This window comes from Magnolia sinica, chromosome 1 (genome assembly GCF_029962835.1).
Source record: "Magnolia sinica isolate HGM2019 chromosome 1, MsV1, whole genome shotgun sequence".
NCBI classification, from domain to species: domain Eukaryota; kingdom Viridiplantae; phylum Streptophyta; class Magnoliopsida; order Magnoliales; family Magnoliaceae; genus Magnolia; species Magnolia sinica.
This window is the reverse complement of record NC_080573.1, coordinates 115,966,314-116,038,126: the sequence shown is the minus strand read 5'-3', so window position 1 is coordinate 116,038,126 and position 71,813 is coordinate 115,966,314. Positions and strand designations below refer to the sequence as shown.

Sequence of the window (71,813 nt, the reverse complement as noted above, 5' to 3'; positions counted from 1 at the left end):
TCAATCGAGGGCCATCCACCAACATGATCCACAAGTTGGACGGCCCAGATCCACATTACCTATCTAACATATTTCAGCAGAAGCGACATGGTGGACCCTTTTAGTTGGGAGGTGTACGAAAAGAGATGGAAAATTTGGAACTCTTGTTCGATCATAGACGTCTTTATGCCAGCCAACAAACCCAAGTTAGGGATCATGGAAAGACCGATTCATATGATCTACCTGGCCCGATTCTTACAAGTGGGGCCCATGGTACCGTAATTCACTCTTTTGGTTTGTCGAGTACCACAGTAGGTGGAGAATGCCCCATAAATCTCCTAGATTGATATGTCCAAGCGTACAATTATTAGGATTGTATTTTCAATGAATGTGGACCACTATTGTATTTCTTTTCTCAACTGCTTGTCTTTGGGCCGCAAATCAAAAGCCTAAGATTCAAGGAGTATTCCACCTATGGTCTTACATAACATTCCAATGGTCTGGATTAGTGAACAGTGGTTCTATTGTCCACATTGAAAACCTATGTATGCTATAGAAAGATGGGGCCATCTATCATATAATTCCGCTGGGAATGGATCTCTACTGGACAAAATCTCAATCAAAAGCTGCTAGTTTTTTCAATGTCTTATTATTATGAAAGAGAAAATACGAGCAATGGGCCATAAACATCACCACACGTCAAGAAAGTAAGACTAAGGACATGTTTGGTAGACACCTGAAAAGGAATTCATCTCATTTTAGTTATTCATGCATGATTACGTGCTAAAGATCACAATTGCTCATATATATAATTATAATTAACTAAAATGGAACGATGTATTAGAAATGCATCCATCTTTTTGGTAAATCTCCTGGCAGATGATTTTCCTAGTACTGTAAAGGAAACTTGTAATCATTACAATTTTATTACTGTCAAATCAAATATAAAAATGGCTAATCAAATATATTTAGAGAGAAGTAAAGAATATATAATTATTTTATATTTTTATATCATTATTGTGAAATTTTAAAATCCAAATAGTGACATCAACTTATTTTAGTGAAGATTTGATACTATACTAATAAAAAAAATATCATTATTGTGATTTTTGCATTGATAAATTGAACAAGAGAACCAACGGTCAAATACAAATATTGTCAAGAGATTAGTAGAGTAATTTGTAATCATTACACATTTTTTGTACATTACAATGGTAATTGGCTAAACAAACAAACCCAATGTAATCAAAGCTCTTAGTTTTTCGAGATTTTTATGCTTTGAAAATCATGAAGTTTAGTGTTAAGGATACATACATGAAGTTATGGTTATTGATATACCCATTAAAGCTTCAAGAGCTTGCTTCTTCTCTACCTTTTTTATTTATTTTATTATTATTATTACTTTTAACGTTAGCGCCTTTTTAGTTTTTTAATTACAACACTATAAACATGTAGGTAATGATTATTTATTCTTGTAATTTTATGTTAACATCACTATTTTATCATTTACATTTTACTGTAATGATGATTTTGCTACATTGATTTGTTTCACCCATAAATCACTATAAAAATAATAGTTGTACAATGTGAAAATATAATGATTATAATTTATTTTACCTACTTCCTTTGCAAGTGTATTTGATGAGTAATAATTCATGTTTAAACAAGCACCTAAAAATAATAATAATGACTCATATGCTTTGTATTTGATAGAAACTGAAAAAACAAACTCGCCAATACTCCTAAAAATGAAATAGATATGCAAAATATGAAAGGGGCTTCATTATTTTTTTTTAGCTTAGGTACTTCCAAAGATGAAAAATGTGTGCAAAATATGAAAGATGCTTCAAGACTAAGGGACCATTCGGCATTTCTACTAATAAGAGCTTATTTGCTTATTCTAAAAAAAAATATTAAGTTTTTATTTTTGAAATATACCATTTGGTAAAGCTCCTTGTTTTAGAAGCTAGTCAAAAAACTCTTAAAAAATAAGTGATGAGATTATCACTTTTTCTTTTGAGTTTATTTGACTTAAGTGAATATATATTTTTGTTAAGTTTTTGACAAGTTTATCCGCAAACTTTTTAGGTAATTTCTATCTTACCCTTCTATTTACAATCTTTCTAAGGTAGACCCACATAATGAGCCACCCATGCTAAAGGTGAGGCTCTACGTGATGAATGGTCAACATCAAGGTGGGCTCACATAATGCACAGTCGCATCAAAGGTGGGCCCCACATGATGGATGCCCCGCATCAAAGTGTGGCCCCAAATGATGGATGACCCACATCAAAGGTAGGACCCACATGATGGATGGTGGACATTAAAGGTGGAACCACCTAATAGAAGGTTGACATCAAAGTTGGGTCCACATGATGAACGACCCATATTGAAGGTTGAGCCCCACATGATGCATGGTCCATAACAAAGTTGGGACCCACATGATGGATGGTGAACATCAAAGGTGGGTCCCACATGATGGATGGTCCACATCAAAATGTGGCCCCACATGATAGATTATCTACATCAAGTGGGCCCTACATGATGGATGGTCCATAACAAAGGTAGGACCCACATGATGGATGGCGAACATCAAAGGTGGGTCCCACATGATGGATGACCCACATCAAAATGTGGCCCTGCATGATAGACTATCTACATCAAGTGGGCCCCACATGATGGACAGTCCATAGCAAAGGTGGGTCCCACGTGATTAAGTGGAGAGTGTGTCATATGTAAACTAATATTACATTATATGTAAGTCCTGGCTGCATCCAAAGTAATCAAGACCATTGATCTACAATGCCCCATTGTATGGAAAAAAAAAAATTCTTACAATAAGATGCATCATGCTTAGCTAACTCTCATCAATGAGGTTTATATAGCAAGAAGCTACATTTGTACCTATATACTGTAGTTCAAAAGAGTATCTAGCACACAACTAGCAGTGGATAAGAAAATCGTGCAATTAGTTGAGTGTGAGACCCACTGCCATGCGCGTGCGGCATCAAACCCATCCATCAGCGTCCCAAAATCAAAATGAACGTGATCCAACCACCACGTGGGCCCCATGTGATTTTTCAAGGCCCCTGGGTTAATATGCAACTTTTACATGAATAGACTGCTGATTTTTACACCTTAGGTTATTGGCTCATGAGGCTTGCTGGCTCCAGACGTCAGTGGGACATCTGATCCGTCTATCAGGTGGGACCATTGTGTAGATCATTTGACCGACAATTGAGGCTGTTCAACCATCAGATAGGCCACGTATGTAGGGAAAAAAAAAATGGAGGCCGTAAATTGATTTCTTTCTTCCATGTGTGGCCTACCAGAATGGCAGAATGATCTACATGCAGGGTTGGGGTGGACGCAGTAGCATGTATAGATGGATGCATGTAACGCATTTCATGTATTGATTTCCCAAGCAGCACGTTGGGGTTATAGGCTTGTACGAATGGGGCCCATACTTAGGTGATATTAAGCGTTGGTATGGTGGGCCTTTTATATAACAGCATCCAAAGTACATCTCCCATTTTGTATGTATATAACCAAAGTGCCTAATTTTTTGTGGTCCATCAAATAAAAGCATTATGGCCTTGACTACATTTTACATGTGAAATCTACCTAGTCCATAGGTTTTGCCTGCTCATGTGAGGACGTGATTCAGAAATAAGGCAAATGTAAAACTTGGGCGTACTACACAGCAGGAAACTGTCGGGATGTAAATGCCCATCATTAGAACCTTCTTGATTCTAACCACTATGTTCCTAAAATGTTCTTGCAAAAAGATGGATTGAGTGAATGTCGTTTACCTCATTTTCATGGGGTGACACAGTGGAAATCATTGGTGTGTTGATACTATTGGTTTGGTACTTATGGAAATCATCCTGCCCCCTGAAGACACTGTAGATGGATTTTTCTTTTGGCGATATGCATAGTGTTGTTAATGCGATGACACAGATCCTCATACATACTTTTTGGGGAGCAAACTATCATATATTACATGGTCATAATTAACGACCCAATTAATGAGGCAGTGTGGTTGTCACGTCTATAAAGACACACCAAGAGGGAACAAATCTTATCATGAATCCGATTATGATACATTCGGTAAAACCATCTCTCAAAGTCCTCCTAAAATGGTAGATTTTTCAAGAGATGTTAAGAGAGTTTGTGAATATCATAAATATTTCAAATATTTGAAGATCAAACTAATATCCAAGCAAATTCAGTTGTGATTCGGTCCCAAATCAAGAGGAAGCAAACATCAAGAAGACTAGGTCCCAATCCGTACTATAATTGGAATTAAGATAATGGGAAAGCTCAATGAAAAATTGGATCCAACAGGTTCAACAATCAGATGAGACACACTGAGAAGAATAATGGAGATAGCTCTAATAAAGTTATTTTTTTATGCAATTGAATTAAAAGAATGGGAAAGCTCGATGAAAAATTGGGTCCGACCAGTTCAACGATTGGATGAGAAACAGTGGGAAGAACAATGAAGATAGCTCTAATTGAGTTGTTTTTTATGCAACAATGTCCTGAACGATCCAACCCCTCCAGGACTATGATCAGAAGGGAGAAATAGTTCAAGGTCTTATAGGAGGTGGTTTGATTAGGCCATCCAGATAGGTGACCCGTGGTTGATTTCAAGTCCAGGATCAGTGTTAGAGATTTTCCTAATGGATCTGCATCATACGAGAGACCGTCTACATAAAGATCCATGAGCCAATAGTCCTAAATGCACATAGAAATGATCCCAAATGTAAATGCTTATGTTTTTGAGAGGACCATCTACGTAAAAGCAGAGACCTTATTCATAATACATGCCAAAACTGTGAAACATCTAGGATCAACAAAGAAACCCAATAAAGATTTAGCTAGCTCGACAACCTTAAATATATATATATATATATATATAATAAAGCACGCAAAAGAGAGCTCAAGGCCCACGCAAAACACAAATCTATTTTCTTTTATCATTTACCTTTACGCTTATCCTAACATAACATAGCATATCCTAGTCTTAGCATATGTTGTTATTGTCCAATGTCCACCACTGTAATACCGTAGAATTAAATTAAATGCTTACAACCATAAGTTGTTAGATCCTGATTAACAAAGTTCTTATTTAAGCGATCACACCTCTTTGGTCATATCCTGTTAGATCTTGATTATATGTTCTTACAAACGGATCAGGTATTTATCTCTTGTTTGTTAATTTCTCTAGATTATTTTAATCCTTTTTTGATTGTAATGAGTCATATTAGATTATTAATAAAAATTGGCATTGTTTAGCCATATTACATTATTGTCCTCCTTTGCTTTTTCTTTACTGTGAAGTGGAAACTCGAAAATTGTGGGTCCCATATAGAATGTGTCTCACATCCAACCCATCCAATAGATGCACACCAACACTATTATTAGATGAACGAAAAATGCGGTGGATTTAATCATAAGGTGGGCCAATTCAAAAAAAAAATGTACACCATTCAAAATAGCCAAATTTAAGTGTAGCCCATATAATGATTTGATTAACCCGATGTTTTGTTCATGTTATTGGCATCGTATGGTGCATGTGTTAGAGATTGGATGTTATAAACATAACACATTGGCCACACAAGTCTTGGGCTTCACTACTTTATAAATTTAAAAAAAAAAATTAAAAAATAAAAAAAAAAAAAAAAAAAAAAAAGAGTGCATTTTTATAATTTCATTCCTAAAAAGAACCTCCACGGAATTTACAACCGTGGAGGCATTTATTTGTAAAATAAAGATTCCTGAAGAATTTTCTGATAAAAATTCCTTTTTCTATTTTAGTCAAAGAAATTTCATAATTAACCAACAAACTTTCCATGATTACTCCAAGCATAATCAATGGCACTGATGATGCCATGATGTGTGTCCGCGTACACATCGAAGGCATTTTAAGTGTGATATGCATCGTTTCTGCATGCATAGGGAGCTGCGCCCATCCACACAAGCACATGTGCCAACACCTGTGTGAGATCTAAGCTTTCCATCCAAGTTGTACATTCTATGCCACGAGCAGTCCCTTTTTTTTATCTAGCAGTTCATTTACTTTGTATATTTTGGTGATGCATGAGAAAGTGGAACGGCTTGATTTTATCCCAGTCAATATAAATAGTGTAGCCCACCTGATGGAAAGCTTAGATCCACCGCACGATTTATATATTTAAGCATGTCACCTATCTCAAAGGCATAAAGATTATATTTAAGCATGTCACCTATCTCAGAGGCATAAAGATTATGTTCTTGAGGATCCTTAGTCAATAAAGGAATATGATCATTTTGTTATTCCCCACTTATTTTTCTGTGGCACGTGTGACTGCATGTAAACGTAAATTAGCAAATCTCTCTAGTAAGGATGCTCTAAATATATGAATACATGGGAGCAGATCCATCATACCAAACAGATGATTTGGAAGTTTTGAGTTGTCTGGGAACGTAGAAAGCTCCACTAAACAACCAAAAATTATGTTTTTGTGCAAATATGGGAGGTTTCCACCGTTTGGCTGCACCTATGGCTCAGATTTATCCAGTGGACAGGTATTTCCATGAAAATTGAATGGGAAATTTTCTAACCACCCTCATTCCTTTTAATTACCTTCTTGTGTTTTTTTTAAGGTGGGGATGCACTACAAATGTCTCTGGGATAAGTTAATGTACAAATCAACATGTAGGGCCTATTGTAATGTTTCAATATAGCATTCTATCCGTCCATCATGTGCCCCCACTTTGTGTGTCCCACCTGAGTTTATTCAAGACTCAGGCGGGATACACTATGTAAAACCGTAATTAAAACCTCTAAAATCACTTTTTGTGTCCTACCTGAGTCTTGGAATAAGAAGATTTTTTATTTTATTTTATTTTATTTATTTATCTATTATTTTTATTTTTATTGGGCTTTCATTATGGTCAGATGCATCTTTTGAATGGATTATATGACATATACAAAACACAGTGGACTCCACGTATAATTTAGAAGGTTTTAATTGGTGAGTATCCCATCTCATTTGTTCTTTATGATGTAGCTCATTTATGATATTTTGGATTGGCTTGTACTACACCCACACTTATGTTGAGCTTAAAATGGGGACACGTACCCATACCCTTTAAGGTGTTGGGGCAACTATTAGGTCATTGGGTACTTATTTATGATTTGATATTTTTTAAAATAATAATAATAAAGTACACATTATTAATTCAAAAGATTAAATTTTATAATAAAGTTTTAAAAATATATATTTTTATCTTCAAAAAAATATAAATATAAGATGATAACACTATATTTTATATTTCAAAATAAATAAATAAATAAAAATAAAAATAAAAATTCTTCATGTTGTTTTTAATCCACCCTGTTTTGTACCTTAAGTAGGCTGTGTGTCTGTATCAAAATAAATAGTTGGTAAGTTTGATCTAAAACGGTCCACCATTTTAAGTATATATTATTTATTTGTATATAGTTGAGTTTGGGTGGGGGTATGGGTTAGGTTATTTTCACATCCAGCCCATTTATTAATCGCACTCAGAAAATTCCCAACCCCACAACCACACCCATTTAACTGCACCCATACGCGACCGATGTCAGGTCGGGCTCGGGTGCTCATTAGGTGCACCCGACCCTCGGCACCCTAGTTTTTATACAAAAATGCATTTAATCTCTCTCTCTCTCTCTCTCTCTCTCTCTCACACATGTTTAGAAATCTTTACTTGATACTCTGGAATAGCATGATGGTTGATAAGCAGGAATTTTGAAATCTTTACTTGATACTCTGGAATAGCATGATGGTTGATAAGCAGGAACTCAAAAATTATATAACCAACCGTTACTAGGTCAATGGTCCAAAATTAGACTGGTTGAGCAAAATTACGGAATTCCACTTACATTGGTGGTAATGGGCCTGCCGTTTAGAGAATATGTCCCCTCACAATATATTATCCCAATGAATGCCAAACGGGCCCTTAAATGATGAAAATGAAATGAAACATAAGAGCATCGTTGTCACTGGGCTGGGCTGGCCCTCAGACTCTCAGGCCAAGCCCACTGCAAGCGGGAAGTGGGTTTAACATTTAGGACTGGGATAAAATCAGGACTGAGAATAAATGAGCCAGACCCATGTTTTAAAACCGGTTTTGGCTCATTGTATTGTTTTCCCTGTTATAGAGCCGTATTGGCCCATATTTTGCTATTTCGGGCGAACACAGGCCAATACAATTGTATCAGTCATGGATAATACCGGTACATATCAAGCAATATGATGCTTCAAACCTTAGATCTGAAAAAAAAAAAAAACCTTACTGATACTCACCATTGATTTTCACAGGTGCCACCTGAATTTAGAAAAAACCTGATTATGGGCCTGCTCCTTAATCTGAAAAGATGAAGACTCTGAATGGCCTGGATTTCATATTTACAATGCAGTGAGCCCTCTATCGAAATCAAGGATGGACGTTCCCTCCCAACTTGTTCCCTGTAATGTATGTAACCCATCTAATTAATGGATCAGGTTGATTTTATTGCCCTAGAGGTATAATATGATTAGACATCTGATGTGCCGGTTGGATTTTATCCGTACATCATGCGGGTCCCACATCTTCCGGGTACCACCGTAAACGGCAGCATGCATGGAACTGTTTTTACAATAAAGCTTATTATAAAACGTGTTGTCTGGGGCCCATCGTCCTGCAGGGCCCACATACAATCCATCCAAAATGTGCACCCCTTCAAAAAAAAAAAAAAAAACAAGTCATTGTGATCGAAAACACGGGTGGGTCACCCCCAGAGAAACTGTTGGGATTAGAACCTTCTAGATTGTGTGTGGCTCCTACCATGTTTTTTTTATATGCCATCCAATCCATTCATAATATGTGACCCACCATGATTAATATGCACTCCAAAAATCTGTGCATTTCAAAGCGAGTGGGCCACACCATGTGATCGTATAGGTTTTAGGTATGATTTTACATGGTTTGGCCTCTTTAAGTTTTGGATTTGTCTATACAATTCAATCAAACACGAGGCTGCACGAGCAAGCAGGGGCTAGTATTTAGATTTGATGCGCAGGCATGATAGAGTCATGTTTGATTGAACGCTAGTGCCCCCACACCTAAACGAATGTGTGGGATCAAATTCAGATATGCAATTATTGAATCGGTCACCAGTTGTGATTAGAGATGAGGCTATTTGTGAAATAGTAAGGGTTAGTCCTTCTTGATGAACTCTTTTTACCTTATGATTTAAGGACTTTTCTTTCACCGGTAATTATTTTTTAATACTTATCAAAGAAATGAAAATAAACAGATAAATAAAGATAAAGATAAATAATACTGATTTTATTAATATTTGAATATGTGGCTCATTACAATTGATGGAGTGTTAAAATAAACAATCTTGATAAATAAATAATGGATAAATATATGATGTACGTAAGAATATAGATGATCAATGCTTATGGTCAGCAGGATGTCACCAGAAAGATGATCGACTAAGTAAAAACTTAGTTGATTGGGAAGTACTTAGAGTTGTTGACATTTAATCTAAACTTACGGTATTGTAGCAGTAACGCTGAACAGTAGCAATATGTGCTAAGACAGTAGCTATGTTTTTCTTTCATCTAGGATTGTGTGACCTAATCAACAAGTTGGATGGAAAATAAACATCATGGTGAGCCCTGGGAAGTTTTTAATGGTGGGCATTCAGTCACCATTGTGTCTGATGGTGAGGTCCACCTAAGACTTTGATTTACCTCATTTTTGGGATCATGCCATAAAATGATCTCAATAAATGGATGGCCTTAGGACTTTTTTTCTTTTTTAAGATTTTTATAATTACATATCATCATCTCGCTATCTTTTTAACTTTCTTATGCAACCTCATTAATTGGTGAGCATTTCTCTCATTTTAGTACAAACTATAGAAAAAGTTAAGCTAACCAAAGGTATTTTAATGAAAATATAATAAAATCTAATTTTAAAAGGTACTAGAATGTAAATACCATACTAATAAGGTATTATTTTGAAAAAATCCCTTTATTTAAATTCTCTAGGTTTCCTGTGTAAGAGTTCTACAAGGGTTAGATATCGTGATAAGGCATAATACCAGTTGGTTAGTTGTGATCAAATTTAGATTCATCTAGTGGGTTAGTTGTGATCAAACTTAGATTCGTGTAAGGAGTGGTATGCTTGGATTGTTTATCTTGTCTGAATTTAGATAGTTCGTTGTGATCAAACTCAAATTCATGTAAGGGGTGGTGTGCGCTCAAATTCATGTTCAGATGGACCTAGAATCCTTGTTGAAGTGTGGAGAAAAAGGAGTTTCTATCAATTTTAAAATCCTTCATCCTGCCACTAAACTCCTCCATCCTGCTTCTCTAAGGGTGTGAGGTGCCAAAGATCCTATTACCTTCGACAATGGATTCCCAATCAAGTATGCAATTCCAATTTAATTAGTTGATCTTGGTACTCCATGCGCACCACGATCCTTTTCTATTCTGCAAATAAAGTTGGCATCCCATTCCTTGACTAAAAGCAAGGGCAATTTTTTTAGGAAAACCTAGGGAAATGAAATTCATGAAGGTTGTAAAAACCAATAAATAAATGAAAGCGTGAACCAAATATGTTTCTTGTAAAAACCAAGGAATTGCTAAGCTAAAAATAAAAAATAAAAAATAAAAACGAGCGTGTATTAAATTGTGGGGAAAAAAATGTAATAATTACCCAGCGATAGATTCGCATGGATTTAATTAGCACTGTTGAAACATAAATTTCCATGAATTTCAGTTTTTAAGGCCTTTGTTTGGATGACAAGTGAAAATTTCATGTTCCTCTTAACAAATCCATCTTATATATCATGCATGAGAATTTAGCCATGGGGAAAAGGCATTAGATTGTTATTTCTAATCTCACTGTTTCCCACACCCTGATCCATAGCTCAAGCGGTGGACCGAGGGAAGAAACCCACGTTTCAACACTGTCTTGGTATCAATTCCCTAGTGGGGGTGGCTAAAAGTGGAGTGTGTACTGACATTGGGGTGTGTACTAACAAGCTAACCCAAAAAAGAAATTAAAAAAATAAAAAATAAATAAAAAAAAATAAAAAAAATCTCACTGTTTCCTTTACCAAATGAACAACAACAAAAGCTTTAAAAATAATAATAATAATAAAGATTGACAGAAGGGCTAGAAAAGAAAATATGGGAGGGATGTCATTGTTGGGTAGATATGCACGCGTGCTTTGTTAACATACATGCATTTTCCATGGTTACTTGTCCTGCAGGAAAAAGAAAACCCTCGCCCTTCCATCTCTTCGACTATTCTTCTTTATTTTGTCTTACTATTCTAAAGACAGGAAGCAGCTGTTATCATGATCCCAAGACAGCTTTTATTATTGTTTTCTTTTATCAAAAGATAAAGACCTTATAATTATTGGTCCCACCTGGAGGAGAGGATAATCAGAAGAAGAACAGGTACCCGCCAGATCTAAACCCGGCCCATTGCCACCCTTGGGGCTGTTTGGATCTGCACATGGAATACACACCTTATTACCTACAAAAGGAGCACTAGGAGATGATAATGAGTACAACATCTTTAACAAATACCAACCTTATTCAAGGACAGACAGTCTGTCATTTGCTCAAACGGTTGGTAGACTACATGTGATAAAAGTCTTATATAATGCAACTTAAATATGCATTACACATGTCAAATGCTCTACATACGCAACCATCCATGTTTACGTATTCACATGTGCCACCATCGAAAGCACATGTATGTATCAATCATTGTGCACATGCACCATAATGTTAAGTGTATTACCATCTTAAACTCTTCACATGTTTCATTGCTAGGGCTGTCACCGATTATCTGACCTGCGGGTGCCCAAGGACTTTGACCAAGTTAAAGCAGGTCCGGGTTCCATTTTAAAAACTAGGTAGGGTTCAAGTCCAACACTTTATCCTCTTTTGAAAAGAAATACTAACACAGGCATACCTATTAAGAACACATACAGTTGATTATGCTGGGTATGGCATTAGGATTAATTTGAAGAATATATCATTTAATCCTTGCCATAAATAATGTAATATTAAAAGACAACTTGTGATTGATAAGCCAATAAACATATTCTTGCATGAGTAATTGTAATTGTACCAAGTAAAGACTACATGTAGATGAGATCCTCATTCCATCAGGTGAACCACCCATGTCCCATTGATCCCAAACTCAGGTTGGTGTCGTCATAGGAAACAGTATAATATCTGCCCAAAACCTCTAATTTCACGTGATTTTGGATCTAATTATCATAATTTTACAGTAATTACATCATTACAAAACATCAGATAAAATGCACCCAGTTCGTAGGTTGCAATTGTTCAAACATTCTGGATCTTTGAATTGCAACAATGAGTTCTCCAAATCAGTTGGTTTTGACTCGAATTAACATACAGAGGCACACTCATAATTTCCAAGTGCTTGCATATGAAGCATCATTGTCAACCAACCTAAAGTAATGCCTCCTCTAAAGTCGTGGCTACTTCTCCTATAGATGATAGATGAGGAAACTAATGATATTGAGAATCCTCACTACCGTTCAAGTGCCATGGTGATGACACAATCATCACCATCAAACTAATGGGTCCAATCACAGATGGCTTACACTGAGAAAATCTTGCGAGACATGGGTACCCAACAGGAGCCCAATTCTGATATACCCGGTCCCAACCAATGTGACTTGATGGAACCTGTGAACAACCCTACCCACCATTCCACATCCCTAAGTATTTCTGTACTTGTACTCCATACACAAATTCCCGTGAATCCAAGCATCCCCTCAGTTCTCATACCAATCCCTCCCCCATAAAAATAGAATAAATTAGTAATAAAATAGAATCCCAACCACCCATCAAGAAACAGGAGGCCAAAACACCAACGGAGATGACGAAAATACAGCATGCACTAATTACATGGGCTGGCAAGTGAAAAAGGAAAAAAGAAAAAGAAGAAAGAAAAAAAAGCAATAAAATGAAAACATAGAAAAGAGAACAAATAAAAAAATATCTGAAAGTACACGCAGGATTCTACACATGCAACGGAAAATATAGAGCACAAAGGACGGGCATGGTCATCGTGCTCCCACCTGTCATCATATAATGCGTTAGGCAGCTATGCATTCTCAGCCGGAATCTGACCCACGCTTCCAAAGTTGGTGCGCTTGGGCCTCCACTCTGTCCTTCCCCTCACAATCTCAGCCCCATCATCAAGCCGGAGCAAGTGGTTACACTCAACCCCGGCTACAGGCGAGCCGCCAGTACAGTCACCAGATACTGCAGTGAGGGACTGCAGCACACTGTCCCTCCCGCACTCCCTCCTATATTCGAGAGTCATGCCATAAAGCTCATGACTCTCCAGGATCGAGGATGGGGCACTCTGCAAAAACAAACACTAGTTATCAAAATGGCAAAACAGATCTATAAAATAAGAGAACCCCAAGAAATATATATTGAATATGACTATGAGGACCTTTCATGTATGATCTCACCTTCTGCCTTCTTCGAGTGAATTTTTCATTAAAAAATACATTTTTCCAAACAACAGATTTGGAAATGAAGAGGAAAAAAAAAATATTCTTGTTGAAAAGCAATCAAGGGAAATGACGTCTATTTCACACAGTTTTCTAGAAATAACATTTCCCAAAAAAACACTATTTTCCTCAAAAAATAAGAAAAAAAAAAATCTTTGCATCCAAACAGGCCCTAATAGGATTTGACAGATCTTGGTAATAACCTCAGAACTTAAAAGCATTTCAACTTCAGCCACCAGAGAGCTTTTACAATCCCTTTTTCACTATTTAAAAAAATAAAAAAAAAATTTAAAAAAAAATTCCTCCGATCATATTGTCAGGAGACAGGAGTGACTTTTGGGTTATGGCAACAGTCTCAATGAACTCTGTGGAATAGAAAAGAAATATAGGGGTCCGTCTGTATAGAAATGGAAACAGACCAACTTAAACCATACTCTATTAAAAAGAAGGATTAGAAAATCATTCTAGTTGAATTGCTTATTTGTGCTACAGAGAACACATAAAACTTGGTATGGCCGAGATTGCAAAGGCCTATAAAACTTGGGCCAAGGCACTACATACCTATCACCCGAATCACATATATTGGGTCCAGTCCTACATGGTTTGGCCATGTTTCATGTGAAACTTGAATTCCATCAAAAATAGAAACAGGTTTTTCTTTTTTCTTCCTTTTACAGTTTCAGGCACTTCAACTAGGGGACAGGGATCTTTTGGATCTTGAGCACTCAACCTGTGAGTATATGCACTAGAATATGTGATTAGTGACTCAGTTCAATTTCCAGCTATTTTCATCTTTTTTTCCTAATTTCTTCAATATTTTTATTTTTGTACCAAAAAAAAATTGCTGTCTCGCCTTGAGTTGAACCAGACTGGAGAAGATTCACTGTGCTGTACCCAGGGACAATTGGGGATCACCTAAAGAATAAATGAAACCTGTATTCTGGTGTTTGCAGCCATTAAGCAAGCAAGAAAAGGATTCCGTGTATGGTGCAAGGAGGTTAAGCAGCACACCCAAACTTTCAATATTCAATCTGTACATGAAGGGGGGAAATGCCTGACAAACTTGCCATCTCCAGAGAGAATTTCTAGGATCTTTTATCATTGTTTCAAAATTCGAAGCGATGCTTCATTGTGTGATATTTGGAAAATAATAGTTCCAGTTTTGCATGAAAACTAATGTGACAGAAAACCACGGAACGAACCAAGGGTTAAAACAAACATTGATTTATCATGGTTACTTAACGAGAAAATAATTACTGGTTTCAGATTCCAGTTACATATAGACTGATTCCAGTTACATATAGACACCGCAACTACAATTTTTCATGTGAATAACTACAGGGCCATGTTCATCACCATTTGTTACTTCTCCATTACACATGTTTCTGTACCATTCAAAAAAAGTAAATCATTCATCAGATTGGCCTCAAAAGTTGATGGGTGATGCCACTAAAATCTCCCAGATCTGTCGATCCTAATAGGTGTCCTTGTTTCTGTTGAATGAAAGCCCTAGCTGTATTTTCGTCTTAACCATCTATAAATAAACCACCATATCCAGGGTTGGGATCTGCCCATATGGATGATTTTTGGGGCATCCATCAGCCACATTGAGGCCCACAGGATTAGTTGTTAGGATCATTGGATCATTAGCCCCACTTGCACAAAATTCATGTGCATCAGAAAACTATACCTGTGCTGATGAGCAGGACAGAAAATTCAGGTTGTCATGTTGCTTCTGTCCACAGTTGGATAGTCTGCTACTTTGGTTAGTTAGGATAGGGCATCATAACTCCCCAAGGACACATTTTTTTTACCTAGTTTACTAACATCGTTACAAATTGAGGGGGGAAAAACAATAACCATAAATTAAGTATAAATAATGCCAGTTCAGACTTAAATGGAAACACGTGGCATCCCGAACATAAGCAAATATATAGTAGTGGAAAGAAATGGAAACCAATCTAATTGAAAATTCAGTCTGAGAACTACCTCGAGAATCCAGCCAATGTATTTGACATTGTTCACATGCTGATTGACATCCAAATCATTCCATCGAGGCTGTGGGTTTAAAAGAGTAATTACAGGTCATTGCTATAAACATAAACTAATGTGAATCGTAATGAATGCCAACTTTAACATGCCAACCACAGACTTACAGTTAAGCCTCTTCGGATATAATCTGCAGTGCTATCGTCGAGCTTTGGCAGTTTTCGGCTGTCCTCATCCAAGATAGCAGCATGCTCGATAAAATAAGGTTCTATTTCCCCTCTAACTTCTTCCGGCATTTTGGACAATCTTCTAGTCCGTTTATTCATCATCACCCAAACACTATTGTTACCATCAAAACCACAAAACACAACAAACTCCAATCAGCTACTGGCCATAAAACTGCAATTTGGATTTAAGCCAGAAAAGAAAAGAAAAAAAAAACAACAACAACAACTGCAAAAGTTAAAAGAATCATGGGAAGATCAAACAAATTATAAAAATCTAATAAGAAATTATTGTAGCATTGGAAATAGATCAATTGCTGAATACTAGTACTGTTCTAGTTTCTTGACATCAATTTCCAACCTGGTAGCACGTGTCAGAGTTTCGCCTGTCTGACTGTTGCGAACAAGCCAATCACGTCGCATCCCATTCTTTCCAGATGCCGAGACCCAAGTATCTACCTCAACAATATCACCCCTGAAAAGATGAAATAAAACAAGCTCCATCTATAAATCAAATAAAATAATTCCTAAACGTAAAATAGATGACTCAGAAACCAGCTCCCTATTTTTCTTTTTCTTTTTCTTTCGCACGTGAAATCTTGCGTCAGTGAATTTATGACATCACTGGCATGTCATAACCAGTATCAATGAGGCAAAATCAAGCATGACTCCTTGCCTCAACCACAGACCCCATTAACTGAAAAGGGTTGCATCATAAGCAAGATTATAAAGAACATTTCCAAGATGTGAATATCATGGAAATGGAACTTGATTGAAAGATAAACCAGTGGCAAAGTATTTTGATACCCATGTATATACTATACTATTTTAATCATATCACGCTCATGGAATAAAGTTCTCAATCAAACAACTATTAACAATGACAGTACTTAGTTTCATGAAGAAGATTTTTTGCATGATTATTATAGCACTTTAAAAGTCGATACCCATTTGTTCGGTGAAAATGCAATTATTTGGCATCAAACTGCTAAAACTTGGATTTATCATCTCCTTCCACATCTAAATCAAATCTAGTACATCCCATGTATTTCCATAACTTTATGCTTCAATAGCAACATTTAAGCTACAGCCCCAGGATGAGACCAACCCCATCAGGAAAAGGAAAAAGAAAAAGACAACAAGATAAGAAAAATTCTTTAAAATCTAAGGAACAGAAGTCAGTAATGAATTTCTAACCACAATTCAAAAACGAGAATAATATCATTTAGCACAGCCATTCTTAAAACGTTAGTGGCTAGATAGATGAAGCAACAAAAGCTGTGATGCAGCCATTTGGAGAAGAATCGTCACCTTAGAACAAGGATGAACACATATCCATTAAAGCTCTAATTTCTCTCCAAGATGCTACACATTGAATAAAACCCCTAGAAAATGGACAGTGGAAGTAATTTCCAGCAGTCTGCTAGTCTATTCAACTATAAATAGAAGACAGAAGCAACTAATGCATCAGAAATTAGAGCAACTAATTCTCAGATTAAAACACGCTTAAGGACACCTCACAATAAATTCATTCATTCATCACAGTCATGTCTCTAGCTCATATGCATGGCTATATACATAGATGTGTATGAATGTATATATACACAGATATACATACATACTTATCCCTTTACACAAATCTGTATTTAATACAATAAAGCCTAGAACAAAACCTTCTTGGTCCACACATAACTGGTACTCAACTTGCCAATGAAGAGTATTAACTAAGGAGACTAAAAACTGCAACTACAGGATTACGATTAGATTGGACTCCCTATATATCAATCGCATGAACCTTGTATGGGTTGTAGACAATATAAGATTGTGTATAGTGCCACAAGAAACATGTGGTTGGAGAATACAACCATTTAATGATATCTGATTGACATAAAAGGACATTAAATGCTATTTAAGTGTCCAATTCTACTAGATCTTTCTATATATCACTCATATGACACTTGTATACCAACCATATGTTTGTGGTTTTGCTGTACACTTCTATACGCATCTTAGGTAAAATAACCCATCAAAATATAGGAGTGAAATCTTCCACCAGATTTAACCTGGGGTGAAACTCAAGAGCTAAAACACATCAAAAGCATTAGAAAATAGTCCTTGTGGTTGCAAGTACTGTCAAAACCCACGAGCATTTTACCGGTACACAAGCTAAACAACTACCCATCATATTCATAAAAGGAAAATGATACGATGAACTCACATTCCTTTTTATAACAGCACTCAGTTTCTATTTTCTGCATATTTTTCAACTTCTATTACACATTTTTCTTGTATGAATGGAACCTTACATCTAAAAGCATGCATCTTAACTTTACGGTTTACAGTTCATTTTGTTGGGATGTGCCGTGCCAATGCATGTTCCTTACTTTTCACTTCAGTGTCTGTGGTATGGAATCCAAGCATCTCATGAAAGTTCCCAAAACTAATCACCCTGAAGTTGGAACTTGGAACAGATTATCCCAAGTCATAAATATATTTGGGGGCCTGTTCCTCCTCCTCACCAAATTAATTCCAATCTCTCAATTCAAAACTGACATCATTTACATTGGTTGCCCACTAACGTCTGCGGAAAAAAAAAATTATATATATCATAGATTTTATCTATCAATATGAAGAGCAAATAGAAGACCTCAAAGTTCTTTCCTTTCAGAAAAAATTGACATGCAACGTGTGAGGATTTTATTTTATAGGTGTTAATGAATGTGATTATGGGCATACAAAGGCAAACTTAGATGGGTTATTTTGGTCTAGGACATATAGGGGATTTTTTATTTTGTTATTAATTACATTTCTGTAATTATGAAACTTTCATAATATAAATGGAGAAGGGGGTGTGAACCTTACTTCAGCCCATTCTCTTCTCTCTACATTCTCCTCTCCTCTTTTCGTCTTCTCTATTCCATCTCTGTCCACTATTTTACATGGTATCAAAGCTACGTCATGCCTAATCCTTCTTCTTCTTCAAATCTTTTTATTTCTTTTCTTTTATCCCTTGGTGTCCCTTATCTTACTTGTGCTGAAAATTTCTTTAAAAACTTAGGGTTTCTTTTTTCTGTTTCTTTTGTGTGCCGGGCCTTTTGTAATAGTCCGTGTGTGCATTGACCGTTGAGTAATAAAGACATCAGCTTCTTGAATAATATCACCTCACGTGTGATCATTGCAAACGTTTGGACCATTTACTCGTGTTGGATGCCATGTTCATGAGTATATTTCTTCATGGCTGGTTGGAAGTAGTGGACGTGTGGACTAATTCTTCTGTCTGAGGTGATGTGTGTGTCGTATGAAGTGTTCAAGTGTGATGCTCATCAATTGTGCTAGGTCAGCCCGCGTTTGTGCTTGTGAGGTACTCTTCTCTTGTATTTGTTATGGAGAAGTGACCTAGAATCTGGATTTATAAACCCATCTGATTTTTTGGGGGTCCAAATAACCTCTATTAAGTTAATGGGACAAATTATTTACAGTTGTCTGAGTCAATCCAAGTTTTTCTCATGACCAAGGGAAATTTGAGATATCTAACTAAGAAACCTGATGAAAAAACTAGTACTTATGACCAATGGATCCAGAAAAATGCCCAAATTATGACCTGGTTATGAAATAGTTTGGAACCCACCGTGAGTGCAGATGTCATGTTTCTGAATACGGCTAAGTATGGGACGTACTACGAGAGATGTATTCATTTGATAAACACATCTCTTGTACTTATGAGTTATATGAAGAAATGTTCGAGCTTCAACAAGGAGATAAATCGTTGGGCGAATACTATTCCAAACTCAAAGGAATGTGCAAAGAGCTGAATGTGTACAGATTTGGAGAAACTACATTAACAACCTGATGAGTTCCGAATAGCCAAGTTCTTATATAAATTGGAACGTGAGTATGAACTGATTCATGCACAAATTTTAGATGGCAACGATGTGCCACCTTTAAACAAGGTGTATGCACGCCTCCAACATGTATTTTTGGACTATACAATTGGAGCTAGTGACAACCCAGCTCTAGTAGCATTCTCTAAAAGGAGGTGCAATGGTGGCCATGGTGGAACCGTGGAAGAGGTGGTCGTGGCGACATGGGAGGTAACCATAGCAGAGGCTGCGGAACTAGAAAGCACATGCATTATGGGCTTTCCAATCATTCTATTGAAAAATACTGGACCTCCATAGGAAGCCTGCATTGGCTAATCAAGTCTCCCACACTAAAAGGAAAGGCGAGCCTCTGGCTAATTCTACATTTGCTGCTCCACATACACATATGACCGATGAGATGACTTAAGAAGAGTATTCCAAGTTGCTTGAAAAAATTAAAGAATCAGTTTGTTCCTACTACTTCTACAACTACTTCCACCCCTATACATTCGTGACCTCAGGTATTGCTTGTTTAGGATCCAAGTTTCATACTCCATGAATGACTAACTCTGGAGTGTCCAACCATATGACAAGTCTAGTGTGTTTTCGTCTTTCAACGGCTCATTAACAAGCTCCTTTATCACTCTGGCACATGGTACCCAATTCAAAGTACATTGAATGGGTATCATTCATACAAGTCCTCTTTCATTAGCCTTTATTTTATTTATTCCAAAATTTCCTTTAAGCCTTGTGTCAATTAGTAAACTTAACAAATCCCTTAGTTGTTGTGCACTTTCTATCCTTCACATTGTATTTTCAGGACCTAAAGTCAAAGATGAAGATGAGTAGAGGACATGAACATGACGGGTTGTACTATCTTGATTGTGACATTATGGGCACAAAAAAAAAAAAAAAAAACCCATCTCAACTTATTAATGGCACAATCGCCTCGGGCATCCATCATTGAAAATACTTAAAGAGTGTAATTCTTTCCTTGTCTTCAATATCAAGTCTAGCGTGTGATGTATGTAAGCTGAGTGAGCATTATTATGTTACTTTTCCACCATATGTTGAACAACAACATTTAATTCATTTCTCTATAGTTCATTCAGATGTTCGAGGTCCAGTTTGAATATCTAGTAAGTCTGAATTTAAGTAATTTGTTACATTTGTTGATGATTGTTTGAAATTGACATGGCTTTATTTAATAAAAGATCAATCTAAATTATTTCCTATTTTTAAGGCCTTCCAAATGGAAGTGCAAAATCATTTTAATTTGAAAGTGTCTATGTTTCGGTTTGATAATGATGGGGGGGTACATGTCCCCAGCTTTTAGTCAACTTTTTTTTTTTTTTCCTGAAATAGGAATCCTACATCAGACATCATGCGCGCACACCCCATAACAAAACGGGATTGCATAATAGAAAAATCGCCACCTCCTTGAAATAACTCGTGCTTTATTAATTCACATGAATATTCCTAAGAGTTTTCTGATAAATCGGATGCCCTCATCTACTTTAAAGGGCCAACGCCTCATCAAGTTTTGTTCTTTGATACTCTGTTGTTCCCTCTACCTCCTAAAGTTTTTTTTTGCGTTTATTTTGTCCATCAAATGGAGTCTAGCCATGATAAATTTGATCCTCAAGCAGTTAAATGTATTTTTCGTGGATATTCTCGCAAATAGAAGGATTATCATTGTTATAGTCAATCCTTTGACGACAATATATATGTGCAGATGTTACCTTCTTAATCTACCCTATCTTTGTCAAAAGATAGCAAATATCTTAATATTGAACATGTTCCCATACCCTTACAACGAAGAATGACATCCAACCTCCATCATCTACTACCTCTTCCATCCCCTACGTGCCTCAGTTGAAGGTCTACTCATGATGAAAACGAACAGATGGTACAACCGATCATGACGTGCCATCCAAATTTCTTCAAAGACTTTATGGTCCAGTGAGTGCTAGTGTTAATGTGTGGTTAGTGGCTCTTCTAATGTAAGTGCATGTGCACGCTTTCCTCCTCCTGTAGTGTACTATATGCTCTATTTTAATAAAACATTGTAAAATAAAACATTGTGTTAGGGCATCTTGGCCAACACAACATTTCCCCCAAACTCTCGTCTTTCTTCTTCTTCTCTCTCTCTTCTCCTCTTTTCTCCACACTATAATCATCAAATCACCTTCTACTTGGTATCAGAGCATATATCAGGGCATTCCACATCCAACAAGTTGAGAGGCGACACGTCAGCAGTCGTACGGCTGACGTTAGCGTTGTACGAACGCATTGACCCTATTGGAGGTAAAAGTTTAGGAGTTTGATAGATCTTAATCTTAGAAGATTTGTCATGATTTTTTCAAAAAATTTTAGACCTCCTTTCATGGTGTTTTGGGCGAAATAGAGAAATTTGAAAATTAAGTCTCTCATCCGTTTTTATTCGATCTACCTCAAATCGGTAAGTTTTTCTTTGATTTTTTTGCTCATGATGGACCAAAATCTTCCTCCCAAGCTACTCATGGAGGATTTTTTAGCTAAGATTCATGTTTGAGTGGGTTTTAACCCCAAACGGACGTGCGTCTGGGCCGTTTTCACTCGGTCGCGTCAGATCTAATTGGATTTCTTGTTATTTTGGACAATTATTAATTGTTTGAGGTTTCCCTTGAAGGATTGAATGAGAAAAGAGTTGTTTGAATCAATCATTCTTACTTGGAGTCTCTTATGGACGACAAAGGGCCTTCATCTCTTGGCATGGGCTCTCTTGAATCCAACCCCTTGCAAATTACCTCCATTAAGTTGAATGGTGACAACTATCTTCAATGGGCGCAATCTGTAAAAGTGTTCTTAGGAGTCCATGAGAAGTTGTCGTATATTTTGAATGGACTCTCTTGAATCCAACCCCTTACAGATTACCTCCATTAAATTGAATGGTAACAACTAACTTCAATGGGCTCAATCTGTAAAAGTGTTCTTAGGAGTCGTGAGAAGTTGTCATATATTTTGGATAGGCTTTCTTGAATCCAACCCCTTACAGATTACCTCCATTAAGTTGAATGGTGACAACTATCTTCAATGGGTGCAATATGTAAAAGTGTTCTTAGGAGTTCGTGAGAAGTTGTCATATATTTTGGATAATCCTCCAAGCTCTACAGATGCTACTTACAAGTCTAGGACAAAGAAGAATTATCAAGTTATCGTATGGTTGTTGAATGGAATGGATTCTTTGATTAGCCACTCAATGATGTTTTTATCATTGGCTAAAGGCATTTGGGATACACTTCATGATATGTTCTCGAAGTCTCAAAATTTTTCACGGGTATTCCAACTTATTCAAGAAATTAGTCATTTCCAACAAAACTCAAGATCATTAAAAGATTACTATTCGACACTTCGAGGCATGTGGGATGAGTTGGACCTGTATCAGCCTCTTCCTTCCAAATATAAAGAGGATCATGAACATGCCCATAAGCAACGGGATGATACTCCTGTCATGCGGTTCCTAGCCGGATTGAACTCCGATTATCTTCATGTTCGAGATCAGGTTGTTATGCAGAATCCTCTTCCCCCATTGATGACAGTCTATGCCATGTGCCAGCACGTTACTATCTCTATTCTTCTTTCCCATTCATTTATGCCACTGGAGCATTTGGTACATCTTGCTGGCAATCGGTACTCTCTTGGCCTTCGAGCACCATCCTTGAGTTCAGGGTGCATTTTTTATTATGGTGGTCGTGGTAATGGCCACAAGGGAGATCGCAGTCGTGGCTGTCGTAATCTTCATATTCGTGGTGAACATAGACGAGGAGGTGATGATTCTCGCATTTATTCGCATTGCGGTGGAACCAATCACATTGTTGATTATTGCCGGCAGCTCCATGGTCATCATAGGTGTGTCACTGCTTCTGTTGCCTGCACAGTTGCTCTTTTTCAACCCGGCAGTTGAGTAGTCGTCTTCAGATGAGTCTCTCATCACTTCTCAAGCTGCATATGATGCCCTGATGCGGCTTCATGTTCGTGATATTCCTGAGCCTTCTCACGCAACTTCGGCCCAGCCAGGTACTACTCTTCTTGCGTCATCCTCTCCCACCTCATGGGTCATAGACTCTGGAGCTTCCTCCAATATGACTGATAAGTTACAACTCTTTTCCTCTTATTCTCCTTCTCCCCACACTCAGTATGTCACAGTCACAAATGGAACCTAAACTCTCATCTCTAGGATTGGTTCCATCTCTCTTTCTCCTTCCTTGCCTCTGTCCACAGTCTTGCATGTGCCTCGTTTTTCATTAAATTTATTGTTTGTTAGCTCTCTTACTAAATCATTAAATTGTTCAATTACATTCTTCCCTTCATATTGCTTGTTCCAGGACCTACAAACGAAGAGAGTAATTAGTGGGGAGCATGAGCGAGGAGGCATTTATCTTCTCGATGATACACTCATTGCTACTTCTAGTACCGTTTCTCTGGATCGAGTCCATGACACGATGGCACTGTCGTTTTGGCCACCCATCAATAGCTAGATTGAGAATTTTGTTTCCATCCCTATCTGTCACTAAACTGTTATGTTGTGATATTTGTGAATTGTCTAAACACCATCATGCTACATTTCCTCCTAGCTCTTCTAGGATGAAAACTCAACCTTTTGTTATGGTTCACTCGGATGTCTGGAGACCAGCTCCGATTACTCCCACTTTTGGATTTAGATATTGTGTGGCCTCTATTGATGATTATTCACACATGACTTGGGTTTGTCTTTTGAAATCTAAAAGTGAAGTGTTTGATACATTTAAAGTGTTTTATCATGAAGTGTGTACATACATATCCACTGCCTTTTTGTCCTTCTTGCAGGAGCATGGTATTTTGTTTCAGACGTCGTGTGCTCGCACACCTCAACAAAATGGTATCGCAGAACAAAAGAATCGACATCTTCTTGAAGTTGCTCGCACCCTTCTCCTTGGTATGCACCTACCTAAACATTTGTGGGGTGATGCTCTCCTAACTGCTACTTTTCTTATTAATTGTATACCCTCATGTAAAGTTTTTGGTTGCACATGCTTTGTTCAAATTTTGGTTGGAATTAATGATAGCCCCAGGGCAATTAAATGTCTTCTTAGGGTACAATCAGAGTTGGAAATGGTATAAATGTTATAACCCCTTGACTCATAAGAAATCTCTGCCGATATAACCTTCTTTGAAGATGTTCCTTTTTTTTTCAACTCCAAGTCAATCCCTCTGTGATCCTCTTGCAAGTCGAGGGGAGCATGACTCTTATCCTCTTCCTCTTTCCACTACTTATCACGGGAAAACTCTTTTCCTCTCCTTTCGACATCCTGTTGGTGATTTGGGTGACCCTAAGCCTCTGCAAGTGTATCATCGTCGAGATAAATCTTCACACGCTCAGCCATCCACCCTTCCGCTCACTTTGGATGTTGGCTCAGGTGACTCTCCTACCTTGAGTTTAGATCTCCCCATTGCCTTGCGCAAAGGCTCACAATCTTATACTCAACACCCCATTAGTAATTTTGTTTCATATGTGATCATTTTTCACCATCTTTTTAGTCATTTACAACTTTCCTTTCATCACAGACTATTCAACGGTCTCTCTCACATGCTCTTCAAAGTCCTGATTGGACGAAGGCGATAATAGAAGAAATGTCTGCCCTTGAGAAGAATCATACTTGGGAGCTTGTGCATCTTCCTTTAGGGCATAAACATGTTGATGTCGATGGGTTGACAAATCAAGTTCCTTCCAAACGGCTCCATTGATCGCTATAAAGCCCGTCTTGTTGCTAAGGGTTACACACAGACTTATAGTGCGGATTACTTCGAGACATTCTCTCCGGTGGCTAAGCTTAATTCGATTCATGTTGTGATCTCACTAGCCGTTAATTTATCATAGCCCTTGTTTCAACTTGATATTAAGAATGCATTTCTCCACGGGGACCTTACAGAGGAAGTGTACATACATCAACCTCCTGACTTTGTTGCTTCCCACAACCTTGCGCTTGTATGTCGGTTGAAAAAGGCTCTTTATGGATTCAAACAATCCCCGCGTGCACGGTTCGATAAATTTAGTCAGGCTCTCTTGGAGTTTAGCTTTGTTTGTAGTCATGTCGATCATTCCCTCTTTTATATGTCGTCAACCGACGGCCGAGAGGCATCATGGTTGTAATTGTGTATGTAGATGATATTGTTCTGTCCGGTAGTGATTCGGTTGGAATGTGGGAGGTCAAAGAACTTTTTATGACCAAGTTTGAGATCAAGGATCTTGGTCATCTTCACTACTTCCTAAGAATTGAAGTTGGTCATTCATCACCCGGGTTGGTCTTATCACAACGAAAACATGCGCTTCATCTTCTCATGGAGACCGGCATGTTAGGGTGAAAACCTACTACCACCCCCATGGATACTTCGCAGAAGCTTTGTCCAGATGATGGTGCTCTCATTTCTGATCTAGGAATGTATCAACGACTTGTAGACCAACTTATTTACCTAACTATTACTTTGCCCAGATATCCCTTTTGCGATGGGCGTTGTTAGCCAATTCATGCAAGCTCCTCGTGCTTCACATCTCACGGCTGTATACCGCATACTTCGGTATCTAAAATCAACCCCGGATCTTAGCCTCCACTTTCAATCGCATGATCATCTTCATCTTTTTGACTATTCTGATGTTGATTGTGCAGGTAGTACTTATGATCGCTGCTCTATATCCGGCTTCTGTACTTTCCTAGGTGGCAATCTTATTACATGAAAGAGCAAGTAGCAACCGGTTGTTGATAGGTCCTCGGCTAAAGCAGAATATCGTGCTATGACTCATGCGACATGTGAGCTCGTCTGGCTTCGCACCCTTCTTTAAAAACTTGGTTATCCTCCTTCGGCTCCTATTCCTCTTCATTGTGCCAACCAAACGGCCATCCATATTGCTCGTAACCCGGTTTTCCACGAGCAAACCGAGCATATTGAGGTCGATTGTCACTTTATTCGGGAGAAAGTTGCCTCTAAAGAAATCATCACCCCTTTTGTTCGATCTAGGGATTAGCTTGTTGATGTTCTTACAAAGTCCTTGAATCAAGATGCTCTTCATCGTGTTCGTGACAAGTTGGGCATGATCAACATCTATGCTCCAACTTGAGGGGGAGTCTAAAGAGTATTAGTGTATAGTGCGTGTGGTTAGTGGCTCTTTTAATGTAAGTGCATGTGCACGCTTTCCTCTTCTCCTGCAGTGTACTATATGCTCTATTCTAATAAAATATTATGTGTTAGGGCATCTTGGCCAGCACAAAATTTCCCCCAAACTCTCTTCTTTCTTCTTCTCTCTCACTCTTCTCCTCTTTTCTCCACACTATAATCATCAAATCACCTTCTCCTTTCTCCAGATACATCTGATATTCCTATTGCACTAAGAGAATGTGAGCATAAGTGTATCGATCATTTCATCTCTAAATATGTTTCTCCTTTCATTGCTTATCTCCAAATTTCTGCAACTCTGCCCTGTCCTTGTCTTCTTACTTTGTTCCCAAGTCATATGAAGAAGCTCTGTTACATAAAGGGTGGAAGCAAGCTATAAAGGACGAGATGGATGCGCTTCATCTAAATGACACTTGGAAACTTACCACTCTTCCAAGTGGTAAATGTACTATGGGTTGCAAATGGGTCTACACAACCAAGTTTCATCCTAATGATACAGTTGAACGGTTAAGGCTCGCCTAATCACTAGGGGATATACTCAAACACTTAATGTTGATTATAGTAAAACCTTCTCTCCTTTGGCCAAGCTGAATTTCATTCGAGTTATACTAACTGTAGCTATTAATCATGGCTAGCTCCTCTTCCAGCTTGACGTCAAAAATGCATTCCTTCATGATGATCTTATAAAAGTAGTTTATATTGAGCAACCTCCCGAATTTATTTTTTAGGGGAAATCTGACAACGTGTGTAAGCTACGAAAGGCCATTTATGGGTTAAAATAGTCTCCACGTGCATGGTTTGACGAGTTAAACAATGTCATATTAAACTATAGCTTTATTCAAAGTCATATTGATCATTCCATTTTTACACAATATCTTAGGTCTCATCATGCTTATAGTATATGTGGATGATATTGTTTTTTATTGAAAGTGACAACAAGTGGATTAAAGAACTAAAGAAGTATCTTCAACGGCATTTTCTCACAAAAGATTTGGATCATCTTCAATACTTGTGGTATATAAGTAGCTAGATCCAAAAGAGTTAATCTATCTCAACGGAAATATGTTCTCAATTTACTCATGGAGAGGAGCTTTCTTGGGACTAAACCAGTTGACACTCCAATGGATCATAATCACAAGCTTGTAAATGAATAAGGAGAGATGCAATCGAAGATCTAGGGAGCTACAGAAGAATGGTTGAAAAACTTATTTACTTAACTATTACTCGACCAGACATCCGATGTAGTGAGTTTGGTAAGACAATTCATGAGTTCTCCAAGAGTACCTCACGTGGAAGCAGTTATTCAAACTTTGTGTTGCCTCAAAAAACACCAAGTCAAGGAATTTTGTATAAACAAAATAGTCATCATCAGGTCATAGGATATTCAAATGCAGACTGGGCAAGTTCCTTAGTAGATAGACAATCCATTACTAGATATTGTACATTTGTGGGATGAAATCTAGTCATATGGAAGAGCAAGAAGCAGAGTGCGATGGCCCGATCGAGTGCCAAGCAAAGTACAGAGCAACAGCTTGTACCTCCTCTGAGTTTATGTGGATTAAGAAATTGTTGCAAGAAATGGGATTTACAGTGCGCCAACCTATACAGTTATTTTGTGACAATCAGGTTGCTTCACACATAGCAAGCAACCCGGTCTATCACAAAAGAACTAAACATGTCAAAGTCTACCGTCGCTTTATACGTGACAAAGTTTCCAATGGTGAAATATCCAACTCCATATGTTTTATCTGAGGACTAACTTACTGATGTGTTCACCAAGACTCTTCATTTCACTTAGGCTACACATATATTCCAAGCTTGGCATAGATAATATGAATGCTCCAGCTTGAGGGAGAGTGTAAATGATGTGATATGGGCCTACATAGATGGACTTAGATGGGTTATTATGCTCTAAGACAGAGGAGACATGCTTTTGTTATTAATCGCATTTCTATAATTATGAAATTTTCATGATATAAAAGAAGGAGAGGTGGGGTGTGAACCTAACTTTAACGCATTCTCTTCTCTCGACATTCTCTACTCTTCTCTCTTTCTTCTTCTATATTCCATCTTTGCACTATTTTACAATAGGTATAAAACTATAATTCCAATATATTAAAATCTTTGCTTAATCGTCTCACTTTCCACTAAATCCCAAGCCTCCATCAATGGATGACAACCACCAAATCCCCACCCTTAAAACTCCTTCGAAGAACCTATCGTAATTACCCCCCCCCCCCCCCCCCCCTCCAAAAAAAAAAAAAAAAATGGCTCCACAATTATTTTGGTACCATCAAAAAAGATTATGAATGTTTTGAAACGAGTTCAATTTGGTTCAAATACCTATCCCAGTGCTTTGAACATTGGCCATTTTGTTATAGGCGTCGTTTTTCAATCCATATAATGGATGGTTAACATCATCTAACAAGAATGCTTCATTAGAATGACAAGAGATACCATAATGGCCCATCAGAGACTTGTTTCAAGTTGATGATAGACCCATTTTATCTACTCGACCCTGACTGTTAATGTTTTATATTGTATTCGAACAGATGGTTAGGATCATCCAATGGGTGTGATTCATTCACAACCAATTGCCAAAAGCCAAAAAGAATGATTGGAGAATCCCGATTGATTATTGAACTGCCCCATATGTCTGAAGCGGCTAGTTGCATACAATTGTATTACATCCTTTCCCAATACTAGCAATAATAATTACAAATTTATAATAAACAAATTTATGCATATAAAAGTATCATGAACTACTCTTCAGGATTAAAAAAAAAAAAAAAAAAACTCCCAAATATGATATAGTGAGAATTAAACATGGAAAGTTAGTTTTTCACGTAAGCCAACTCTGGGAGTGCCATACACATCGATACATCTCAACAAGGCACAATTTCATGAAAAAAAAAAAAAGTGGCATGCCCTTTGTCAAGTGGAAAAAAGCAGCAAAAAATAAAACATGGAGGAAAATTTATGCAAAAACAAGTGGAAAGATCAATTCAAGCTGCACTTCATAGAAATTTGGCATCGGTGATTTTTTTAAGGACATTTTTCAACTAAAATGCGAATACCATCTTGCTAGTTGGCCATTAAATTAGCAAAACTAGCCAATTACAACCTAACAAAGCAATTTAAATGTACGAGAGGGTCACCAAGGCACCTCGGTAGTGCCTCAGGCCCAAGCCACAAAAGATCCATTTGCTGCACAAGCAAGCCTCACGATGGAATCAAAGAGCCTAGCTCTCCCTTTAGCCAACTGGGTGTTGATGTTAAATCAGTATGCCACATAGTAGTCTAAAGCCAACTGTATCAAGATCTGAAATCAATATGCCCATCTTTGCTTTAACCCAACTCGGTCTAGAGGTGAACCTCAAGGTGTTGGGTTAAGCCTTCAGCTAAGGCTGAAAACTTTTGACTACACCAGGAAAAAATGGACCTCATATCAAATTCAACAGAAGCATCATGATCATATCAAATCCTCAAAAAGGCCAATACAAATAAGCAAAACACAAAAAAGTTTTAATACAAGCACACTAGAGGCATATCATAGGTTTTGAGAGAAGAAGCTCACCAAGAAGGGTAGCGATCCACAAGAACCTGCATCCTAGTCACTACCCATATCAGATCTCTCCTACTCATCTCAGGCGTGGAACCAAAACCATCACCCAGGAGCCCGGCGCCCCTCACATGGTTGAGGGCTGTCTCCTGCAAATGCCTTAAGAGCGTGAGAAAACATCAACCGCACAAAATATGGTAAGTATCATATAATTCTCATACTGAAGATGCTCTTGCAGATGGGGAGCATTCAGCTCACTTTTTTAATTGAAAGATCATCAGCTCATCATACAGCCCGTATTATGAGGAACACATCAAACAGTTCCACTATCCTGGAATGCAGATGCATGGATGCACAAAGGCCACCGTACTTTTGAGTACATCCAACAACCCCAAAGACCAAACAATAGAATTGTGGGCAGAAACACAATTTGGGAGCATTCAGGCAGTGCAGCGAAAAAAAAAAATTAAAAATAATAATAATAATTAAAAAAAAAAAGGAATTTGGGAGCAGAAAAATGCAATCAAACACACTAACACTTCGCCTCGGAACTGAAATAGCATGCACTCTCATTTTGGGTGGAAAGCTAGCCATTCCCTGAGCACCCTAAACTCATCCGCTAAGAACGTAAACAGGCAAGATAAATATAAATGCATGCATACTCAGAAATATCATAATTACACAAATAGCATACATATAAATACCAAGAAATGATAAAAAGATTGTATCTTTTTTCTTGATTAGCGAACCCCCTTTAGTTGGTATGAGGTTTTGATGATGATGATTTCTTTTCTCGATTGGCATGTTAATGCGTATAAAAATTCTCTTTTTAATCATAAAGGCTACAAATTTATACCTGCAAATGATTCATTAACGTCTCTATGGACGCTGATCGATCAGCACCTATCTCATACGACCTGATTGCAAAATTCTGCTTGAAAATAAGCCCATCCTGGACAATCCTCCCCAGACCGAACGGGTCGAAGTCAACCAGCATGTCGGGCCGCCTTGGCTTCCAATCGAGATTTGTCCACTGCTTCTCAGCCGCCAAGAAGATGGTCGTGATGGCCGCAAGAAGCATGCTCCAATCTGGCAGCTGGTTAATGAAAGTCCTCTTGGAAGGCCCCGACGGGGTGGCCACGGCATCCTCGTCCCTAGCACTCTCCAGCGGCGTCGTCAGACCCACCTTGGTGCCGTTGATCTTGGGAGCAACTTGGGCATTGGCCTTGACCTGAAGGCCCCCAGACGAGGACCGGGGTTTGATCCCATGAGTATCAAGATTATCCAAACCTCCACCGCCAAGCACCATCGACGGCTTTGCTGAAGACGGAGAGACGAGGGGGAAGAAAGCAGAGGCAGCAGCAGTGGCAACCATGGCGAGGAAATAACAGTGGGGCCGGTTCGATCAGGCAACACGCATCACAGGTGGAATCTAGATGACACAGAAAGACCAGATTTCAGAGCTGGAAAATAGAAAATCCCACACCAAAATGCATTTTTTTTAAACAGACAAAAATCAAACTCAACCAAAATGCATCAAACTCCGAAAAAAAAAAATCAATCTTCAAACAATGTCAAACAAGATTTCTGAAATTCAACCCTAACCACGAAAAATAAACCTTCAAACCTAACATTTTCAAAAACTAACAAAAATGAAAAAACAAATCCATTTTTTGCAAAATGATTACAAAACCAGATCTAGATTTCCAAAAAAAAAAAAACATTCTTCAATTCCTGAAGTCTGAAAAACCCGAAACAGCCAGATCCGAATAGAAACCGTCCGAACCCGAACTTCTCTCTCATCGATCCAAACAAAAAATAAATAAAATGAAAATCCTACAAAACCTACAAATCCAAGAAGATATGCATCAGATCGGAGACCAAAAATACTCTAAAAAATCAGAATGCAGAATCTTCGTATTACCAAAGACAAAGCTCGGATTTTTCCTATCTTTCTCTCTCTCTTTTAATTATTTTTTTTTAGGGTTTTATTTTGAAAGGTGGAAAAAGAACCGAGGGGGCGGTTTGGGCCAATTGCTTTTTTGGGAGGGGTGGGCTGCGAAGCTGGCTTCTTCTGATCTTCGGTGCATCTTTCTCCTTTTCTGCCCTTTATATCCTCGCCACCTGGCCTCCCGCCTCTCGCGTTCAAGTTCCCATCCGTACAGCATCGACTTTCTCTATTCCCCGAAATACCCCTCCTCCTTCTGTGATATTGCGCAGCTGTTTTTTCTCTTGCCATTACTAATTCATTTAATTAGTAGCTACAGGAGCTTTGCTAATCCCACACGCGCGGTAAATCTCAGATACACACCAGATATATGCTACAACGCAGCAATCATTACGAGATGCAGCCCTTTCGCAGGATGTTAGGTGGGGCCCACCGTGATGTTGGTGAGAAAGCCCCTTCATCCGTACGTTTTTCGGTAGAACGTGATTCCTCTTCTTGCAGCACTGTTCATTAAATGCAGTGTGTGATGTTGTGCCCAATATCAGATGGCAACGAAAGCAATTTTCCTTCTTTTGGTAAGCAGGGGATATGATATCTCAAAATTGAGGCGGATCAAAAACACAAGTGGGATGGCGTGATTGGAAACAGTGAGAATTAACCATCCACCGTTAAACAATTGTAGGGCAAAAAGTTGGGGATCACACCTGTATATTTGTGTCTTCAGGTCATCCCACTGGGAATAACCTTATAACAGGTATGAATGTCATATAGACACAGGGTGGACCCAAGGAAGTTATAATGGTAGGCATTTCCCTACTTGCAATTTCGTGTTGAGTGGTCTGCTTGAGTTTTGGAAATACCTCAATTTTTATCTCATGTCATGAAATGAGCTGACAAAAGATAAACGGGGTGGATTTCTCACAAATATCGTGGGCTTTTTGTGGAAGGCTTTAGTTGGGAAATCAGGTTTGGCTGCCATAGCTTGATAATTCAAGTCTATTGATCAGTCATACACGTTTACACCCATTTTCGGTGCTCTAAGGTGGACCAACAGGGGACCACCATGTGTTGATATTAAGGGGTTGGAATAGATAGAAATCCAACTCACACATGTGAGTATCTTTGCTTGGTTTTCCTTCAACATTGTGCATTTTGTTATTAGTGTGGAGGCACAAACTTTTACTCATGCACTCATGCCTCTAGAGGAACAAATCAATGGGTGCCAAGTGGTCATGATTAAACATATCAATTAATGAAGCAAGATACCTAGCACTTACATAAAAATACCTGCTGAGAAAACAAATCTTATCCATGATATACACGGCAAGGCCGTCTTTTATTATCCTTCCATAATGAGATATCTTCCTAGATACATTCCAAGAGTTTGTGGTGTTCAAGAAGTTTTTGAATATTGGAAGAGTGAGCTGGCTTCCAAGTAAATTTGACTATAATTTGGACCCAAGTCAGGAGAAAATGGACAGCAGCTACATTAAGTCCTAAGTCATACAATGATCAGAATAAAAAGAACGAGGGAGTTTGAGAACATGATCTTATAGTTGTGGCTCAATTGGGATTAAGGGAATAGGAGAACTAGATGGAAGATATAGTTTAACACATTTTCGATAACAGATCATTATCACGATAATCTTGTCCATCTATCCTCTCCAGCACTCTAAACCATCATGGAGTTGATGGTAAAATGCAAAAGGTGCCTTGATCTGAACCGTCTAACAACTCAGTTGGAAGTGCATGAGGTGGGCCACAGGTGAGTAGCCATGATCGATTTGAGATCCAGATCAGCGATCTCCCGATCATCTTGAATCCAATTAATGAGCCACCAACATCTCTATAAAGGGATCAATTATGAGAAGAGAATCCTAGAAGCCAGCAATTTTGTATCCACTCAGTAGATTTTCTTATGTAAAAAGCACATCATAGAAACAAAAGATTCAGGATCAGTAAGAAACCCAGTGAGGGTTTTATCGCCTCAACAAGCTATAAAAGGAAAATATGATGAAGAGCTTGAAGACTTACATCAAACACGCCTATCTACTTTTCAATTTATCTTTCATTTATATATTTTAGCATGGCCTATTTTAGTTATAGCTTAAATTGCTACTACAGTACCATAGGATTACATTAAATATCCACAACCTTAAGTTGTTGGATCATGATCAACTAAGTTTTTATTTAGGTGATCATGTCAATCCGATATATCATGTTGATCACCTGCCTCAATTGTCTGTTCCGATAGATGAATTAGGTATTTATCTCTTGTTTATTTTATTTTATTTTATTTTTTATTTGATACTTTGTCGATTGTAATGGACGATACATTCAAATATTAATAACATCGACATTATTTAGCATTCTTTTTGCTTTATTCATTTATATATGTTTCCTTAATAAATATCAAGCTAAAATACTGGTGAAATAACAATTCCTTAAGCTTATTAACACAAGGAAAAAAGAATTCATTCAAAGGGGCTAACCCCGACCCTTTCACAAATCGTTAATCATAACCAGTGGTTAAGATGATAATTGGATCGTTGTGTCTAGTCTCTAATCAGTTTGACTCAATGCGAGAGACGCAAATGGTTCAATCAAACATTGAGTCTAGTAGACTCTGGCATGATCTTGCATCATATATATGTAGCCTCGTGTTTGATTGAATTGACACAACAATGTGGGTTACGGTTTTCAAAATGGACATGAATTGTATGTATATCTAAAATATGGGCGTGTAATATTGGAGTGTATCTTTTTTTTATTCAAATAAATTATATATATTTTCTCCATTATCATTTTTGTTTATTACTCATTGTTGTTTTATATATGTGTATGTGTGTGTGTGTGTGTGAAATGAATATGATTGAAACATATTTGTTTGGAGACTTTATCAATGTTTTCGTATCCTCCGAAAATGAAGACAAGTTTGATATGAAATACATTATAAGCTTTAACTTGTTTGGTTCTTCACAAAGTTATAATATCGACCAGCAAATAAGTTGGAGTAGCTTAACCCATAGGATAATATACATGGTGTAATTGTTGTGTGGATGATGAATTTTTGCCATGGAGCATTGTCCCCACACAAGTAAATGTGTACACGTGTATATATTGAGTGGATATACGAAGTTGATCTAGATTAGCTATTTGGCATTGGCTTTGCAGCTCTCATACTTGTCATGCTTATCATTGGACATAAGATGTCCTAAAGTCCTAGTAGGGATTTGATCGATTGTTTTAATTTTATTTAAGGCTCTTATGTAGATCATGGTGGATTTGGCGGTCGATCAAGTTCTTAAAAGGATAGGATTCTCAACAAAGGATCCATGGCTCTCATAGATTTAGCGTCATATTAGCAATTAAAATGATTGATCAAATATAGTTGGCCAAACTAGTGTTGATTAAATAATTAATTTCAAAATCATTACATGCATTGTTTTGTTATTAAAAATAAATAAATTCATATTTACTTTTGGATAATCAATCATGATCGTAGAACATGCTAAGCCTAGGACAATGAATCTTAAGGCAGTATGTAAAAGGATACGTATATCAGTATAAAACAGGATTATTACATACGTTTATGCAATGTACAAGTTAAATTGGCTAAGCTTAAACGGTTTTGACTTGGCTAAAGTTCTTATATATTTAGTTTAATATAGTGTAGGTATTATTTGCAATTTAAGTACCTAATAAAGATTGTCCTAAAGAGATTCATCTACAAAGCCTATAAATACACGAGAGCAGCAAAAAAAGTCTTATAGAGTTCCCACACCCCAAGAAAGCTTCCTCGACACAGTTGAAATCTTTGGGCAACCAGGTCAAGAGAAGAATAAGAGAGAACGAGTGATGAGGTCGTCTTCCAGTCTTTATAGAGGATACAATTTGTTTTGAGTTTGTGTTAATTCATGCATACCTTTAAAGTATATATGATTTTATTAATTTTGCTAGCAAAGTGGTATTAAACTGCATGCATAAAAAAAAGAGTGTAAAATTTTTAAGACACAAGGAAATGACTTGATTAACTAATTTTTTGGTCGAATTTTCCATCAAGTAAGGCTTGTGTGCACATATAAGCTATTTCATAATGATAATATTTTCACAAACCTAATAAGAGAAGAACATTTATAAGTCCAAACTTTTTTTTGTCTCAAATTTTCATGTGGGGTAAAAAAAAATGCTTTTAACCATAAGAAATAAAAATGCTTTTTGTTTTTTTCCCCTTAAACACCTATATCAAAGCCTCTTGTTTTTATTAATAGCAAAATGTGTGTAATGCTTTTGCATATGGATTGCTAATGGTACATGTTGGTATATCATATGTCAATATTCATAATTTAGTCATATAATTTCATAGGCTTTTCTTCCAACGGTTTGGATCATGTTGAATTTTTTTATTTTTTTACGTGTAATAAATTTTATTTTAACTTTAATTCACTAGATTTTGCAAATCATATGTTAGAACACTCGAAAAATTTACCTGGAGTTTACATAATATGTTTAGCATATATGGTTAAAATTTTAACTCCATCCAATGGTTAAATTTACCAATTGCCTGTAAAATTCGAACCAGATATAATAGTTTATAATATCTTTTTATATATACATTAAATCAATATAATTTTTTATATGTAAGCGTCAATGCGTACTATGTGCATACACAAATTCACCTAAATCTAACAATTGAATTAGATGCAATGTCTTTATTTAAAGGGTTTAAAATCTATGATAAGAACTTTAACTCTTCAAATTCAAAAATTATTGATCGAGTGCCTTTAATCCGGTACAACTTTCTTTCTTAGTTCAATCGAGATATATTTCGGCCGACCATTGCATGATGTGCTATGTTTGGTCAATCAAAGGTCCAATTGGGTTGACCAAAGCATGCCATGATGAAGTTTTCGGTCAACCGAATATCCAATTGGGTTGATTGAGCGAGCGCATAAGTTTTTGCATAAATGCAGGTTTTATTTTCTAATTCTGTATGGTTGTATATATAAGTACGTTCGTAAATGTGATTACGAGCAATGCTAGAGACATTCTAGAGGCTAGCACAAATTTTATAGGGTTTGAAGGAAAAAGCTAAAGTTTTCATCTGTAAGTCTCTTGTAACTTTCTAATTATAATGGATTTTTTGCTACTTTGTACTGTAGTTTTTTCCCGTATAGATTTTTTACATAAAATTCATGTGTTCTCTATGTGTGTGCTTAAATTATTATTTTTTTCTCTATTGCTTATTTGATTTATAGGGTTGCTTTCATGCCCAATAAAAATAATATAGATTTGACTAACATAAAAATTAGGCAATAAATGAATATGTTAGTCTAACATGCGTCTTAGAAATTTAAGATCAATCCGATAATTATATGGGTGAAAATAACTTAATTATTGACTATTTAGGAAATATTATTTGCAGTCCAGAAACAATAGAAGGGTTACACCTTTAAACTTGTTTTCTTAATAATCTAATGATGAGGATCACCACATATTTAACCATTTTGATGTAAGAACGAATGGAATCCCAAGCCCATATGGTGAGCTTTAGAGCTTTTTATATTTGCATGGAATCTCACACACACACATGCACACGTGCGTGCATGCATACACACACATATATAATATACGTTTTTTTTTTAAAAAAAAAATCATGAACCATGATATATCATGGTCCTTTACTATCAATGATCAAGTTACACACTGATTCTTTCCGTGTTTCTTATTAGGACTAATAAGATTATTGTTTGATGGGTTGATGGGTTGATGAATATCAACAATCATTCGTTAAGTGGAAATGCATCTGATATTAGGTTACTAGTTATTGGCTGAATTCAGGTTAATGGTGCAACATGACATTAAGATGATGGTGGACAATAAATCAAACACTAATTATATTTATGTACCAAGTACCATTAATACTAATTAATGACTAATTAATAATTAGTGTATGCATCATATGAAGTCTATAAGTGTGTGTGTGTGTATGAGTCATGCTCCCCTGTACACCTACGCACGCGCGCACCTTTGTACACATGCAATGGGTGTCTAATCTGAACGGTCCATGTGATGCGGAATCCCATAAAACCTCATGTGAAAAAATTTCACCCCGATCTAATATTCTGGTGGGCCATAGCAAAGAGAAATACAAATCAAGGGAGGAAAATGTTTCCATTTTTCATGGCCCATCAAGGTTTTAGATCAAAGTAAAACTTAGGCCCAGGAGGTTTCAGGAGGTGCTGCTTCACATGAACGGTTCAGATTTTGGATCTACATCACGTATGATGGGTTCTCAAAAAAGTTCGTACGTAGCACGTACGAACTGGTTCGCAGGTGAGCGTTTCCGAGAGATATATATATATATATATATATATATATATATATATATATATATATATATATATATATATATATATATATATATAACATTCTTCTCCCCCGTATTGGCATAAATTTAGTGCCTACATTAGCTTTTTTAACAGAGGCGGGCGAGCTTTGCTGAGGTCAAAGGCATCTAGAAAGCCCATTTAAGTTACAGTTAGTGCAGATGCCACCACACATGGCATGACAGAGTTAATACTTAGCACGGAGAATCCACATAGTGGTACTCTTCTGATTGAGGGCTTGGATATATATTAAGCTGTCTGCTGTGTTAGCATACGTTGTGGCATGAGCATTAACTGACTTCCACACGCACATGGGCCTAGAAAAGCTTAGGAGCTAATTCCCTTGTTGCTTTTATAAAAGGTTCACGTATGATTATTTATTTCCACCAACGTGTCAGTTTGTGTAACATCTGAGCCGTGCAGATGGGGAAGAAATTAGATGGTCCATTCATCAAGGGGCTACGGATGTAGAAATGATTGGAGTTAATGGTGTGATTTTGTGGCCCACTTGATAAGCAGATTGTTCCAATTCTCGTCTTAAGTGATCTTCGTGGTACGGTCCATGTTTTTAACGGATCGGATTTTGCACAGAGCAGCAGAGAATAATCGGACATGTGTGCTGCATTGGCACGTGTGCCACAATTCACCTATATTCAACCTCTTCTTTTATTTTAAAAATGGTGGCGTACACGCGACATAGCTGCAAGAACCGAAAACTCACACATTCTTCCACACTGCTGACTCCTTCTTGAACAGAGCGTAAACCTAAAAATTATATCAACCATCTGTTTTGTCCATTGAACATGGCCCGTTTACTTTTTTATTGACCACCCATTTTCTAGCCACCAATTTGATGGTTACAATTGCTTGATCATTGTGATTTTTCCTCCGTGTTTTACCACAGTCACTAACATTTTAAAATGGTGGTGAACTAGCACCAGAGTTTTGAAGTTAAACCTCTCCTAATTGAGGTATCATTCAATATAATATAGTGCTCGGCCGGATAGTATTTGCATTTGCATTTCGGTTTTTTGTTTTGTATAGTGAGTCAATGGATCAATGATCCACACCGTCAATAAGATGGCCCCACACTTGATGACCGATGAGGAAAAAAAAATCCATAGATTGGAAGACTCTATGTTTAGAACACTGTCTTTTACTTGGTTGAATGCGAACCGTTGACAAATGTTATTTCTTAACCCTTTTCGCCCCCTAAGAAGAGTTCTGGAGTTTTCAATGCTAGGAACCATAACATCAACGATTTGGATCACTGGACCATGAAGCCCAGTTGAAGAACCTGAAAGCCTGGTCTACACATACTCCGGATTTTTCGTTTGGTGTGTCCCACGTGAGTTCTGAACCTGCCTATTTTTCGATTTCTATCATATTGTGGTCTTGCAAAACTGATGGACGGAGTGGATTTGTCAAGGAATCTCTGTGGACCCCACACAGCTTCCTATTACAGGAAATCCCTGTGGCCGGGGAACAGGCCATCCGCGTAGGCCATCCGCGTCCTGGTAAATGGAGAGAAATTGACCACTGTTATGCTACCTTTTACCCAGCATCTTTCAAAGTGCTCCCATACTTTATTTTCCTAAAGTAAACTATTATGTAGGGACATACTATTTGTAGAGTAAATTATTCTTGCGTTACGGTGGCTAAATACCAATAGCTACGGTTATAATCCGTAGCCATAGGTAGTGAATGCAAGGGTATTCTCATCTTCTAATAGTGTGTCCGTACATAATGGTTTACTTTGGTGAAGTAAAGTTTCGGTGCGCTTTGAAAAGACGCCGGGTAAAAGGTGGCATGTACAACGGTCAATTTCTCTAAATGGGAAGGGGTAACGGGAAGTCAATAGAAACTCTGGCTGAGAACGATGGTTGATACACATGCATCCATAGCTTGTACACGATTAAACCGTCCCAACTAAGTTACCAGCTTTAATCAGGGCATCGCTTTAAAAGGGGGATTAGTTTAATAATCCAAAGCTCTGATTAGTGGTCACTTGTTTGATTTACCTGACCATTTGATCCGACGGTAGATTACAACTTTTAGATGAATATCCATTAATCAGCGATGAGCTTGACCTATGTTTATGCCTTCTTTCTTTGTTCTACTTAAGTTTAGCTGAGATTGGTTAACATGAACCATTCATCCGGTGGGACACAACATTTGATAAGACGTGTCCAAATATCTCTTCCATCGGATGATTCTATCCATCCGATGTTAATGGACAATCACAACCAGCGGTCCACATTGGTGGGGTGTTAAAAAGTCATTCAATGGTGGATATTTTTTAATCATCTCCCATCCACGTGGGGCCCACCATATGAACAATTTTGATCAGAAACTCCTCGGCCCAGCACCGTAGATCTCAAAGATGTCATCGTCCTGAAAGTTACACCATTCATCAAGGGCCGTCTAGTTAGGCCAAGGAGATATTTGTACAGTCGTCCATCCATCTCATTCACCATTAATTGTAGAGACTAACAAACAGAAAGACCGTTAGATGCTGATTATTCAACTCCTCAGGGAAAGGCCATCCTTTTCATTGTGCTTTACACGTGCCAATGCTTCAGCCGTTAGATGAGAAGACCGTCAGACGGCTAAGATCTACTCCACCCCATTTTGGTTTGGAAGTAGATTGCCTGTGACCCTGTGCACATAGATATCCTGTGCCAGGGCTGTGTGGGACCCACAGAGATGTCTGCGACAAATCCACTCCGTCCATCTGTTTTAAAAGACCACAATGGGACGGGACTATAGATATCAGGCGATCCAAAAATCAGGTGGGCTATACCAAATGAAACAGTGGGAACGGAAACATTCACCGTTGAAACCTTCAACAGAGCTGATCATGATGCTTATATGCCATCCAAACCGTTCATAGAGTTACTATCACTCACATAAACTATAGGCACAAATTTCATACTGATACAAAACTTCTGTCAACCATAGGCGTTCAATCCCCACTGTTTCGTGTGCTACGGCACATCTGAGTTTTGAATATGCCTTATTTTTAGAATCCTAATCCATTGTGATATTTTAAAACAGATGGACGGAATAGATTTGTCACGGACATTTATGTGAGCCCCACTAGCTCCCTTTTGGTTCGCCGGTTTCAACTTATTCTAATCTGTCTCCATCTCAACAGCAGCTCTGGTTGCTCCGGTCACAAAAGATGGTCTATTCGAACTCTTTCATACTCTGGAGGAGTATGATGCTTGATACTCAGGCACCCAGGAATCGTGCACATAGCATACACTAACTCTAACCAAACCAACTAAACCGTGAAATCTACCGTAAATAAAGCTAGTCCCAAAATCCTCACCTCTAATTCAATGGCTTGTTGTTGAAACAAGGCCGTTGGATATTTTTCATTCTTAACCGTCCCATCAATCTCCGTAACCTCGCATTCAGATATTGAATACGAGTCACTTTGGTGAGTAATACTACAGGGATTATGGTTAGGGGTGTACAAGAACCGAGCTAGCTCGGTTAGCTCGCTCGACTCGTCTCTAGAAAGCTTGATTCAACTCGGTTCGAAGCTGAGTTCAAGCCGAGTCGAGCTGATTTTTTTAGCTTGAAAATGCGTTCTAGCCGAGTTTGAGCTGGCCGCAGCTCGACTCGACTCGGATCGAATCTAGCTTGAATCGAACCAGTTCGATGACTCGACTACTTTGCTATTGATGTTGCTCACCAAGTGTTTGATGAAATGACTTAATGAAGTGTAGAGGTGTGCATTTGTGACCCGATCCGGCGGATCCGACCCGATCCGCCCCGTTCCGAACAGAACTGACGGCCAAGATCGGGCATGATCAGGTTGTGATTTCCAGATTCGATTTTTTTTTCGGGTAGGGTCCGGATAGACCTCTGTCCAGACCGACCCGACCTAGATACCCGAATCGAAGGGACCCGAACCGTACCGAACAGACCCGGACTGATAGGCGGGCGGTAGTATAAATTATATATATATATATTTTACCCTAACTTTCCTAAAAATAGATAGACAGTGTGGATAAAATACATAAATTGGATAAAATATGTTCATTACTTCATAAGGACCCAAATGAAGGAAAAAAATAAATATCAGCTTGATCGAAAACTTTTATGGTCAACAAAACATTTTTAATGGTCAAAATGCATTCAACACTATTTTCTATAATGTGGTCCACTTGAGATTTCAATATACCTCATTTTTTTTTCTAATAACTTAAAATTATCTATAAAAATAGATGGAGTGATCTTCGTGGTACGGTCCATGTTTTTAACGGATCGGATTTTGTACAGAGCAGCAGAGAATAATCGGACATGTGTGCTGCATTGGCACGTGTGCCACAATTCACCTATATTCAACCTCTCCTTTTATTTTAAAAATGGTGGCGTACACGCGACATAGCTGCAAGAACCGAAAACTCACACATTCTTCCACACTGCTGAGTCCTTCTTGAATAGAGCGTAAACCTAAAAATTATATCAACCGTCTGTTTTGTCCATTGAACATGGACTGTTTGCTTCTTTATTGACCACCCATTTTCTAGCCACCAATTTGATGGTTACGATTGCTTGATCATTGTGATTTTTCCTCCGTGTTTTACCGCAGTCGCTACCATTTTAAAATGGTGGTGAACTAGCACCAGAGTTTTGAAGTTAAACCTCTCCTAATTGAGGTATCATTCAATATAATATAGTGCTCGGCCGGATAGTATTTGCATTTGCATTTTGGTTTTTTGTTTTGTATAGTGAGTCAATGGATCAATGATCCACACCGTCAATAAGATGGCCCCACACTTGATGACCGATGAGGAAAAAAAAAAATCCATAGAATGGAAGACTCTATGTTTAGAACACTGTCTTTTACTTGGTTGAATGCGAACCGTTGAAAATGTTTTTTCTTAACCCTTTTCGCCCCCTAAGAAGAGTTCTAGAGTTTTCAATGGTAGGAACCATAACATCAACGATTTGGATTACTGGACCATGAAGCCCAGTTGAAGAACCTGAAAGCCTGGTCTACACATACTCCGGATTTTCCGTTTGGTGTGTCCCACGTGAGTTTTGAACCTGCCTATTTTTCGATTCCTATCATATTGTGGTCTTAGAAAACTGATGGACGGAGTGGATTTGTCAAGGAAATCTCTGTGGACCCCACACAGCTTCCATTACAGGAATTCCCTGTGGCCGGGGAACAGGCCACCCGCGTCCTGATAAATGGAGAGAATTTGGCACTGTTATGCTACCTTTTACCCAGCGTCTTTTCAAAGCGCTCCCAAACTTTATTTTCCTAAAGTAAACCATTATGTACGGACATACTATTTGTAGAGTAAATTATTCTTTCGTTACGGTGGCTAAATACCTATAGCTACGTTTATAATCCGTAGCCATAGGGAGTGATTGCAAGGGTATGCTCATCTTCAAATAGTGTTCCCATGCATAATGGTTTACTTTGGTAAGGTAAAGTTTCGGGGCGCTTTGAAAAGACGCCGGGTAAAAGGTGGCATGTACAACGGTCAATTTCTCTAAATGGGAAGGGGTAACGGGAAGTCATTAGAAACTCTGGCTGAGAACGATGGTTGATACACATGCATCCATAGCTTGTACACGATTAAACAATCAGGGCATCGCTTTAAAAGGGGGATTAGTTTAATAATCCAAACCTCTGATTAGTGGTCACTTGTTTGATTTACCTGACCATTTGATCCGACGGTAGATTACAACTTTTAGATGAATATCCATTAATCAGCGATGAGCTTGACCTATGTTTATGCCTTCGTTCTTTGTTCTACTTAAGTTTAGCTGAGATTGGTTAACATGAGCCATTCATCCGGTGGGACACAACATTTGATAGGACGTGTCCAAATATCTCTTCCATCGGATGATTCTATCCATCCGATGTTAATGGACAATCACAACCAGCGGTCCACATTGGTGGGGTGTTAAAAAGTCATTCAATGGTGGATATTTTTTAATCATCTCCCATCCACGTGGGGCCCACCATATGAACAATTTTGATCAGAAACTCCTCGGCCCAGCACCGTAGATCTCAAAGATGTCATCGTCCTGAAAGTTACACCATTCATCAAGGGCCGTCTAGTTAGGCCAAGGAGATATTTGTACAGTCGTCCATCCATCTCATTCACCATTAATTGTAGAGACTAACAAACAGAAAGACCGTTAGATGCTGATTATTCAACTCCTCAGGGAAAGGCCATCCTTTTCATTGTGCTTTACACGTGCCAATGCTTCAGCCGTTAGATGAGAAGACCGTCAGACGGCTAAGATCTACTCCACCCCATTTTGGTTTGGAAGTAGATTGCCTGTGACCCTGTGCACATAGATATCCTGTGCCAGGGCTGTGTGGGACCCACAGAGATGTCTGCGACAAATCCACTCCGTCCATCTGTTTTAAAAGACCACAATGGGACGGGACTCTAGAAAACAGGCGATCCAAAAATCAAGTGGGTTATACCAAATGAAACAGTGGGAACGGAAACATTCACTGTTGAAACCTTCCTGGAGCTGACCATGATGTTTATATGCCATCGAAACCGTTCATAGAGTTACTATCACTCACATAAACTATATGCACACATTTCATCCTGATACAAAACTTCTGTGAACCATAGGCGTTCAATCCCCACTGTTTCGTGTGCTACGGCACATCTGAGTTTTGAATATGCCTTATTTTTAGAATCCTACCTTATTGTGATATTTTAAAACAGATGGATGGAGTAGATTTGTCACGGACATTTATGTGAGCCCCACTAACTCCCTTTTGGTTTGCCGGTTTCAACTTATTCTCTCCATCTCAACAGCAGCTCTAGTTGCTCCGGTCACAAAAGATGGCCTATTCGAATTCTTTCATACTCTGGAGGAGTATGATGCTTGATACTCAGGCACCCAGGAATCGTGCACATAACATACACTAACTCCGTAACTAAACCGTGAAATCTACCGTAAATAAAGCTAGTCCCAAAATCCTCACCTCTGATTCAATGGCTTGTTGTTGAAACAAGGCCGTTGGATATTTTTCATTCTTGACCGTCCCATCAATCTCCGTAACCTTGCATTCAGATATCGAATACGAGTCACTTTGGTGAGTTATAATACAGGGATTATAGTTAGGGGTGTACAAGAACCAAGCCAGCTCGGTTAGCTCGCTCGACTTGTCTCGAGAAAGCTCGATTCAACTCGGTTCGAAGCTGAGTTCGAGCCGAGTCGAGCTGATTTTTTTAGCTTGAAAATGAGTTCTAGCCGAGTTTGAGCTGGCCGCAACTCGACTCGACTCGAATCGAATCCAGCTTGAATCGAACTAGTTCGATGACTCGACTACTTTGCTATTGATGTTGCTCACCAATTGTTTGATGAAATGACTCAATGAAGTGTAGAGGTGTGCATATGTGACCCGATCCGGCGGATCCGACCCAATCTGACCCGATCCGCCCCGTTCCGAACAGAACTGACGGCCAAGATCGGGCATGATCAGGTTGTGATTTCCAGATTCGATTTTTTTTTCGGGTAGGGTCCGGATAGACCTCTGTCCAGACCGACCCGACCTAGATACCCGAACCGAAGGGACCCGAACCGCACCGAACAGACCCGGACTGATAGGCGGGCGGTAGTATAAATTTTATATATATATATTTTACCCTAACTTTCCTAAAAATAGATAGACAGTGTGGATAAAATACATAAATTGGATAAAATATGTTCATCACTTCATAAGGACCCAAATGAAGGAAAAAAATAAATATCAGCTTGATCGAAAACTTTTATGGTCAACAAAACATTTTTAATGGTCAAAATGCATTCAACACTATTTTCTATAATGTGGTCCACTTGAGATTTCAATATACCTCATTTTTTTTTCTAATAACTTAAAATTATCTATAAAAATAGATGGAGTGCATGGATGAAACACATACATCATGGTGGGGCCCACGGAGCACTGGCGTCCAGTGGTAAGGGGAGTAACCAGTCCGTCTCCAACCTGGCGTCTGGCCTCCTCGAGCGCCCGGCGCTCCTTAAGCTCTGAGTTGTACGAACGGTTCAAAGGAGATCAAAGTTATATGACCCCACAGTGATGTATTTATTATATCTACGCCGTTCATATATGTTTAGAGATCGTTAAAGAGCATTATTCAAAAAATGAATAATATCCAAAGATTATTTGGACCACACCATAAATAGCAGTGTAGAATGATTTTCACTGTTAAACCATTCATGTGGTCCACATGATAGTTAGATCTGTCTTATTTTTCGTCTCAAGCCTTAAGACGAGGTCACCAAATGGATGGATGGTTTGGATATAACACATATCCCATGATCACACCCCTAGAACTTGCTAACATCAAAACAAGAGAGTCCCTGGTTCCCTCCCTTGCGTGAAAACTGAAAAGACGGCACTGCACTTCCGTGCAGTGCACGTCAACAATATAACACCTCCAGTGTAATTGCATATATGTTCTTTCAGATACATGTGGGGCCCACCTTGATGTATATGTTTTATCTAAGCCGTTCATCAATTTTGACATATCATTTTAGACGTTGAGCACAAAAGTGTGGTATATTGAAGGCTGAAGTGGACCACACCACATGAAATAGTTGGATTAAATTCCAACGATTCGAATCTTACCCAACCCGATTCGACTCGGGCAGGATGACCGAGTCAGACTCGGTTCGGGTTAGGTTAGCCACATATCGGATCTGTTCGAGTTAGGCGACCTGGACTCGGTCCCAGGTCGGATCGAGTTCGGATTAACCTTCTGTGATTTCGAATCTGTTCGGATTAGGCCTGATCCGGTCTGACCAGGACCGATGCCCAGCTCTAATGACGTATGGCTGGTGGCAAGGAGGGTATGTACATGAATGTAATGCCCTAAAAATCGGAGGTTGTGCATACACTCGACTCCCGAGTTCTTGAGTGTCACTTATCATAAATTTTATGGTTTTGCGGTTAATCAAATTTAGTTGCGCAACTTGGAATTACTTGGAGCATGAACACAACCACAACTAGTCTACTGAAATGAAAGAGATATACATATATACAGTTCCAAAAGAATACAGATGGGTCGCCCAAGGCATTGCCCAACAAAAATTACAAAAATATTATGTCCAAAGGAATAGGACTGAGTCTGCTACTCAGAAATCCAACGTCCCACCTACTGATTCAATGAGGTCCCGCTCATTAGCTGAAAGTAGGAGAACTCGTCATCCTCCTCGAGGCTCACCTCACCCTGCACCACGTACCCTACATCACCTGCATCTATGGGCGAGTTTGGTTGGTGTTTTAAAACACCATCCCAGAGTGAGAGTGAGTGATCAACTCAGTAGGTGCTATTAGTCTTAAGTTGTAACAAGCATCAGTTATAGTAAGAATTTAATGAAAATCAATCATTCATAAATACTTAACTAATCTTATTAATGCACATGCATGGTGGATGATATGATGTATGCCCTCGCCACAACTCTCCCTCGAACGACTCCGTCTAACGATCGCGTATGTCAATACTTCTCAAAGCAACCTCGACTGCTGAGTCGCTAACCTATCTAATGCCGTGCAATGATGATATTAATCGGGTTCTTAGTTAAGTCCATTCATCCAGCAGATTTGAGAATCTGATACACGCCACGTATCAAATGCCCTGAACTAGTTGCGAGGCCAAGACCCCCCAACGTGTGAGGCTAAGACCCCTAGATCCTTGATCCCGTCGGGTTCCCCGTCCCTGACTTTAAGCACACAAGGAGTGCTGAGAGAAAGAAATCGCTTGCGGTCACTACGGGGAGGCGCGTCACCCCAGCATAGGCCGACAGCTCAGACATAGTGTCCCATTCTACCATGCCCGACTCACGAGACTGTGGATCAATATTCCATCCAGTATCGATGGGCCACAATGGTGGTAGGGTGTTCCAGATTCCATACATAAGTGAGCAAACATGGTTAACAAACAGGGTTGGACAGTCGATAGGCTAGACCGCCCGAGTCAGGTGAGCACGTGATAGACGACATCGAGCACAAGAGGTTCCTGTAGTCGAACTACTGCCGCCCACGCGCACACGCCCAAATCCATGAGTTTAGCCTTGGGTAACCCTATCAATGGGGCTATCGTCTCTCATCAAGTTTCCTTACCAATCCAAAATTTTGAGAATGGCTCTTAACATGCCAACCATCAAGATTACTAACTAGCATAATGGTATCATATTTACAAACATCACAACATATGGTTCGATTATTCCTAACAAGCATGCTACAACAACATGAACAAGGTGCATGTGAGTGGTGTGGATTAGGGAGGAAGTTACGCACTTCCTACACCTCAAGGGATCAAATACACAAGAGTGATGAGTTAAACACAACATAAAACAACACATATGAGAAGAAATAGATCAAACATGAGCATATAGTTATTCATATACTAATTCATGTGAGAGGCAAGCTCAACATCAAATGTGAACTAAGCATGCAAATCATACAATTCCAACAACATACCATCCCTAGGTTTCCTCTAGATTCTTCAATACATCATACCAAACGAACAAAATCATTAAACTCCTACTGTAACCGGTGCTAAGCCACCTAAGGATAATAGTCCGCACTTATGGATCGTTGAATACTTGGAAACGACCTAGGATTGTGGATTTGGGGTCGATTGGCAAAAATCCCTAAAGCAAAGCATTACATGTTAGAATTCCATGTAAACCCCTCATCATCATAAGGTTTTCAAGAAAAATGGGTGATGGATCTTACCTAGGTGATCAACGGAATGAAATGGCGGTCGCGGAGGAGGGTTTCCTCTTGGAGATGAGGTAGGGAGTTGTGGGGTTTGATTTCGTTGGGCCCCACATCGATCTAGGGTCCACCTTACTCACCTTCACTCTTTTCCTCTCTTCCTCCTTTCTTCTTTCTCCCTTTTCTCTCTTCTCTCTTCCTTTCCTCTAGGGCAAAATCGTATGGGGAGAGGGGGTGCCCAAATGAGGCCCTTTTATAATGCCAGATTTGGCGTAAATGGCCCCAAAAGCTAGGTTTTTACTATACTAGACCTATGAGAGGGTCTTTCTAAGCTCTAGGGCCAACTATGGGGTGTACACATTGATTTACACCGTAGGATAGTTAGCCCTAATGATGATCTATGTATGAATATGATCGGCCCGCCATTTAGATGCGCCGATCAACAGATATGATTAGAAGTCTGTTCAACGGTCACTGATAGTCGATTGGGGCCGCGGCTATACGGATATGAGTAGGAAAATATTCTTACTCCACGTGTAAAATTTGGTCGCAAACCAACGGTCCGAAATCCTCATGTAACGCCTTGAAAATCGGGGGTCGTGCATATACTCGACTCCCGAGTTTCCGAGGTCACTTATAGCCAATTTTCATTAATATGCGATCCAATCTAAATGCGCAGCCTGGAATCTCCTGGAACATGAAGTACATCCACATAAGTCCACTGACATGAAAGAGACTGAATACAAATATATATATATATATATATATATATATGTATATATACATGTCCAAATGAATACATGGGTCGCATAAGATGCTACCCAACAAAATCATAAAAGAATAATATGACCAAAAAGAGTAAAACTGAGCCCCTGCTCAACGATCCAATCCTACCTCTCAAGCTGGCGGAGAACCATCCATCAACTGGAAGTAGGACAGCTCATCCTCCTCCTCGAAGCTCGCCTCACCAGGCTCCTCCAGTCCCAAGTCACCTGCATCTATGAATGGGTCTGGTTGGTGTTTTAAAACACCGTCCTAGAGTGGGAGTGAGTGATCAACTCAATGGGTGCTATTAGTCTTAAGTTATCACATGCATCAATTATAATATGACATCAATGAAAAGCAGACAATCACATATGTCTAAGTAATCTTATTAATGCGCATGTATGCAGCATGACATGATGCATGCCCTCACCACAACGCTCCCTCGTGCGACATCATCTAACGATCGCCAATGCCAGCACTCCCTTAGTGCGACCTCGACTGCCGAGTCGCCAACCTAACTAGTGCGATGCAATGTGATCGTGTTAGCCGAGTTATTAGTTAGGTCCATTCATCCAGTAGATTGGAGATTCTGGTACACCCCACGTATCAATGCCCTAAACGAGTTGCGAGGCCAAGACCCCCCAATGCGTGAGGCCGAGACCCCGCGGTCCGTGATCCCGTCGGGTTCCTCATCCCCGACTTCAAGCACATGAGGAGTGCCAAGAGAAAGGGATCGCTCGCGGTCACTACGGGGAGGCGCGGTACCCCAGCGTAGGCCGACAGCTCGAACACAGTGTCCCATTCCACCATGCCCGGCTTACGAGGCTGTGGACCAATTTCAAGTGGGTTATTGATGGGCTACAACGGTTGTAGGGTGGATCAGGTTCCATACATATGTGAGTAAACAGGGTTAACAATCAAGGTTGGTCAGGCGGTAGGCTAGACCTCACAAGTCAGGCGAGCGTGAGGCGTGTGACATCGGGCACGAGGGTCCCATGAAGTCGAACTATAGCCACCCGATCACACCCGCCCAAACTCACGAGTCCAACCATAGTGTAGTCCTACCGATGGGACTACCGTCTCTCCTCAAGTTCCTGATCAACCCAAGGGTAGGAATAGGGACTCATAGCATGCCAACTACCAAAGTAACATCAAGCATATTCAATACCATGTTCTCATGTTGCTCAACATACAATTCAAATTTCTCTAACAAGCAAACTATTAACATCATGAATAAAGTGTATGTGTGTGGTGTGGTTTGGTGAGGAAGTTAACACTTCCTCCAACTTAAGAAATCACATGCACAAGGGTAATGAATCATACATCTTATGAAGCAACAACACATAGAAAAACCAAACATGGCATGAACATATAATAATCCATACACAAAATCATGTGAGAGACAAGAACAATCATCATAAGAGTCAAACCCACAATTCCATACTATTGCAACAAACATACAATTCCTAGGATTCCTCTAGTTCTCCTAATATGGCATCAAAGCAATCAAAATCATTAATCTCATACTAGAATTGGTGCTAGGCCACCTAGGAGTAATAGTCCGCACCTCCGAATTGTTGAAGGCTTGAAAGACGACCTAGGAAGATGGATTTTCGGGGTTGAACGGCCGGAATCCCTAAAGCAAGCATTTGTATGTTAGAATCCATGCTAATCTCTCCTCAATACATGGATTTCAAGAAAAATGGGTGAGAAATTTTACTTAGACGATCAACGGAGCGAATGTGTGGTTGTGGTGGAGGGTTTTCTTGGAGAAGAGGTGGAGAGTTGCAAGGTTGAGCTCCCTTGGGCCCCACCATCAACAACACCCTCCTTCACTCGCTTCTTCCTCTCTCTTTCTCCTCCTTTCTCCTCTTTCTCTTCTCCTCTTTCTCTCTTCTCTTTTTCCTTCTCTAGGGCAAAATCGTATGGGGAGAGAGAGAGCCCAAATGAGGCTCTTTTATAATGCCAGATTTGGTGGAAATGGCCCCAAGTGTTGAGTTTTTACTATACTAGACCTATGGGAGGGTCTTTTCAAGATCTAGAGCCCACTATAGGGTATACATATTGATATACACTGTAGGATAGTTAGTCCTAATGATGATTTACGTATGAACATGATCGGCCCGCCATTTGGATGCGCCGATCGACAGATATGATTAGAAATCTGTTTAACGGTCACCGATGGTCGATTGGGGCCACGACTATACGGATATGAGAAGAAAAATATCCTTACTCCACGTGTGAAGTTTCGTTTCAAACCGACGGTCCGAAATCCTCAACTTTGCATAAGAGTGGATGACTTAATTCACTTAAGTTCCAATTCCTTTCTTTAGGGTATTTGCGCTTCTCATGCACTCGTCCTTCGGCTCAAGTTAAGCGGTTCTGGACACTATCCAGGTTTGACTCCCGCGATGGACGTCGAGCCCAGTAAGACGAACATTACTCTATAATTTTGTAACTAGTGGCCCACCAACGAGCGGTCTAGAGCTTGTTCGGGAAATCGAGGCATTTTTGGAATGAATTAGGTATTGAGATTTCTTGTGGGCGATGATTAGGATTTGGATTAACTATGTTCATAGTGTGGCCTATTCATAACTAGTGAAAGTGGAGATTCAGTCATGATTACTCTAAGCCGTCGGTTTTAGGCTAAAAGAGTAATGGGGTTGATTTGGTCTATTATTCAAGACCCGGGCCTTATCTGACTTTGCCCCAGTTAGATCTTTAATTTAGTCATACTTGCCTTGATTAGTTAGCGAAGGGTCGGTTAGATTTGGGCCCTCTGGCCTTAAGTTTCAATGAATTCCCACAATGGCTCTCTAGGATTCCTCATTGGCTTTGGGGCGGACCCAACACCCCCTTGGCCACCAAATTTGGTGTGTAGGTGCCTTATGGCCCAATAAGGGGCCATATAAAATTTGGAAACAAACGGATGGACGGTTGTGGGGTTTGAGTCAACGGTTCTGATCTTTAAATGGCCTTAAGAGGTCCATTCTAGTGATTGGAGTGGTTCTGGTGGCCCTCTGGCTATGAAAATTCTAGGATAGATGCTTCATGGCCCGATGAAGGGCCATGTAGAATTTGGAGATAGTCGGATCTGGGGTTTGGTCGTACGGGTCTAATTTACGATCGACGGTCACCGTTCCACGATCAGGTCCCAGAGTTGGTGGACAGGTGTAGGAAAATTCATTAGACCTCCACCGTGAATGTGGAAGAGATCCGATGGTTGGATAGCCCGGTATCTCAGTTTCATTTGCAAGCGCCAGATTTCGGTCCTAGCATTGGTGGGGTGCATTCAGTCAGTGCCAGATCCCACTTCTGGGTGTCCGCTGGGTCCGTGGTCCACGATGGTCCACAAGCCCAGTGAGCTCTATGGTTCCTTAAATTTTTAGATTTTTCTAACCTTCCCGCGTCGCGGTACAGCCCGCACGGGCTGTCATTAGGTGTAAACGGCTATCTGGCTTGGAGGCCCACACCAGGTTCTATCAGGACCCGTCTGGCCTAATCAATTGGGCAAATCTTGGTCTAATTTATTTGTGATACCTCACTACGAGTAGCTTAAACGAACGGTCTTGTGGCAAATCCTACGTGGAACGCCCCAGGACACTGTTCTGGTTGGGTGGGACGTTACACTACACCTAATGTTCAAGTGATCGGGCGGATTCATTGACTTCCTACGGCTGATTAATCGGACTGATGCGGTTCTTTACTGGTACCACCCCTGTATACACTAACATTGAGTGTTAATGGTTAATAAGTAACATTATAAGTTAATTAAAAAAAATTAACGGAATTTTGGAAATCTAAAACAGTGAAAATTCAGGATGTTACACCTCAACTTTGTATAAGAGGGGACGACCCAATTCACTTAAGTTTCAGCTCATTTCTTTAAGGCATTTGTACTTCTCATGCACTCGTCCTTTAGCTTAAGTTGAGCGGTTTTTGGCAGTACTTAGGTCCGACTCTCGCGATGGATGTCAAGCTCAGTAAGACGGACATTACCCTATAATTTGGTAACTAGTGGCCCACCAACGAGCGGTCTAAAGCTTGTTCGGAAAATCGGGACATTTTTGGAATGAATTAGGTATTGAGATTTCTCGTGGACGATGATTAGGGTTTGGGTTAACTATGTTCATAGTGTGGCCTATTCATAATTAGTGAAAGTGAAAATTTAGTCATGATTACTCTGAGCCGTCGGTTTTAGGTTAAAAGAGTAACGGGGTTGATTTGGTCTATTATTCAAGATTCATGCCTTATCTGACTCTGCCCCGGTTAGATCTTTAATTTAGTCATGCTTGCCTTGATTAGTTAGCGAAGGGTCAGTTAGATTTGGGTCCTCTGGCCTTAAGTTTCAATGAATTCCCACAATGTCCCTCTAGGACTCCTCATTGACTTTGGGGCGGACCCAACACCTCCTTGGCCACCAAATTTGGTGTGTAGGTGCTTTATGGCCCGGTAAGGGGCCATATAAAATTTGGAACAAATGGATGAACGGATATGGGGTCTGAGTAAACGGTTCCGATCTTCAAATAACCCTGTGGGGTCCATTCCGGTGATTGGAGCAGTTCTGGTGACCCTCTGGCCATGAAACTTATAAGATAGGTGCTCCATGGCCCGATGAAGGGCCATACAAAATTTGAGAACGATCGGATATAGAGTTTGGTCACACGGGTCCGATTTGCGATCAACGGTCACCGTTCCACGATCGGGTTCCAGAGTTTGTGAACGGGCGTAGAAAAATACATTAGACCCTCATCGTAAATTATGAAGAAATCTAATGGCTGAAATGTCTTACATCTCAGTTTTATTTACACGTGTCAGATTCCAATTCTGCCATTGGTGGGGCGCATCTGGTAAGTGTTAGATTCCACTTCTGGGTGTCCACTGGGTCCGTGGTCCGCGATGGTCCCCAAGCCCAGTGAGATCTATGCTCTTCTAAATTTTTATAATTTTCTGACCTTCCCGTGTGGCAGTATAGCCCGCACGGGCTGTCGCTAGGTGTAAACGACCATCTGGCTTGGAGGCCCGCACCAGGTTCTATCAGGACCCTTCTGATCTATTTAATTGGGCTAATATTGGTCTAATTTATTTGTGATACCTCACTACGAGTGGCTTAAATGAACGGTCCTATGACAAATCCTACGTAGACGTCCCAGGACACTGTTCTGGTTGGGCGGGACGCTACACTATACCTGATGTTCAAGTGATCAGGCGGATTCATTGGCTTTCTACGGCTGATTAATCGGACTGGTGCGGTTCTTTACTGGTACCACCTTTGTATACACTAACATTGAGTGCTAATGGTTATTAAGTAATATTTAGGTTAATTAAATTAAAAAAATTGATGGATTTTTGAAAATCCAAAACAGTGAAAATCTAGGATGTTACAATGAAATAAATACTCTTTTTTACCTTTTTTTTTTCTTGATTTTTATGTTGCTTAGAAGGTGTTTGATAAAATATCTATAAAACCACTGCTTCTGTTTTACATAAAGTGGGATTTTGAAGGTGCAATCAAGGTGTTCGTGGAAATGCTATACAAGAGAACTCGGCTTGATCTTGGCTCGAACTCGGCTCGAACTGGCCCGAGCTGCTTACTGAACCGAGCTGAGCTGGCCAGTCAGGCTCAAGGACCGAGCCGAGCTGAGTTCGAGCTGAAGTCAGCTAGTGGCCAAGCCGAGTCGAGCTGAGGCTAGCTCGACTCAGTTGGACTCGATGTACATCCCTAATTATAGTGAATGATGAACGAAGTGGATTTCACTTAAACAGTACAGCGGCCCCAAATAACTATTTTTGTAATACTTAATAGCTATTTGTCGCAGTAAGGGCGAATCCAATCACATTTTTCATTTTTGGTTCATAACTGAATTGATTGAATGCTACCTGTCTAATTTCTAATAAATTTTTACAAGCCTGTGTATAACATGGTGCTGTGTCTGAGTATTAAAGTTTTCTCTTTCATAAAAGTAAACAGCTGGAGAAAATCTAACTAATCGGCTATTAATGTCAAGCCTCTTTTTCAGAGACAGAAATAAGAAGAAAAATAAAGGATCCCTAGAATGTAGCTCTATCCATCTACGTACCCTCGGTGCACATGTGCTGACATGACATACTTGTGTATGATCATATGTTTCTGTCAGGTGGGCCATGCTCATCACATCTTCGTTGAAAAATTCCATCGTTTTTACTCGAATGAATCATAGTGTACAAAACAGACTGCTCTTTTTTTTTGGATATCCATTTTTCTTATGTATGGTGGTCCACCATAAGAGTGAAGAACTTGAAATATGATGATCTAAACAATGTGGCCCACCAGATGGGAACTTCAGGTTGTATTATTCTTGGGTTTTCAGTTGTACCATTGATATGATGAGGCCATGGTAGATGGAAGGTTGCATTTTCTCTGTGCACCAGCTGCATGCCCATGCCCTTTATGTCAGATTTGCATAGTATATAAGTGATAATTTCTTCTACTTAATCACAATTTTCGACATTATTAATTCTTCTTAAACATTTAAAATTGGCTTGGGATGCTTAGTCACAATTTCCAACATGTATAATTTATATAAAACTATCAAAATTATAATGAAGCAGAAGAAAGTGATGCTATAGTAACAGGAATCTGACATGAAGGGTAGCGGATCTTTCCATGATTTCGACTTTTGGCCCAAACGGGGCCTCATGCAAGATTACAGGCGCAAGGAAAATCAAATGTAGTTGGTATTGGGCGTGGGGTTTGGAATTATGAAAAGGCCTACTTGGTGGCTCTTTTTTAGAGTGGGATTGACATCCATGATGAAAGTTGGATGATGAATGTCCTTGAAGGTGAAGCTACAATTTATGGAGAAGATTATGATAGACCACAAAAATCTTTAGCATTTGCATTTCTCTTTTTCTTATGTGGTTTTTTTAGGTTTACATAATGCGCCCTTGGTAATATTCCATAATCACACTTAGGGTGTCCTTTAAGAGCATGTACATGATATGTTTTTAATTGCTATTGAACTCGTGTGAATTGGAATCACTAATTGTGGCAGCTTGTAATTAGAATCCACTCAAATTCAAAATTTGGTAATTAGAATACCAAATTGTATTTGGCAACTTGGATTTGAAAGAGAGAGAGAGAGAGTGAGAGATGACTATTGACTTGCGAATCGATGGTAACCTCAATTCATGTAAATAGAATTATATGGTTTTGTTGTGATTTAAAAAGAGTGTATTTTAGTATATTTGATTCTAATTCATATCAAATACATTTTTCCTAGACAGATTAATTGCTACTGATTCACATCCATACCAAATGACCCCTTATGGAGTGTAAGAATAAGATTAATTCAGTATCATCGCAACTTAAAAATCATAAAAATCAATCAGCTAGTGGGCCCCATTAATGATGGTCCATAGTTCAATCAGACCATCTGAACCATCTTGTGGATGGACTTCTTCATGCTTCAATAAAAAAACCCACCAGTTGGAGAATCTTTGGGCCTAATCCAGGCAAAGGTACCATTAAAATAAAAAAGGCCAATGACTCATACAAGGAGCAAATTTTCATCTATGGAAGGATGGTACAATGTAGAAGACGTTTACATCATGCCTCATTTATAAACCACCAAATGAATGGTTATGCTAGAGTTGGGGTATTAATGAGTACTCGGACTTATGGATATGTGAGCTAGGGGCCAAAAAATAATAGAGTTGGATTCGGATCCGTAGACTTAGATATGATTAGAAATTATTTTAGCTCTAGTACTCAACTCAGATATCATCCAAATACAAAGATATGTTTCTTGTATGGACCCGAATCTAAATCTAGCTCTAGATTTTAAGAGTCCGGACTTAACTTTAGACTTGATTTCACTTAACTTTAGACTTGATTTCAAGCCCTAATTCACGCTAACAATGTTGGATTCCCTTAGGTCTCATACGAGTAGTTGTATGCTAGAGCTCACATTGAAGTACTCAGTGGGACTTCATGTAACCCTCACGTGGACCATCAACCCCTTTCGAGTTCTGAATGTTGAGATTTATTGTTAAATTGGGATTTGAGTTGAGTTTATATTTTATCACATCTATAGCTAAATTCCATTACATTCTAGTGCTATTACTATAGTATGCATGTGGAGGACTTTTGTTATATATGTGTCAATACCAAGCAGATAATGTGAGCTAGCATGTCAAGGGCCCGTTTGGATACTACCAAATAAGTTACTTTTTAACTATTGTCAAGTAATTAAGTTACTTTTTTTCACTTAAGTTGGTTTGGTAAGCACCATTGTAAAAGCTACCTATAAGTTATTTATTTTAGCTTTTTAACTCATGATTTTTCTACTCTCTCATGTTCCTTCTTGAAGGAGTCTCTCTTTCATGGTCCATATCAAAGGAGGCTCCACATGGTGGACTATATACATTAGAGGTGGGGCTTACATGGTGGATATTTCACGTAACAAGTGGGCCCCCACATGATGGATGACCCAATATTAATGTGGGCCCACATATGGATGATCCACATTAAAGGTCACCCCATAATGATAAAAACCAACATCCGAAGGAGGTTGATATATGATGGACAACCCACTTTAAAGGTGCGTCCTACATGATGGATGATCCACATCAAAGGTGGGCTCCATATGATGGGTAGGGGACATTAAAGCTGGGCTCTATACAATGGATGACTCATACTGAGGTGGCCCGACATGATGGACAATTCACATCAAAGGCCGGCCCCTAACGATAAGTGACCCACATCCAAAGTGAGCCCCACACGATTGACAACCCACATTGAAGGTGGGGCACACATGATGGATTGTCCATGTTAAAGTTGCGCTCCACATGATGGACAATTAATAATGGTGGGCCTCACATGATGGATGATCCATGTCAATATGGGCCCCGCATGATGGATAGTTCACATCAAAGGTTAGCACTAATGATGAGTGGCCCATATCCAAGGCGGGCTCCGTATGATGGATGACCCACATCAGAGGTGGGGCCTATGTAATGGATGGTCCACGTAAAAGGTGGGCTCCATATGATGGGCGGTGGATATTGAAGATGGGAAGCACATGATGGACAATAACATTGATGGTGGGCCTCGCATCATGGATAAACAACATCAAAGATGGGCCCTACATAATGATTGATGCAAATAAAAGACCAGTCCCTAATAATGAATGGCCCGTGTCCAAGGTGGGCCTCACATGATGGACGATCCACGTCAAAGGTGGGGCCCGCACAATAAGCGGTCCACATCAAAGGTTGGCCCCAAATTATGGATGGTAGATGTAAGGTGGGCTAAACAGACTCAAGGGATACTTATTGATGATGTTGGAAGCCACACATTTTTTTTTAAAACTTTTTGTTGATAAGTATGTTGTTTACTAAACATATTTATCTGCTTAATAAGTGAAAATCAATATAAGTTACTTATGTCATAAATAGCTTATCTTAAGTAACATAAGATCCAAACGCTCCCAAATCTCAATGAGACTGTATAATGATTTGTTTTATTTTCTTAGCCTCGTGACATCTCTACATTCTTATCACTTGCGCTACTCTCTTTGGGTCGTTTTTCATCCCTTGTTCACGGTGGTGGTTTGACTGAATTTGGATAGCTATTAAGTTTTGTACATGAAAAAATTCAACAAATGGTATCAAAGCAAAGAAATTTTACAAGAGAAGTTGCAATTGAGTCTTGATTACATGACCCCATATTTTAGGAATTTTCAAGCATTGCAGAAGAAATCTCACTATATCCGGAGTTTTTGATTGAAGAAGATAGCGATTGATTCGTCATTTTCAATTTCTAATAAGATTCAACAACTCATGTGACAAGCAATGCTATAGAGCCTATTGAACTATACTACATGTGACAATTGAAACCATTCTCCCAACCGAAAACTCATTGCAAATTTTGAATGTTAAGAGTTATTGTTGAATTAAGATTTGAGTTGGTTTTAATTTCTATTACATATGAGAAGCTATTTTTATTAATGTAAAAGGGTCTATTATTACATTAATATATCTATGGTTTTTACCATGCGTGTGTGAGTGGCAAGAGCACAGTTTGAATGTGGAAATGGCTACACTTCTTGCCATTGGACTTACTTGTGGTCCACCTGATGAGTGGAATGTCTTAATTTTTTTTTAATCCCATGATCTTCATCATCAGTTTAACCTTTTCAACGGTCCGGATTTCATGTGCACACGTCCAAGTGAGACATGTTCAAGTTCGAGTATAGAGAATTGGATGCATTATCACTGGTAATTTTCAAATGGTGGTCTAACAAGTAAGAAGGATATTTTAGTAAATGTACTATTTTTCTAATTATAAGAATAGATTCTCTGTCAACTTTCAGGGTTTCTCCAGTCGTTTCCAGCTCTTCTTCAATCCAAGGGTCCTCTTTCTGGAAGAATTCGGAACATACTCGCTCGCCTGAGATTTAAAAAAACGACTTCGCGGAAAAAACACGCCAACATAGAAAACTTTAAAAGATATATGCCGTTCATCATCCATGAATATTCTCTGGAACAAAAATTCATAGTGGTAAAATCATCAGAAGGGCCATAATGTCACGATCAAAACGAGTTGTTAGAAAAAAATCCAAAAGTCATTATTGGACGTACATGCTCCCCAACTTGATAATCCAATCTGCCTAAAATTTCTTCCTGAGCATAATAATGCTATGAAATATATGATGAATGGATCAGATCTATTACAGATTATGTGTTTTGGCATTTGATCCGCGAAGCCGCTTTGTCAATCTCATACGAGAGAGTGCACTTGATATTCCCGGGGCTTCCTTTTGACACTTTTGAAGGTTGCGGACTTGCATATTTCTCTCTCATTGGTGGAAAAATTATTATTTAAACGTTGTAAGTTATTGGCTGATAAACCGTTTTTCTGTCTAAAGTTTGACTAGAAATAGCTGTTACGTGTCAATCCGGACCGTCCACAGTAGAATTATATATCCACAGTACACGTGGTAGTTTCTTGGCAAACGGGATTGTTCAGCTAGTAAGGCTTAGAGAGATGACTCTGGTTTCAAAACCCACGCTAATTAAACAATCCGAGCCATCAGTTTACTTTGCTTTCTCTTATTGAATGTCAACCGTCGGTTTGAATGCAGCTGAACAGGTGGGGACGGTTATCTGACTTCCGTGTATCATTTGCCATTTTCCATCTACTAGAGGGGAAGCTACGAGCTCGGACTGGTTCCACGGGCTCTTCCCTACGGATGTGGATTGGGGTACTATCCGCATGTGCCGAGCTCGTCACAGGCAGGGCTATGAGGGGCCCACCGTGATGTAGGGATTTTATCCACACCATCCATCCATTTTGACATATCATTTTATGATATAAACCAAAAAATGAGGCATATCCTAGTCTCAACTGGACCACACAGTGGGGTTAAAGGTCTACCGTTGAAAACTTCTTGGCCTTATAAGTTTTAGATCAATGTAATATTTCTGTTTTCCTTTCATCCATGTATATTTGACCTTATGAACAGGTTAGCTGGTTACATCACCATGGCTTTAAGAAGGTTTCAACGGTGGGTATAGATATGACGGTTGCTTCCTAAGTTATTGTCCACTCAAGCGTTAGATCTGCCTATGTTTTTTAGATAATACCCTATAATGACGTTGCAGAATAGATGGACGGTGTGGATAAAACCCAGTGGGTCCCTCAAGTCCTGCATGTGCCGAGCTCGGGACAGGTGGGACCGTGGGAGTAGCATTTCCGGATTAAAAAAGGCCATGTTATCCTCTAAGCTCTTTTCCTTGGCCAACCTGTCACATGCCTGGGGCATCCGTGTTGCGAGAAAGGTGATGGTTATCGCACGCGGATTTTATAGTCAAGCCCACCACCGCGGCGGTGTGATGATATGGCAATATGTAATTGGACTAAAAATACAAAAGCCTACCATCTTTGACAGCATACAGTACCGCCAATCATAACGCCACCACATTGGACCACCCCTGAAATTAAGAAGCCGGATTGCCTGTGACCTCAGTCAGCCCGGGGCCGTTAGGGGCCCACAGAGATGCCCCAGACAAAGCCACTCCGTCCATCCATCTGTTCTGAAAAATTATAATAGGACAAGATTCTAAAACTCATGCACATCCAAAACTTAGGTGGGCCATACCAAATAAAACAGTGGGAACGAAAATGTCCACCGTTGAAACCTTCCTGGAGTTGATCATGATGTTTATATGCCATCCTAGACGTTTCATTAGGTTATTAGGGTGGATGGCATGGATTTCAAGGTAATGATGTTGTTCTTAGTGGATTGTCTTAAGATCCATGCGACTGCGGGATTGCTATATCGAGTCTGTTTGGCACGCCCAGCTAGTCCTATGATTAAACCTTTCCATCCCTTCCAATCCCTCCAACTAAACATATCCCAGGCAAATTTGAACCGATTAGGGTGGATTGGATGGGATTTAAAGGTACTGATGGTGTTGGTCCATGGGATTGCTATATCCCGGAATCAGATCACTCAGTCTGTTTGGCACCCCTGGCCAATCCTGGAATTTAACTTCCAATCCCTTCCATACCATCCAATCCCTTCCAATCCGCCCGGCCAAACGGGCCCTAAGATAAACTACAGGCAGAAATGTCATCCTGATACAACTTCTATCGACACAGGCGTTCAATCCCTGCTATTTCGTTTGATATGGCCCACATGAGTTTGAGATCTGATTTATGTTTAGATTCATGCCTTATTTTGGTCTTGCAAAACAGATGGACGGAGTGGATTTGTTACGGACATCCCTGTGGGCCCCACACATCCCCCGAATATGTCACAGGCAATCCGCTTCCCGCGTAAAGGTGGTGCGGTCTGACTACCTAATCCGCGTACCATATAATTGAATGAAGACTACAGGAACGAAAATGGTCTACTTTTGGTGTGGCCCACCTGAGGGATGGATCAACCTTTTTCTTGTCCCAGGTCATTTTCACGATGGGGCTTACCTTTGTCACGGATCTGATGTCCTACACACGTGACATGTTGGATGATCGGATCTGTAAAGTCGAACACCTCAACCCGAGAGGTGGGCCACATGCATGGAGACCATGGATGATTCAGAAAGATGGCCAACGGTCGACATTTACCGTACACGTGTTTTGCTTGCCTGGTTCAGATACATAAGTGGGCCCTCCTGATGCATGGCTGGATGTTTGGAAAAGCTCCCACGTGTAGACATCTCGTCTATCAGATGATCCTAACCGTCCTACTAATGGCTTGTGGATTGGAGGCGGTTCAGAAAGATACAGCCACCAATTCAAATAGAGAAGTCCACGGACCCAACGGCTGGGATCATCTGATAGGTGAGATTTAACATGGACCTATCAAATATTAGGTCCACGTGTTTCGTCTACTGTCTACATGAGCTTTATTGCACACACGTGCGCTCAGCAAAGCCCAGGTTTAGTGCTATCAATTACATTAGTCACGCCCACAAACCAATCAATTGATCTAAACCGTCCATTAGATCCAACCACATATCATGGGCCATCAGACAAAAATCCCACTGATGGGATGATGTCCTATCGTTCAGAATGGTAGCCTTCTTCCATGTCAGTCCATGTACCAAGACAAGAAACACGTTGTTAGGATTAATTAATTCAAGGTATTTTTGGAACGTCAAGCAAGTCAAAGATGGCCAGCCAAATGTACGGTTCAGATGGTCGAATAAACCTTTTATTTTCCCTTAAAATACGGTTTGAACTGTTTGTTTTTGAGCTACATCTACTGATTAGATTATTAGAGTTCTCCAAGCAACTCAAAATTTGCTCGGTGTGTGGGAGCTGATTCCAATGCCGAATTTATCTTGTCAGTTTTTTCAGGGGAATTATACGTTACTCTGGGTTCGGACAATGCTTGATACTCAGGCACTCGAAAAATTTAACACGTGCCATATATAAACTCAAAAAAAAAAAAAAAACACTACATTGTGCATCAATATAAGTAAATATGAACAAAATTCCAACCTCCTAAATTTAATGCACATGTGTGGCTCACCTGATGAAAATACTAATGTTGATGGTGCAAATTACCTCATGAATGGCTATATGATCTCTGATAGATTTCTTCTTTATCATGTGAACAGGCCCTCACTGAATCATGGCCTTTTGAAAATACACTGGGTTTGGGCCAGGTTAGGTTGCTGTTGATGTTGATGATCAATATTCCAAGAGAAAAAAATAATTTCAAAATGAAAATATTATCAAATGTGAATATTGCTTAACAATTACTAAAAAATTGCTGCTTGCCTTACCATTCCAATAAAAAAGAATTACTGTCTTAAAAAAATTATTTGAAAAGCTTAAGTTAAACTACTAGATTATATGGGGGGATTTGGATTTTTATGGCAAAATTCCTAGGGGATTTGGATTTTACCAACTCCTGTCGTAGAGAATCTTGGCCGGTGCTTTTTAAGGGAAGAAATTACATTATTGCGATCTTGTACTTTTTCTTTACAAAGTGTAAAATTAAAAGTTGTGGGGTTGATGCGTCATTATCTCACTTCTAACCCATCCAATAGAGGCACCCACCATTGTTATTATATGAATAAAAATATGACAGATCCAATAGTAAGGTGGGCCAATCCATAAAAAATACTGTGCACCATTCAAGATATCTCAATTCAAGTGTAGCCCATTTGATGATGTGATTGGCTTGATGTGTTTTTCATGTTATCACCATAGTGCGGTGTGTATGTTTAAATAGGTTTAATACTATACACATATCATGTGGGCCCCACAATTCTTGAGTTTCACTATGTTTTTAAAGAAAAAAAGTTAAATTAGGGCATTTTTGTATAGAGTTGGACACAAACGGGGCTATCTTGGTTAACTTCTCAACTTGGCTCGGGCTAGCTCGACTTAGTTTGGATCAAAAGTTGGGTTTGAGCTGGTTCAAGTCTTTTTTTTTTTAAAAAAAAAAAAATGGTTCGTAGGTGAAAATATAATATATATATATATATATATATATATATATATATATATATATATATATATATATATATATATATATATATAGCCTTAGCTGACCTGACTCTCCCTCCTTCCCTCTTAAATCTCCTTTTTTTTTTGTCACCCTAGTTGAGCTGACCGGTCCTCTCTCTCTCTCTCTCTCTCTCTCTCTCTCTCTCTCTCTCTCTCTCTCTCTCGCCATCCTTCATTGTTCGAGTACTCGGTCGTCCTTGTCCAGCTGTCCATCCTTGTCTGAGCACTCGGCCGTCCCTATCCAGCCATCCATTCCTGTCATTGCACACGACTGTCCTTATTCGAGCACTTGATCGAGCATTCAAGCTTTTCTATCTAGTCATCCGTCCCCATCCAAGCACTCGAATCGTTAAACCCCCCACCCCCCCTCTCTCCACTCTCTCTCCCTCTATCTATTCGGCCACTTGTACTCGAACTTGACTCGAAAGCTCAAACTTGAACTTGACTTGAGCTGGCCTGAGTTGCTAACCGAATCGAGCCGAGCTAGTGAGTCAGGCTCAAGGACTGAGCCAAAACGAACTCGAGTTAAGGTAAGTTGTCGGTTGAACTGAGTTGAGCGGTGCCAAGCTCGACTCAGTTCGGCTTGGTATTCAGCTCTATTTTTATAATTCATCCATAGAAAGAGCACCTGTGAATAATTTCTAATCATTGAGGAGTTATTTAGTAAAGTATAGATTCTATGGGAATTTTGTGATAAAAATCCCCAATTATTATTGTAAGACCCGTGTCCTAATCCGTACTGTTCCGTTAGCTTCCGCGGTCCTTCCGGTCAAATTCCGGCAACCTTCGCACCGTATTCGGTATTTGCGCACGATCCTAAGCCAGGTCCCGCGCACCGACGTCGGCTTGGTCTGAAAGTTATATCATAGCGACCGCGTCGTCGCCGCGGTTCCAACGCCGTGACTTGCGCACTGAACCGATATCCAGGCAAGAAGATGCCGATCAGCGTTTATTCCGAAGAAACACCGCGCGTTGCGGATTTCGAGAGAATCTCTACAATTAGTCCCATCAATCAACCATTAAAGCATCCCATACCTCAAGTACAACAACCCATCACCACCTTTTACAAAAGTCCACCATTCTTTCCACCTCACCACTCCTCTTTTCCAAATTTCAACAACAACCATACCTCTTTTTACCATTTTCAACCCAAACCATCCCCCATCACTCCATCACCCATCTCCTTCTCTCTCTCTCTCTCTCTCTCCCTTTACAACTATCTCTCTTATTCATTTTTTTAAAAATCCAATCCAAGAGAGAGCACCATACGTATGAGACCCTCTCCCATTCTCTCCCAAGTTTCAAGTGTGGCCCATCTCCTACCCCTTGATCTCTCATCTCAACCATCCATTTCTCATCTTCCACCATCAAAGAGGAGCTCAAGGAACTAAGGAAGCCAAGGGAGCAAGAAGATCAAGTGGTGGGTGCCTTGATAGGGTAGATTTTCATATTTATAAGATGGGCCAAGTGAGGCCAACCGATCAATGGTTTGGATCTCACATTGGACCCTAAGATGTGGCCGATGGCCCACTTGGATCATCATGATCATTCCATGATGGGGCCATTCTCCATGGACCCCATCATGATGTTTATTTTCTTGTATGTTTAGGGTCATCTAGACCGTTTAATTTGGTGGAGAAGGGATCTCCATCGTTGGATTTAATTTTTAATGGGCCACATAAAATGGGACCCACTTGATGTATGATTTAGTGCAAGGGAGGGCCCATAGTGCCGGGGTCCCTCCATCACACGGTCTCACTCTCTATCTCTCTCCCTTTTTATTTTTAATTGTTTTATTTTTATTTTTATTTTTATTTCTTATGTTAATGAGGTTATGTGGCCCACTTGAATGGACCCCACCATAGGGCATGTATTCCATCCAACTCACCTACGAGTGGGGCCCACCTTGTGTGTAGTATACACACCATGCTCCATGAGGTGGCCCACCTAAGCAAGGCCCACCTCTATAATAGTTGCAGAGTCCAGCGTCCAGGGACGCTGGACGTTCAATTAAAAAAAAAAAAAAAAAAAAAAAAAGAATTTGCTTGGTTTGGGGATGGCCCACTTGTGTAGGCTCCACCTTGATGCATGTATTAAATCCACACCATCCATTCCCTTCCCAAGCTCTTTTTAGCCGTTGACCTGAAAGATGGGATCCATCAGACTTTCAGGCGGGCCATACCGTAGCAAATGATGGTCTTTACCATTAAAACTTTCCCTATTGGTTTTATGCATCGAAACAGTCCAATATTGGGCTCGTTTAACTTGTGCTAGGGCCATGGAAGGCCATTGGATGGAGTGGATGGCTTGGATATGGACCCCACCGCAAAACCCATCAAAAAATAAAAAAAGAATGACTCGCCCTCGCGCATTTCGGATCACGGGCGACGGCTTGGCGTCGTACGCCGATCACACTGGCAGTGTGGCCCCACGTTGATGTTTACATGTCATCTAACCCGTTCATCAGGGCCACTCTCTGAAGTGGGCCCATCTCAAAAATCAGCCAGCTCCAAGACTCAGGTGGCCCACACCGTGTGAAACAGTGGAATTGAACATTTACCTTTGAAACCCTTTTTGGGGTCCACAGAAGTTTTGGATCAGGGTGAAAACTTCTCCCACCCTCTATTTAGGCCCACTCGGCCTTGTCAACGGGTCGGATGGCATAGAAACGTCATGGTGGGCCCCACATGGAGCCCATAGTAATGTAAGTGTTTTATCTCCACCGTCCGCCTGGACGGTGGAGCCCACTGTATGTGTGTGCGCGTGCGTGTGTGGGTGCGTGTGTATGCACGTGTGTGTGTGGGTACATGTGTGTGCTGGTGTGTGTATATATATTTATATATAATATTATATTACATATAATATATGTTATATATATATATATATATAATATTATGGTATATATAATATATGTTATGTGTATATTTATAATGTTATATTATATATAATATTATATGATATATATATATATATACATATGTGTGTGTGTGTGTATATATTATATTATATATAATTTATTGATGGTGGGAGGCCCACCTCAGTACTTGTGACCCAATGAGTTGAGGCCCATTTGATGTGCACATGGGGCCCAATTGGCGAGGCCCATTTGATACATATAAGGCCCAGGTGAGTAGGCCCATTTGATGTACATATGGAGCCCAACTGTCGAGGCCCATTTGACACGTATAAGGCCCATAAACGTAGGCCTATTTGACACGTTCTAAACCCCACGGGTTATAGCCCATTGCAATGTACATATGGCCCATTGGTGCGGTCCGCTTGATGAACATGAGGCCCATATGATACGGCCCATTTGATGTATTGAAGGCCCAATGAGTTATACCTAAGGTTCATTGCAATGTGCAGTCCCATTATGATTTATGTAATGATGTTTACGTCAGGGCTATGCCTTGGGAGCAATGGTGGTTTGACGTCCACATTGCAAGTATAGTGTGGTTAAATGTCCGCATTATGACATTCCCTAAGGCCCATTGTTAGGCCTATGCGTGTTATGTGCAGGCCCCTAGGCCCACCTTCGTTATGCATGTCATCCATCCTATATAGCATGTTTAAATTCCATGATTCATGATCATATGCATCATATGTATGCTTGATATGAGAGATGACTGATCATAGCATAAGTCTTTGGGTAGATTGTTTAGGGACTCCCGTATAGGGGGTGTTGCCCTACATGAGCGCACGATACGCGCAGGATTGCTGCATGACTGAATAGTGTGATTCATGCATTCGCATTATGTGATATGGTTACTCTACGCCCTAGCGACATCAGTGGCCATAGCCTCCACAGACGCATCGTGGTTGGCGGGATTGGATACCGAAATCTTTTTCTACATGGGGTGCGATAGATATCTCTGGGTGAAAGTCCCTAAACCCTTATGGTACAGAGGTTGCTCCAACGTCCTGACCGAGTGGATGCATGAGCGCTGGGTGCCGATTACTAGACGTGGCTGCGCTTTCCACTGTGTCGTGGTCGGTTGGAAGGGGGTGCGGCCTTACCCGCCCGAGAGTAGGGGGCAATGCTAGGCTGAGTCTGACCAGCTCGAGGAATGGGTCCGCTATTGACGAGCCGAGCCCGATATTGGCAGGCGGATAGTGAGGTCTTTTCCACTCACCTTATTGCGCGCGATGGGGCGGCAATCTGGCTTGGAGTGTACTAGACCCCGGTGATGTTCCAGATTTGAGCCGTATTGACATGTGGACTTAGATGAGGATTTGTATGCTTGACTTGCATTTTGCATGGCCTTGGTATGGCCGATATCATTCTTTGCACTGCATGGCCTTGGTACGGCTAATGGGATTCTTAGCATTCATCAGCATGTTCCGCATTACTCTGATACTGCATAACTACATTATCACCTTGAGCATACACTTTCACCATCCTCTAAGCTTTCTATAAGCTTATGCACGACCGTTGCGTGCAGGTGACGTTGGATCGCAGCAGCGCTGAGGCTTGGACGCGTGGCTGATCTTCTTTTGGAGTTTTGGTCTATCTTCATTGTATTTCCCTTATGCTCATTGTACCTGTAAAGTTTTTGATTATAGTGGAAATGTGATGGAGTTTTTGGTCGTTGTTTGTGGGTTATGTCTTTGGTTATGCTTATTACGAATCAAACTGAAGTTAAAAATCCTCCTTGTAGCATCCCAGGATCGGAACCTGGCGAATGGGCGCTGGGAGCCGAGAATGGGGTTCTACGGAGGCTGTCGGCGCCAGATTCGGCGATCGGGAATTTTGTGAGCCCGGTTTCCGAGTTTGGGGCGTGACAATTATGTTGTCTAAATAGGAAATTTTGCCATAAAATTCCTCCATAAATTGGGTTTTACCTAATGGTGCCTTAACGAACCCATATTACCCAGCAAGGACTGGCAAATGAGAATTACGTTATCACTATTCTTTATTTTTTCTTTACAACAAAATGGAGAATCGAGAATTATGTGGCCCACGTGATATGTGTTTCACATCGAACTAGTCCAACATATACACACCAATATTATTATTAGATGAACAAAAATACGATGGATACAATCATAAGGTGGGTAATCAACAAAAAAATAATATACACCATTCAAAAATCTCTCAATTCAAGTGTAGTCCATATGATGATCTAATTAACCTTATGTTTTGTTTGTGTTATTACTATGGTGGGGTGCAAACGTTAGAGGGTTGGATGGTATAGGACCCACAGAATTTAACCACCAAAGTATACTCACTACACAATCAACATCCATGTATTTTCAAAAGAGTTGTGATTCAACTATCAGGCCACTTGCCTGTGTGAAACCCGTGCGAGAGACTCGGGTGTATGGCAAACATATTGGAAATCTATACCATTCATAAGCTACTGTATACTAAGAACATGCCATGGATGAGAAATAATGTTGGTCCACCGATAAAGCAAGTCGAACTTATACAAGTAATTGTGTGGCTCACTTGGTGAGAGTATTATCCTGCTTTCCTGTATATAGCATATTCAAAGTGCATACTTCCTCATGAATGCTCGGATCTCTAACACATTTTGATCTCCTCATGGCTTTAAGACATGGGTCTGATGCAACTCATCAAGTTGACTCGGACTTGGTCGGACCCAATTCAGTACCTTTACTCAGGCGAGTTGTTAACTGGACTTGAGGCCGAATGAGTTGCGTTGGGCATCACTGACTTAACTCTCAACTTGGCCGAGTCAACTCAACTCAGTTGACTTGAGTCTCTTAGACCTGTGAAGATTGAGTTGACCTGAGCCGACCTGGCTAAACAACGAGTTGAATCGACTTTTTTGGGCTTTCAAACTATGGGATCGAGTTGTCGAGTCTTTTAATCATGGTTATTGATTAATATTTCAAGAGTTTTTTTTTTTTTTTTTAAACTGAATACTATCAATGTAATTATTATTTATATTAAAAAACTATTTAAATATTTTAACAGCTTAGTGCTTTGAAATAATACCGTAGAGGACTGCAATATCAGCCACTGCAACATGATATATCAAGCTCTTATCAACCACAACGTCCTATGTCTTGAAACCCGATATTGAAACCGTTTGCTTTGATGCATATTGGGGTTACACTCCGATGTTAGTTTTGCAATGCTTAAAAAGTGATATTGACTCTTCCATCATGTCCATGACATAGGTGTCCGGCAGGACACAGATCAAAATTGGAGAATTGTATAAAGAAGATTATGAAAACAGTATGATTTTTATGTTTGAATTTAGACCACTAAATATTTTTAATACTTATCCATTTGGTAGCCATTAATGGGATAGTTAGGATTGCTAGATCAATGTGACGTAGGAAATAAAATATAGAAAACGTCCTTTCATTAAATGAACGTCAAGGGTGGCTTAAAGGTGCATATCACTATATACTCCTGTTTACACTTTTCTTGGTGCATCCACGCAAACTAATGAAATGCCACCACATGTACGATAATAATACATATGAATGAGTACAGATGAAATCTTGCTTGCACCTTCAGGATATCTTTCACCTTGATCCTTACTCATGTTTGCAGATGAGACACCACGAAGAAAGACATGCATCGCT

General features: G+C 39.5%; 1 protein-coding gene across 3 annotated transcripts; it reads right to left on the bottom strand.

Annotated features, from left to right (window-relative positions):
* Positions 1-11,132: 11,132 nt before the first annotated feature.
* On the bottom strand, positions 11,133-32,489 carry LOC131255145 (palmitoyl-acyl carrier protein thioesterase, chloroplastic). 3 transcript variants are annotated; one of them, XM_058255859.1, is made up of 8 exons: positions 32,336-32,489; positions 31,268-31,843; positions 30,427-30,560; positions 16,160-16,273; positions 15,742-15,913; positions 15,575-15,643; positions 13,142-13,431; positions 11,133-11,553 (listed from the first exon to the last, which is right to left on the bottom strand). In XM_058255859.1, the coding sequence occupies exons 2-7, from the start codon at positions 31,784-31,786 to the stop codon at positions 13,168-13,170; spliced, it is 1,272 nt and encodes a 423-aa protein (XP_058111842.1). In that variant the 5' UTR covers positions 31,787-31,843; positions 32,336-32,489; the 3' UTR covers positions 11,133-11,553; positions 13,142-13,167. The 3 variants fall into 3 exon arrangements, with proteins under 3 accessions (XP_058111842.1, XP_058111834.1, XP_058111828.1); XM_058255851.1 differs by having other exon boundaries at positions 11,133-11,526; XM_058255845.1 differs by lacking the exon at positions 11,133-11,553 and having other exon boundaries at positions 12,863-13,431.
* Positions 32,490-71,813: the final 39,324 nt, after the last annotated feature.

Bases quoted from the DNA above. Each gene is read 5' to 3' on its own strand.
- LOC131255145 (XM_058255859.1), bottom strand. From the start codon at position 31,786: ATGGTTGCCACTGCTGCTGCCTCTGCTTTCTTCCCCCTCGTCTCTCCG. The intron at 15,914-16,159 runs GTTGGAAATTGA...TGGTAACAATAG, and splicing joins ACTCTGACACGTGCTACCAG to TGTTTGGGTGATGATGAATA. The intron at 13,432-15,574 runs GTAGTTCTCAGA...TTGTTTTTGCAG, and splicing joins ACATTGGCTGGATTCTCGAG to AGTGCCCCATCCTCGATCCT.